This window comes from Anoplopoma fimbria, chromosome 23 (genome assembly GCF_027596085.1).
Source record: "Anoplopoma fimbria isolate UVic2021 breed Golden Eagle Sablefish chromosome 23, Afim_UVic_2022, whole genome shotgun sequence".
In the NCBI taxonomy this organism is placed as follows: Eukaryota; Metazoa; Chordata; class Actinopteri; order Perciformes; family Anoplopomatidae; genus Anoplopoma; species Anoplopoma fimbria.
The window spans coordinates 19,923,162-19,984,109 of record NC_072471.1 but is presented as its reverse complement, the minus strand read 5'-3'; the positions used below and the strand labels follow the sequence as shown (position 1 = coordinate 19,984,109).

General features: G+C 42.1%; 3 protein-coding genes across 3 annotated transcripts; 1 reads left to right on the top strand and 2 right to left on the bottom strand.

Moving 5' to 3' along the window:
- The first annotated feature begins 12,587 nt into the window (after nucleotides 1-12,587).
- On the top strand, nucleotides 12,588-24,115 carry il17ra1a (interleukin 17 receptor A1a). The gene is made up of 11 exons (XM_054624908.1): nucleotides 12,588-12,797; nucleotides 13,727-13,751; nucleotides 14,049-14,195; nucleotides 14,798-14,919; nucleotides 17,131-17,257; nucleotides 17,705-17,761; nucleotides 17,848-18,005; nucleotides 19,606-19,680; nucleotides 19,793-19,862; nucleotides 21,116-21,226; nucleotides 21,680-24,115. The coding sequence occupies exons 1-11, from the start codon at nucleotides 12,669-12,671 to the stop codon at nucleotides 23,143-23,145; spliced, it is 2,487 nt and encodes an 828-aa protein (XP_054480883.1). The 5' UTR covers nucleotides 12,588-12,668; the 3' UTR covers nucleotides 23,146-24,115.
- A 6,546-nt stretch (nucleotides 24,116-30,661) lies between these two features.
- On the bottom strand, nucleotides 30,662-32,087 carry tmem121b (transmembrane protein 121B). The gene has a single exon (XM_054625103.1). It carries the CDS (start codon nucleotides 32,085-32,087, stop codon nucleotides 30,804-30,806), a length of 1,284 nt encoding a protein of 427 aa, XP_054481078.1. The 3' UTR covers nucleotides 30,662-30,803.
- Nucleotides 32,088-37,127: 5,040 nt separating this feature from the next.
- Nucleotides 37,128-57,454, bottom strand: mkrn1 (makorin, ring finger protein, 1). The gene is made up of 8 exons (XM_054624728.1): nucleotides 57,242-57,454; nucleotides 56,375-56,506; nucleotides 51,697-51,878; nucleotides 50,086-50,309; nucleotides 42,060-42,274; nucleotides 40,627-40,737; nucleotides 40,328-40,472; nucleotides 37,128-38,969 (listed from the first exon to the last, which is right to left on the bottom strand). Exons 1-8 carry the CDS (start codon nucleotides 57,313-57,315, stop codon nucleotides 38,757-38,759), a joined length of 1,296 nt encoding a protein of 431 aa, XP_054480703.1. The 5' UTR covers nucleotides 57,316-57,454; the 3' UTR covers nucleotides 37,128-38,756.
- Between the last annotated feature and the right edge of the window lie 3,494 nt (nucleotides 57,455-60,948).

Genomic DNA, 60,948 nt, shown 5'->3' with positions numbered 1-60,948 from the left:
TCCGTAACTTTATGAGGTCATAATGTTACGGAAGTGACGTAAAACTTCTTCTGGCTAGTTTGGCCCTCAAACAACAAAAGAGAGACGGAGCTGAAACTCCGGAGGGAGAGTTTTTTGAAATATGACACATTGACCAATCTCAACAGAGCGGGCTAGCTGACCAATCAGAGCATACTTTGTTTTCTGGAGGGAGGAGCTACAACAGAGCTTTTCAGAGAGAGGGTGTAAACATGTTGTAACTGTAACTTGAGATAAAAAATATGAACCAGAAAAATAGCATAATAGGGCCTGTTTAAAAAGGAGACATTCCATTAAAGGGAGATATTAGACCTCTATTTTCAACCACGTACTCTAAAGCACCGCTTTAAGAAGGCTCTTTCCCCTGTAGGAGGAGGTTATGTTGAACACAATTATCTTCCAAGTCCAAAATAGGTGTAGAGGAACAGAGATAGCCAGAGACAGATGAGTGCCAAATGGATGGAAGCAGAGGACATATTTATCTCAGAGTGCTCATTTCCCTGTGATTTCTCCTCTACAAGTGTCTTGTATGCTCTTCTAGAACTATGACTGCATGAGCCTACCGTGAGCAAAGGCATGCTTTAAGAATAAAAACGTTGTCTTGTCTTTGCTTTGTACAAAATATTTAAATTATGTAAATCACAGACTGGTAAATAATCAAAACTGTACATAGAACAAGATTGTCAGTGTTCATTTGTTCAACACTTGGATTGACTTTCTGTTGAGGTAAAGATTAATTTCAGTTCATATCAGCTCACATGACTTTGCCTTAAAAACTACAAGTCCCACAATGCACCACCAGCAGGCCAGTGCAGGCTGCTCATTACCCTTTTAAGTTGGAACACCTGTGAAGGGAAGGTCTCTCAGCAAACATATCAGCAGAGAGAGCAACAAACAAAGGATTCAACTCGTGGTACAACCAAAGGAGCCACTGGTACGGTAACAAGACTTTTTATTGTGATGATTGCTTAGTAATCATTTATACAGACAGCATGCATATCAGTTTGCTGCATGCATATGAGTTTGGCTTTTTGGTTGAGTGTATTTTGTTGATTGTTCAACTTAGGTTAATGTTTGATGAGCTTTCCTTAAAAACACCAATGCTGCATACTGTTTGCATTTCAACAGTCTCTTAGTCATTAGTTGGGATTGTTTCAGAAAGTCCACCTGTTGCAAGCCTTGGTACTTGGTACTGAGAATTGTTTAAAATTTATTTGCATGTTTGGATAACTTATGCTTTTTGTGTTTTGAAGGTTTTCAACCTGATAGACCAACCACTCATCAAGAAGAAACAAATAAGGAAAAAATAAAATAAAAATTGAGCTGTGTTGGAAAGAGTTGTCCCGTGCGTCCTTTGGGGTTCATGTACCAGGCCATTTCAAGTTGGGCAAGAGTTGAAAAACACCTAGGAACTTGACACTTTCCTTTGCCAGTAGCAAATGTGGATGTAGCTTGACCATTACTTGAATCTGGAGAGTATGGCATGTTAGTCTCAGTAACTTTTGAATCAGTGAATTAAAAGCCTGAAGTAATGAATGCATGATTTAATGCATAATGGCTGTGGGATCAAACATAAATTTGGACATTTTTGTCCTTAAGCGTCTAAGTGTATGTATTTTACACAGTTTATTGTAGACTTATTTTAGGAGCTTCAAACTTCATGGTTAATGGTTGAATGCGGGAGACTGTCAGGGCTTTAAATGGTGTAAATACGAATGGGACAGCACATTTTCTGCAACATATCACGTTACCATGACAACGTCAAAAAATCAATTGTGGGTATTTATTTAAACTTTTATTTTTATGTACCAGTGTGTTGACACCACTGGTAACATGTAAGAGACATACTAGTAAAATGTGTTCAGTGATTTAGTAACGAAAATGTTGAAATGCTCCTTTAGTTACACTACTGACTGTCATAGCCCTCAGTTGAGCTTAATCAGTCTGTGGAGCAAGACAGTTTTTTGACCGTAGTACCAAGTTGAGCACATAATGAATTTTTGTTTTTTGTTGAGTAAACTTTTAAAATGGAGTTACTGCCTCTGAAGAATTATTTCGCGTCAAGCTCATTGCAAATAAGCAGACTGTACAGTAGTGGTAATGTGGATTACCAGACAGAGAGAAGATTGCCGCTACAAACATTCTAATGAAAGTTTTAGAATAGGGATAACCTTAACTTTAAATATCACGTTTTTAAAATGAACAAGAGAAGGTCCAAATATAATGTCACAGTCCTCTCCTGCATGACATTTTACCCTGAGTAAAATGGTTTTTTTTGTTCTGTAATGAGAAGTAACTAATAATTTTAACAAAGGCAATTCAGTGATAACCCAGCAGTTGGGGTCTTTACCGGTAATTTACCTTTAATAAAATCCCCAGTCCTCTTGGTCCGAGACCGAGAGGGCCCAGGAAAAATGCAGTTGATTCCGAGATAGACTGAGACCTTCTAAAAGATTTATTGAGGCCGGTCCAAGACTGATCTCAAGTACTACAACACTGGTTGTTTCCCCTTAATATAAATTGTAACCCCCATCTTCGTCTACCAAGGACTAAGCGGCCCTGATAATTCTTTATTTTAAGGAAAATACAGAGGGAAAATATTTTTCCAAAATTTTTATTTTTTTTACTTGATTTAGTTTAATATCAATGAGTCAGTTATATAAGTTTATAAGTTTTAACTCAGTGTTGCGTAGTAACAAAAGAACGTATGTTATCATATGATAAATTAGTACTAAGATGATGTTGGGTAATCAACAGTAAAATCACAAGTTAATGTATGAACGTTTTCAAGTGATACCAGACATTATATGCTAGAATGTGGTATCTTAGGTAATGCATATGATAAGTATGATAAGTATATTTTAGTAATATCATACCGGCTTCAAATGAAATAGTGATAAACTGTGAAATAGTGTTCCTATTTTAGTCTGGTTCAGTAGGCATACTTTTAGTAAAATAATAATGTATATACTGTGTTTGTGAACAGTATTACTGATGAAATTATTCAGTGACTAAGTAAGAGAGCCCACAAACAAAGCTTCCGCCAGTAGGCCTGACCCACCCCTGACAGGAGTTGAGGCAGTAAGTGGGTCTGCAAACTGTGAAAAGACTGTTTGGGTAGTCATTTCACTTTTGCCTTCTTTTTGTCTTGCAAGGTATTTAACCTCAGTAAGTACAGGTCAGCAACACTAGCTCTAGTCTAGTGGGCATAGTCCCCAAAGACCTGTGAAGCTGGTCTTTGGGACACTCAGGGGCTCTGTTGTTATAACAACGATAATGTAAGATTTGACCTGAAGTCACAAGCTCTTGTCAGTTACATGGCGCCAGTCAAGATAATTAAGGTTGCATCTTTATTTAGGGATACTGAAGAAATGTGACTCAATCTGATTCGGATTTCAGCTCATTGACATGAAATATGACAGAAAAGTGTACAAGATACTGCTGTTAAGTGACTCCAATAAACAGCTCATAGCCAGTGCTGCGGTTGAGTCTTGTTGTGCCATCTGGCGGTGAATGTGTGGAAAGTCTCATGTCCTATCCCACCACTCTACTTTCTCTACTCTGCAATTTATAATGTACTAAAAGAGTGGTGATCACCTTGACCAGGTGTGTGGCTGTCCCTTAAATAATAAGTAGAGAAGCATTATGAACGAGTCATTCCTTTTATCAAGATGAAGAAAAAAAAGATCAAGCAGAAATCTGTCACTCTCAAGTTGTGCGAAAGTGCAGCCACTCTGAGGAGCCCACACAACAAGGAAGAGACCTGAATCACTATTCATGTTGCATTCAATCTCTATGGGAAAAAACATTATGATAAAAAAACGTCCTGGTCGAAAATACCCCTCACTTCAGCTTTCATCTGGTATTCGATGAAGCACACAAATAATCAATGGCTATATTCTTTGTGCTGGATTACTATTTTTTCCTATTATGTGCAAATATAAAGTGAAATGCTTGGAGTTGACGTGGAGTTGATTGCAATTCTCATGTATATGTTGAAAAGGGTATATATATATATATATATATATATATGTCAGGGGTGTATAACTCTTCAGTTTCCAAATGATGGCTACAGTTCTGGACAGAGAGGAAATTTGACATCCGCTCAATTTAGCAAACGCTGACTTCTGGATTTTCCTCACATGTTTTATTTTTAATTTTTTTGGGGGGTTTATTTGGTAGGGACAGTGCACATTAATAAAACATTTCTGTAAATGCGCCAGTTAGCCAAGAAGCTATTTTTCATCTGTAGTCCCTAGACAGATGAAAAATAGCTATAGTTACAAAGTCACCCTAAAAACAGAATAAGAAAATATATTAAATAGAACAAGATTATCATATATATCAGAAGCAGAATACATAAAAAAGCATGCAGAGTATGTAAATTAGTGTAATTTCAGTCTGACAGGGCTAAACAACAATAAGAGACATGCTTGCAGGTTGATCAGTGGAGACGGGCAATATCAAGACAGACGAACAGGTGACAGACTGGGGGAAATTCAGCACAGACATATTGAGGAAGTAAGGCGCAGTTAGTGATTACAGAGCTGGGTGCTAATTAACCATTTCTCTAAATTATCTTTTAATGAACTGTATGTGTCCCGTTGTCTAATGGTCACTGGGATGGAGTTCCATTCTCGTGCAGCTTTTACAGAGAATGCAGACTGACTAAAAGCACTTTTCCTGAGTGGGATAATGTAATCTCCTCTTACTGCACCTCTTGTGAGCTGATGTGCAGTTGATCTGGTGGTTACAAACTGTTTGCGTGGAGAAGAGGTCAAAAACATATATGATTTTGTACATGAGACAGACATTCACATATTTAATCATGTTTTCCCAACTGAACAAGTTATATTTTTGCAATATTGGACAGTGATGATAAATAACAGGTTTTTTGTCAAGGATTTTTAGTGTTCTTTTATACAATGACTGTAGTGGTTTTGGAGTAGTGGTGCTAGCCTGTGACCAGGTTGTTAAACAGTAAGTGATATGAGAAACAACCATAGAAAGCATGTACATCTTAGCTGCCTCTGTTGACATGTAATCTCGTGTGAACCTGAAATTTGACAGATTCAATTTGACCCTGTTACACACCTGTGTTTTGAATGATAATTTGGAATCAAAAAGTACTCCAAGATACTTGTATTCCGGTACTACCTCTAGCCTCTCCCCAGATACAAAAACATCCTGCTCTACACTATCAGTGTTTATTTTGGTAAAAAAACATACATACAGTTTTGGACACATTTAATTGTAGACAGCATCGCATTAACCATGCTGTTACATGAACCATGGCGTTAGTGAGCTCATTTGCAACTTGTCATTTTGCTTCCATGTAAGTAAATGACAGTGTCTGCTAAATGACTGTAATGTAATGTAATGTGTCATCTGCATACATTTGGATATTGGTGTTAGGACATGCTGATGGAAGATCATTAATATATAAAGAAAATAGCAGTGGGCCCAGGATGGAACCTTGTGGGATACCTGTGGACAAATGGAGGGCAGGTGAATGATGTTTCTGTACTTGGTCATACTGGGATCTATTACGCAGATATGATTCAATCCATTGAAGTGTACCTGAAGAGAAATTGTAGCTGGGCAGCTTAGACAAAAGAAAGCTATGGTTAACAGTGTCAAATGCTTTCTTGAGATCAAGGAATACAGCTCCCTTCGTCCAATAGGAATTAGATTTTTTCCGTGAAAAAACTGGTGGCTGTCTCAGTAAAATAATTGGCTCTGAAGCCAAATTGCATTGGATGAAGGACAAAATAACTGGTATTCAAATGGGAGATAATTTGCTCAGCTACCAACTTCTCTGCAACCTTTGACACTGTTGGCAGGATACTGATGGGTCTGTAATTACAGGTAGAGAGGTGATCCCCATCTTTGAATACTGAAACAACAGCAGCTGATTTCCAAACACTTGGAAACATGCTCTGAGAGATTGAGAGGTTAATGATTTTAGTGATGGGATCTGTTAGTGTTGTGCTAAGTTATTTGAGCATAACTACATCCATACCAAATAAATCCTTTGTTTTGGATGGTTTAAGAGATCTGATAATTCTCCTAAACTCTGATTGATTGACATTTCTTATGCTGAAGGTTGGTTCCGATGAATTTACTGGGCACACGTGTAGTCTCAGACGAGAAACATTCTGCAATGGTAGCTACAGAATCAATGAAGTAGTGATTGAAAGCTTTTGATACTTCAGCTGGGTTATTTGACAGCTTTCCATTTATGTTAAGTTCATGCAACTTCCTTTCTTTTTTGTAATGTCTTGTTAGCTTGTGTAACTGTTCCCAGATAATTTTGGAATTACCCCTTGCCTTTTCTATGATGGTCAAGAAAAAATCAGCCTTAGCTTTTCTTAGTTTCTTTACCACTTTGTTCCTCAGTGTAGCAAAATGGTGTCTGTCATGGCTCAATTTAGTTTTCGTTGCAGTTTTTAAGACAGTATCCCGTTCTTTCATTAATTTCAAGATATCATCATTTATCCAAGGAACAGTGTGTTTTATATGTTTGTGCCTAAATTTGCAATTCAAATCTTTGATAATGTCTATATTTTTTGAGAATTTCTGACTGTCTTCCTCAATGTCTATTCCCGACAATAGATCATCCCAGTTAATTTGTTCAACAGCATGTTTAAACTTATCTTTTTGGGGATTCTAAAAGATTCATGATTCCTGACAGAAGGCCTAAATCTTTTGCTGGTTAGTTTTATGGCTACCAGAGTCAGATTGTGGTCAGAAAGGCCAGTTAACATCCATCCATTCATTTTCCGTAACCTGCTTATCCAGTTAAGGGTCGCAGGGGTGCTGGAGCCGATCTCAGCTGTCAATGGGCGATCGCCAGGGCTGACATATAGAGACAAACAACCACTCACGCTCACATTCGCACAATTTAGAGCAGGGGTGTCCAAACTATTTTTAATTGGCCCGCTACAAATTCTAAAAACATAATGGAATATGGCCCACACATGAAACTTGCACTTAATGCTGCGTTCACACCAAAAGCGAAGCAAATATTTTGCGCGTCTAGTTTACATGTAAAGTCAATGCACAGACGCGGATATTCGCGAGGAGATGCGAACTCGAGCCTGGCGGCGCGAATCAGGTGAAATATTCGCGGGACGCTGTGTTGCGACAGCCAATCAGCGTTGAGCTTCTCCTCCTGTCACTCTGTCATCGATCCGAGCTCCGTTCACAAAACAGGCATTTTAAAAGTGATTTCCTTCTCCTCCTGCAGAGAGAACTAACAAAACATGAATTCTGACTTTTTACAAACCACCATCATTATGTTGTTATTTCAGCGTCCCTTTTTGTACATTTATTGCAATTAAATCACAGTAAAATTGTTTACATTACATTTACATTACATTAGTCATTTAGCAGACGCTTTTGTCCAAAGCGACTTACAGGAAGTGTATTCAACATAGGTATTCAAGAGAACTACTAGTCACCAGAAGTCATAAGTGCATCTCCTTTCTTAAACAAGCATCTAAGAGCAGAAACCAGAGCAAAAGTATAGTGCAGAGGCAAATTACTACGAAAACAATAATTGCAACAGACTAATACGAATACAATAAGTGCTACAAACTACTACAAATAGGATAAGTGCAGTAAACAAATACGAATTCAGTAAGTGCAGCGAACTGATACGAATACAGTGAGTGCAACAACTAATACGAATACAATAAGTGCTACGAGGAAGGCTCAGGGTAGTACTTCTTGAAGAGGTGAGTTTTCAGCCTGCGCCGAAAGATGGGCAGTGACTCTGCTGTCCTGACGTCAGTGGGGAGTTCATTCCACCACTGAGGGGCCAGGACAGAAAAAAGCTGTGACCGGGTGGATCGGCCGCAGGGACCTCTGAGCGACGGGGCAACCAATCGCCCCGAGGCAGCAGAGCGAAGTGGTCGGGCGGGGGTGTAGGGCTTGACCAAGGCCTGGAGATAGGAAGGAGCTGTTCCTTTCACTGCCCTGTAGGCTAGCACCAGAGTCTTAAACTGGATGCGAGCTCTTACAGGGAGCCAGTGTAGAGAACGGAGAAGGGAAGTTGTGTGGGAGAACTTGGGGCGATTGAACACCAGACGTGCTGCAGCTTTCTGGTCAAGCTCCAGAGGTCTGATGGCCGACGCCGGGGCTCCGGCAAGTAGTGAGTTGCAGTAGTCCAGGCGGGAGATGACCAGAGCCTGGATGAGCACCTGCGCCGTCTCCTCAGTGAGTAAGTAAGTAAGTAAGTAAGTAAAATTTATTTATAAGGCACACAGGAAGGGGTGAATCCTCCTGATGTTGTAGAGGAGGAATCTGCAGGAGCGTGTGACCGATGCAATGTTTGCTGAGAACGACAGTTGGTCATCCAGGGTCACACCCAGATTCCTCACAGTCCGAGTTGGCGTCACCACGGCATCATCAATGGTGATGGACAGGTCTCGGTGCGGGCAACCCTTCCCCGGGAGGAACAGTAGCTCGGTTTTGTCCAGGTTGAGCTTCAGGTGGTGTGTCGCCATCCACTTCGAGATGTCAGCCAAGCACGCAGCAATGCGTGCCTCCACTTGGGTGTCACCGGGAGGAAATGACAAGACCAGCTGGGTGTCATCGGCATAACAATGGTAGGAGAAGTCATGCGAGCGAATAACAGAACCCAGAGATGATGTGTAGAGCGAGAAGAGAAGGGGGCCCAGAACTGAACCTTGTGGAACCCCCGTAGTCAGCATGCGTGGTTCCGACACGGCCCCCCTCCATGTCACCTGGTAGGATCGGCCTGTCAGGTAGGATGCAAACAGGGAGAGTGCAGAGCCTGAGACGCCCATCCCCTCGAGGGTGGAGAGGAGGATCTGGTGGTTCACCGTGTCAAACGCCGCTGACAGGTCCAGGAGAATCAGGACAGAGGAGAGAGAGTTCGCTCTCGCGGCGTGAAGCGACTCTGTCACCGCAAGGAGGGCCGTCTCTGACGAGTGACCCACCTTGAACCCGGACTGGTGGGGGTCCAAGAGGTTGTTCTGGTGGAGGTAGGAAGACAGTTGTTTAGAGACAGCGCGTTCAAGTGTTTTGGATAGAAAGGGTAGAAGAGAAACCGGTCTGAAGTTCTTGACATCAGAGGGGTCAAGTGATGGTTTTTTCAGAAGGGGGGTGACTCTGGCAGTCTTGAAAGCCGAGGGAAAGCATCCCGAGATGAGAGATGTGTTGATGAGGTGGGTGAGGAAAGGAAGGAGTTCAGTGGCAATAGACTGAAGAAGAGGGGAGGGGATCGGGTCAAGGGAGCACGTGGTGGGGCGGTTAGATGTAACAAGGTCAAGGACCTCGTTAGGGGGGAGGGGAGCAAAATAGGGTAAGATGGGGTGTGGAGAGGGAGGGGGAGCTGAGGGGGAAGAGCTGGAGAGGGTAGAGAGGGAGAGGGTGGACAGGGAGAGGGGGGCTGAGAGAAGGAGGATCTGATATCGTTTACCTTCTTGTCAAAGAAGTTGGCGAAATCATCAGGGAGAAGGGAGGAAGTAGGAGGAGGGGGTGGGGGTTGGAGGAGTGAAGAGAAAGTTTCAAAGAGTTTTTAGGATTGGAAGCAGAGGTTAGGATTTTAGAGCGGAAAAAAGCCGCTTTAGCAGTAGCTAGAGAGGAGGAAAAAGTGGAAAGGAGAGATTGGAAGTTAAGAAGGTCCTCCGGGAGTTTGCCTGTTCTCCATTTACGCTCAGCCGCTCTTAGGCTCCGTCTATCAGTACGCACTGAGTCCGACAGCCATGGGGCAGGAGGAGTTGGCCGTGCAGGCCTGGAGGTGAAGGGACAGAGGTTGTCCAAAGAGGAGGAAAGGGTGGAGAGGAGAAGATCAGTAGCAGTATCGGGGGATAGGAGAGTGAAGGATTCAGGGTCAGGGAGGGCAGAGGTAACGGAAGAGGAAAGATCAGCGGGGGAGAGGGAGCGGAGGTGACTACGGGTAGAAACCATGTGGGTAGGTGGAGGAAGTAAGGGGGAGAGGAGAGGGAGAGGGAGTAGGACATGAAGTAGTGGTCCGAGAGCTGGAGGGGAGTGACAGAGAGGTTAGCAGTAGAACAGTGTCTAGTGAAGATAAGATCCAGCTGGTTGCCGGCCTTGTGGGTAGGAGGAGAAGAAGAGCGATAGAGGTCAAAGGAGGAGAGGAAGGAAAGCAGTGGTTCTAACTTATCAGTCTGGATGTTGAAGTCGCCGAGCACGATGAGTGCGGAGCCATCGCCATGGAAGTGCGAGACTAGTGTGTCAAGCTCCTCCAGGAACTCACCAAGAGTGCCTGGTGGGCGATACACAACAGCAATGGTGAGCTTGACTGGATAAGTGACAGTAACAGCATGAAATTCAAAAGAGGAAGGGGAGAACTGTGGAACAGAGACAAGAGAGTATTTCCATTTTGGGGAAATTAGCAGGCCAGTGCCACCACCTCGCCTCGCAGCTCTGGGAGTGTGAGAGAAGGAGTACACATCTGACAGAGCTGCGGGTGTGGTGGTGTTTTCTGGTGTGATCCAGGTCTCAGTTAGAGCAAGAAAGTTGAGGGAGAGCAAGGATGCGTAGCCTGAGATGAACTCAGCTTTCGGCACTGCCGACTGGCAGTTCCAAAGCCCCCCCGACACCACTTGTTCACCATGGGCTGAGAGAGTGGGATAGATGAGATTAGTGGGGTCACGGCACCTGGGAGTGACCCACTGTCTACGTGACCACCGGACAGAGGAACAGACAGAAATAGGATGCAGACACATGGTAGTCAATATAAACAAATTACTGACCCGTACAAGTACACGCTCGAGAAGTCATTGCTTGACGAAGTCTGGCTTGAAAAGTCGCCCTGTTGCCTTTGTTCGCCCTAGCCTTTCAAGTCTGGCTTGAAAAAGTCGCCCTGTTGCCTTTGTTCGCCCTAGCCTTCGTTTGCCAGACGCTTCCAGCCACCAGCAGTGGTTAAGGACCTACCTACTGATTGCTCATTGTGTGCCAGGAGTGTAAGCCACTCCCCCTAGCAGTTAAGAGGACAATTGACCTATTGAAACTAAAGCACACCTCTCAAAGCAGTTCCTGATTACAGGAATGGCAGAACAACAGAATCAGCATCAAACACTTCCTGATTACAGGAATGGCAGAACAACAGAATCAGCATCAAACACTTCCTGATTACAGGAATGGCAGAACAACAGAATCAGCATCAAACACTTCCTGATTACAGGAATGGCAGAACAACAGAATCAGCATCAAACACTTCCTGATTACAGGAATGGCAGAACAACAGAATCAGCATCAAACACTTCCTGATTACAGGAATGGCAGAACAACAGAATCAGCATCAAACACTTCCTGATTACAGGAATGGCAGAACAACAGAATCAGCATCAAACACTAACCTTTTAAGCAGGCTTGGTACAGTTAAGAGCAACTTAAGAAAGCAAAGACAATATACTTAGTCTATCCTAGCAGAATCAAGTAGTTCAGTATCCCTCCAGAAGTCAAATACACTGTTTATTTTCGGTTCATACGGCTCGAATAAATCCACAGATGATGTTATGAACTCAGACGGCGTTTTGTTTCCCAGGATATCTGGGACTGCCACAACAAGTATAAAGCAGAAATAGTATTTATTTATTGCATGGTTGATGGTGAAATAAATGGATTTATTATTATTATATATTATATAATATTATTATTATGCTATATTATTATTATTATATTATTATTATTATTTACGTTAGTTAATTTGTTAACAACCCTAATAACTTATTTGTATAACTAGCTTAAATATACCCATCCCTTCGTCCCCCTCTCTGTATACAGGGCTGTGAAGGATCACCATCCTGAGTAAGAAGCAATCTCAGGCTGCTGTTTTGAAAATGAGCTGCCAACCATTTTTATAACAAAATAAATGAAAACCCATTAATGGAAAGTTGTGATGTTTTTTTCTTTAAGCATATTCAAATATCAAGCATAATTGACCTACATTTGATTGATTTTGTTAACTTTGATACACTCTAGTGAGTGGCCCAGCCTTTCGTATATTTTTCTATATGTGGCCCTCAGTGAAAAAAGTGTGGACACCCCTGATTTAGAGTCTTCAATGAACCTTAGTTACATGTCTTTGGACTGTGGGAGGAAGCCGGAGAACCTGGAGAGAACCCACGCTAACACAGGGAGAACATGCAAACTCCACATGTTGAACCCGGGCCCCTCTTGCTCTGTCAGGGAGTCCGTGAAAAGTTTTTAGATTAATTTATTTGAAATGCTTCATATTTCAACAAATAATATATAAATAAATAAAAAGCTGGTTCATAGATTATATCCCAATCTAAGAAATATACTCTTACAATCAGCAAAATACAAGTCTAATATCTTTCCAATACGTTTCTCTTGTGTTATTCTTTACCATGAGACTGTATAAGTTTAACACAGGTTAAGGGTCATAGTGTACATGACGGTATACTTTCTATCCAATCATCATCTTCAGAGGCAGCCACACAGAACAGTCTCTGTATTCCCAAGTGACGTGAAGGTAGCACAGGATGGTTTCCCGTAAACAGAGTCGGTGCTTTACGCAGAAACCAGGAAGTGTTCAGTCATCACACAGCCTCAGTCACACAGCCTCAGTCACAGACTCCCTCTCGTTTCCGCCCCAGTGCAGGTTTAACGTTACCTGAGATGTGTTATTGATGGCGGGGCTTTGGACTGACGGAACCGTCGCTATGGTTGTTCTTCGACCGGTTCTGCTGGTGATGTGTGTGTCGCTGTCGTCCGCGGTGACGGTGTTATCACGGCCTCCGCTCAGCTGCTCCCGACAGGTAAGGGTAGGCCAGCCACGGCTCCACGGCTCCACGGCTCCCCTGGAGCAGGAAGCACGTTGGCCAATATTTACTGAGTTATGTCTGATATCTGAATCTACTTTGTCTTATTATAACGGCACTATATCTCACTATGTTGTTAAACAGAAAGGAAAAACTGCTGGTTGGGTATAATTGTGGTTTTGTGCTAATAAACATTTTCTTGACATGACAACATCAATTTGTACCAAAATATGAAAAAAACTGCCATCCTATTGTGTCATTTCATATATAGTAAAACTTGTAAAAACACATCAGTTTAAAAATATGACCAACTTATTCAGATAACAGACTATATCAGCTCAGTCTCTCATGAAAGGAAGATACTTTCATGTTGTGATGACACACAGTATACTGGTTTTGCTGACTGAGGTGTGATTTCCTGTTAAGTATTCCCACACATTCTTGCATAGTGTTACAGATTACAATTTAGCAATTGAGTTAATTTGAAATTCATACAATCTACCATTTGTCACATTTTTCCAAAAAGTTGTGTATCCACCAGAGCGTGTTGACTGGCCCAGCTTTACAGCGTGGTGTCCAAATAAGATTATTTTTTAAAAATGAAGTCTGGAGGAAATAGAACTCAACTAACACAAAGCCTACACTATGAAGGTACTGAAGCCTGCCACAGTAAATGTGCTTTTGTGAAAAGCACATTTACTGTACAGAGAGTATTGATGATTGGACCCGGCCTGTTTACAACCCCACCCAGTTGTTGATGTTTGGTTTTGTTTTATGTTTAATTTTGTTTCAAAGTTATGTTTTTGCTGTTCTGTAAAGCACTTAGTGTAATTGGTGAAAACTTGGCAAGTTAATAAAGTTTATATTTGTAAGATTGACAATACTACAATTTATAATCCCTGTTATCTTGTTTTCTCTTGCCAAAGGGTTTGAGGTGTACAGTCACCACAAGTAAGTGCATTTTACTCTTCCTTATTCCTACTACTGTCATTTCCTCGTTACTCTCAATTGTTGAGCGCACGAAGAGAAAGCAGAGAGCTGTTCAGTATTCTGTCCCCTAACATTACCATATTTCAGGTTTGGATTCTGAGCGGTGTAAATAATATTCGTAGACACATTTAGTCAGCAATATTATTGTACTCTATCTTTAAGTTAAACTAAGAAATGTAGTTGTGAACGATAGAAAATGAGATTTGATGTCAGGTTTCCCAGCTCTCTGACATGCAGCTTGTGTCTGTCTGTGTACAGCTAACTGTATGGATATGACATTTCTGAATGTGAATAAGTACACTCCCAGCAGTCCAGAGGGGCTGCAGGTGAGGGTGGACACCAGGCAGGATGACACCGGAGACCTCTACCCTGTGCTGGTCGCTAACTGGAGCATAAAGGATGATGGTGAGTTTGTTTGCTGTCTCAGGTCTTACATTAAAAGATGCAAGAGGAGTGGTAGACAAGAAAGAAGTACATTTAATCATTGTTAAAGTGGCCCTATAATGCTTTTCCCCTCTCCTTTAGTGTGCTTATATATTTTTTTTTTCCCACGCCTAAAAGGAGTTACCCTCCCCCTCAGAATCACTGCTCCTGAAGTGCCTGAAACGGCTCGATTGAATTCTCTCCGCTCTGGAAGACGGGGCTGAATTCTGTTTGTAAGGGGCGGGACATTTCCGACGCATGCAAATAGTTAACTAATCACAACAGAGCGGGCTAGCTGACTAATCAGAGCAGACTTTGCTTTCTGGAGGGAGGAGCAAGCACTACAACGGAGCGTTTCAGAGAGAGGGTGAGAAGAGGTGCTGCAGGACAGCCAGGATGAGAAAAACAAGGAGGATTATGAGCATTAACGCATGTAAACATGTTGTAACTGTAACTGGAGATAGAAATATTCATCCGGAAAATAGCATAATAGGGCCTGTTTAAATTGCAGATGACTTAAATGTAGCTTCATTTGATGTGATGTAGTGAAGACAGGCAGTGACCTCTGCTGTGTCTCTCCTCAGGCAGTGTACGTGACCTGACAGCCACTGAGCTTCATGTTCTGGAAAAGTCCACCAACCAGAACCTGTGTGTCCGATATTCCTTCAAAGACGAACTCTCAATGAGAAGTCCGACAGGGCAAAAGGTGGGTGGCTCACAACAACTTAGATATTTAGCGCAATTATAGTGCCATTATCAAATATGTGACCATTATAATATAATATTTTATACTTGTATACATAAAGGGAGAAAATATTTATTTTTATTGTATGATTTTTAAGATCAGAGGACTCTGAACCTTTGCCTTTTTCCCCTGAATATGTCCTGCTGGTATTATCACAGTTCATAACATCAGAACTGGACCTGATCAAAGTCACTGCTTTTTCATTGAACAGTATAAGCAGCTTATGTTCTTTCTATGGCAACAGTTAAAATAAGGATGAGGTGGAGCGCATTAAAAAAATGTAACAGTTTATATGTTACTCTATAAGAAAATAGCTGGAAAGCTGAGATGTTTCATAACAATTCAATTAAATTCAGTTTATTTTGTATAGCCCAAAAACACAAATTACAAATTTGCCTCAGAGGGCTTTACAATCTGTACCCATGCGACATCCTCTGTCCCGGAACCCTCACATCCTCTGTCCTTCCCTCACATCGGCACAGGAAAAACTCCCCTAAAAAACCCCTTTAACAGGGAGAAAAAAGGAAGAAACCTCTGGGAGAACGACAGAGGAGGGATCCTTCTCCCAGGATGGACAGAATGCAATAGATGTCATGTGTACAGAATGAACAAAATAACAGAGATACAACACATTCAATGTATATGACATAAATTCTTTATATCATCACAGTAGTAAGCAGAGTAACGAAGGAGAAAATTAAGTCTACTTATAATAACAGCAGCAATGACTAAAGTAGAATTAAAATAATGATATAGGGAAAAGAAATAGTAATGTGAGTAATAATAATAATAATCGGAGTAGCAGTGGGTGTCAGCCGGGTCACGGCAGGAGGCACGACCACGGTCCAGGTACCACAACGATTCATGGAAACCTGCGAGGCGAGAAAGCAAAAGGGCTTCAGGGTAGAAGCAAAGTCAATAAGCGTAATCGTACAGGGAATAGTAATAGTAATGTGACTAATAATAATAATAATGGTAGTAGTAGTGGGTGTCAGCAGGGCCAAAGCAGGAGGCACAACCATGGTCCAGATATAACTACGATTCATGGAAACCTGCGAGGCGAGAAAGCACAAGGACTCCGGCGAAGAAGCAAAGTCAGTAATGTGCATAAATAGGAGTTGAATATATAAAGATGGAGGGAGAGAAGAGGAGAGAGGAGCTCAGTGTGTCCTAGGTAGTCCCCCCCGGCAGTCTAGGCATATAGCAGCATATCTAGGGGCTGGACCAAGGCGAACCTGAGCCAGCCCTAACTATAAGCCTGAGCCAGCCCTAACTATAAGCACTATCAAAAAGGAAGGTCTTAAGCCTGCTCTTAAAAGTGGTGAATGTGTCTGCCCCCCGGACTGAAACTGGAAGTTGGTTCCACAGAAGAGGAGCCTGATAACTGAAGTGCAGAGAAGCACTGGCTACCAACACAGACCTATTCAAGCGTACTTACCTTTTAACTTGGCAATTTGGCCATTGCCTTCTTGGCTTTTTGCATCCATTGAACGGAAGTAACGATATTAGGACTGCTGAGGAGTGACGTAGTGACGCAATATACGGCTCTGGAAGTGACCTATGAATCACTGTGTAGCCCCGCCCTAAAGCATACCCTGCTTTATGGTCCATCTGACTCTAAATAGACCATAGTTTACTTGAAGACTTAAAAACTTCAAATTAGAGGTTGAGACCATAAACTCATGTTTACAATGTTTACTGAGGGAATAAATCAAGAGAGAAGTATGATTATTTTCTCATAGAGCATCATACAATCGGACTTCTTTTTGCAACCAGAGGAGTCGCCCCCTGATGGTCAGTAAAGAGAATGCAAGTTTAAGACATTTCGCTTCGGCTCACTAGTCAGAACTGGAAGTTGCCACCTGGTGCCCCCATTCGGCCAGGTTAAGAGTAGTTAGTAAGGAGTAAGCAGGCAGTGGCAGTATAAAACGGGTAATAAAAGGTGTATGGAGAAAGTGTGAGTCATCGCCTTGAGCATGCAGCCATAACCGGGCACCCAACATATTTTGCCGTTTGCTGCAGCTCAATATAAAATAGTAGCAGTAGATCAAGGCCAGAGAAAAAAAAACTGTTGCATAGCTTCATTTAGAGCTTAGCGACACAGTTTTTACCTTATCAAATCGGTCAGCAAAGAGAACATTTTCTGACAGACAATATTGTTTGCTCTTCAAGTGGTCGTTCTCAGCTGACATGCTTGTGGTGGACCCTGGTCAGTCGTACAGCGTCTCCGTCTTCAACATCCCCAAACCAGAGCAGGGCCACAGCAACTACGACGTCCGCAGAGATGTCAATGTTCCTGGTGAGTTGAAGTCAAAACCAGTTGAAGTAGTTTTTTTAACAAGAGTTTATATATTTCTGTTCATGCTTATGTTTCATTTTATTAAATGTATTTACACATTTGTGTTTTGAAAAATCTCCTGTTTTCTTATTTGTATCTTCTTAACATGTCTGTTAGTGTGGAGCCTAAGTAAAAGTTTTAACTGGATTATACAGGATTATGTAAAGTGTATTTATTCTGAAATATCAAGTAGCTAAAAAGGTCAACATAGCAGCTTTAGAAGTCTGCAAACAAAAGATTACAGTGTGAAATGACTCATGGAGCTGTTACGCAATAACCTAAACTCGACAACAACTATGTTTTAGGTAAAATAAAGCAAACTAGGTGCATCCGGTGTCGTCTTCCCTTTGCAGAACTCTTAGTCCTCTTGAGATTCTTGAGACTAATGAAATTCTCTGGTTTACTCAGATTGTACAGATCCCACAGATCCCACAATGCAGATGACCAAGTTTTGCATAGAGAGAGGTGAGTCCCTGAAATTCTAAAGCCCAGTAAGAGTGAGTAAATCACATATACCATTTCTAACAAGCTGCCTTGTTGCTGTACTGTAGGAAGTCTGTGGAAGCCTAACATCAGTCTGACTCAGATCTCTGCAGTCAGTGGAAGAGCTGCTGTGGCTGTTAGCTTCACTCCTGACACGCTCTGTGAGAAATACACTGTTATTGTTCGCTGCTCCACTACCCAACATGCAACAGACATTACATACAAGGTGAGGTCAAAGCCTACTGGATACGTATCTTGTTTGAGTAGCAATAGGCTGTCTCACATAGAAGATGAATGCATTTTCCTTTTTCCGTGATTTGACTGAGAACATTACTGCATGTGCTCATGACAACATCCTGTGTTTTGTACCTCAGCCTAGTTTTAAGCCTAGTTCTTGTCTTTATGTCAGTACAGGAAACTGTGTCCTGCCTCTTTATGCAGTATATGTCCACTGATGGTGCACATCATTTTTTTGCGAACCACTTGATTGTACTGTATGTCCCCACAGAGCCATGAGCTGCAGTTCATTTGTGAGATGTCAGCATCTCCCTCTGTTCTTTCGTAGGCCTACTGTCTACCTAGTGTATTGAGTAGAATCATGTGCCATATAAAACTGTCTTTACCAATAACTAGGTTATGATATTAAACAGAATAAGGTTTATGAACCACTGGATTAACTTGATAAACGTCTCTTCAAAGCACACACCAAACTGTAGTTTGTGTTGCTCTTGAATTGTATATTGTGTTTATATTTCAGACTAATTTAATTCTCAAGTGTTTTTCCCAAAACGAGAATACTTATTTATTGTTATAACAATGATGAACTTCATTAGTATAGCACCTTTCATATAAGAAATGCATGAATGAAATGCATGAGTGTTATGAATAACGCAAAATAGACACATAGAATTAACATTTAAATCAGGACTAAAATGGAAAAAAAACTCTTTATAGTAATAGTAAAAATAATATAAACATAAGCTGAAATAGAATACGTGAAATGCATTACATAATGAAGAAAATAAACCCACTGAAGAAAAATACTTAAAATAAAGTACCTATATTTGCATCATTCACACATATATATAAATAAACACTGCATATGCATCAAAGTGGTAACCTTTCGATAAAAATCTCAAATTAACAAGCAAAAAATAAAAAAATTAGAACACATTTGCATATTCTTTGAGATTATAAAATCATAAATTTGGGTTAAAAACACATTTTCTGAGATTAAAGTCACAAATTTACTAAATGTATTTTTCTTTTTTTAACTGGGGTTTTGTTTTCTTCAAGGAACCACATCTCTTCACTATGCAAGGTTTTAGGACCTCTGAGGACCGTGTGAGGCGTGCATCAGAGATCTTTAGGATTTATCTGATAACCCATTGGCAAACTAAAACATACACATGACTTTAATCTCAGTTTTCACTCACATGTTTATGACTCTATAATCTCAGACAATATATTTTTTCTCGTAAATCTGACTTTGATCTCGGAAGTCCTGAATATGTTTTTGGAATGCTACCCCCTTCCCCCTGCTCTGTAATTACTTTTCACCTACAATGGCCTTAAAACGATGTTTTCCATCAGTCTTCGCTAAGTGTACCTAATAAGGCGCACATCTGTTGCCGGCATGTGGTGTGTAGCAACATGCCACTACAAGATTGCCCCACGAAACACCTGACATCATTTTTTCTTAAACAGCAAGGTGTTCACATTCAGATGCTCCAGAATTATAGTCAAACATTTTAATTGATTATTGTGTTCTTATAGTGTTTTCTTCCTTAAATTCTGTGCCTCAATGACAAAACTCTCTCCTCCAGGCTAATCAGACGACCCTGAATGTAACATTCAGCCTGGATAAATGGCCAAGATTTTGCTGCCAGTTTGACGCTGAGGTAAAATATTTTACTGAGTGACGTTAGTGTATTTTTGTTTTTTTTCGAGATTGCAATAACGCTGCACTCACTATGATCGTGCTTGTTGACATGACTGTATTCTTTGCTGCAGATCAAACCTTTTTTCCCTCAATGTGGCCAGGACTGTGTCCGTCAAAAGAGAACTCTGGATATCTGTTCTGGTATGTTGGCCCCTAGCCATGACATTTATATTTATTAATACTTTTAAGCACTGGCTTTTTTCTGGCAGTCTTCCATAAAGCCCAGCTCTGTTAAAGATACTGTGGAGCTTTCCAACTCTATCAGGGTTATCTTTGGTCTCTTTGTTGCCTCTCTGATTAACTTCCTCCTTGCTTGCCGTGAGTATTTGTCCTCTCTTGGCAGGTGTATTGTGGTGCCATATTCTTTCCATTTGTAGTAATGGATTTAATGGTGCTCTGCTAGATCATGTGACAGATCATGTGACACTTAGCTTGCACACAGATGGAATTTATTTAACAAGTTGTGTGACTTCTGAAGGTAATTGGTGGCACCAGATCGTTTTTCTTTTCGTTTCACCACATCAATTGTGACTTATTTTGTGCAGGTCCATGTATTTAATCCAAATATAAAATCCATTTTAATATTTGGATTATATGCAATGCCATATGGGGTGAACATACTGCAACGCACTGTAAGTCTTTCTTGATCCCAGGGGGAAATTTAGTTTTTTCAGCAACAAGGAAAGAAAAAGTACCGATAAATGAAAAGCTCCTGACGGATGAGGTACTGGCAGCCACACCTGCTTCCCACAGCATAGACAGACAGACAGACTCTCCCTACATTAAGACACCATGTTTTAAAATCAGCTCAAGCCAGGAAATGCATTTACCTGTTAATGGCAAAAACAATTACTACTTCTGCTTTCACAGTATTTTGTCACAGTATTGCAGGGCAAGCAAATTAATTATGGTCCAATTATATTTTTTGTGTCACAGCCGTTCTGAAATGAATATTAATTAATTACACCTGCAAAGTCATGTCAAAATGGCTTCTGTGAAAAGGCCCTTTTTTTTCTGGTTAAAGTCATTTTGGGGAGAGTTTTTTCATATCTGAGGCGAGTTTGTGATTTGTGCTTTATAAATAAAAGTGACCTGACTATTGGACAAATTCAAATATTTTACCTGATGATGGCAACAGATGAAAACTAGGCAATCACCCACATCAGTACCTCATCATGTGGGAAACAACTGAGTTAGCTGTAAGAGAATTGTGTGAATTAATTTGTGGTGCTAGAGAAAAAGTCAGGGGATCAACAAAGTCAGTCAAGCAATCAATCCAGGAGCCATTCTGAATGACCAACTCACCAACCTTGCCTGGAGCTTCGCCATTAGCATGACTAACACAACACCTTATGGGAAATGCTAATCAGTGAACCATGTTCTGATTTCCACAGTAAAGCCGACGGATGCCCCCGATGTCCCCATGTACACGTTTGTCGTCCTGGGAGTGGTGTTTATGTGTGCTGTGATGGCAGTTATGATGTACGTCCTCTGCAGGAAGCCAGGTTAGTCCCACTATATTTTCAGTTTGAACTATTAAGTTCTAACTTCAAAATGAATCTGATTTCAATGAGAAACATTGATTTAGTTGATTTGTCCCAATGTTATGGTTGAAAAGATTCTACATTTTGAGACTCAGGGCAGAAAAGATTCTACATTTTGAGCAGCTAATGATGCGGACAGAGATATCTGTGTTTACCTGGGGGGGTAGTTATGTCGCCTAAACATAACTAAGTCGTTTCATGTGAAGGAATTTATTTTTAAAAGACTGTATGCATGTGATTAGCATGAATTGACATGTGTTTTAGCTTCATGCTCTGCTCAGAACAACATTACTACACTAAATGTTTACATAGCAAATAGTTGTTTGCTGCTATATCAATGATCTGAATTTTTGTATAAATAACCTTTAAAATGTCTCTTAATTTGCATTTATCTGTGCTCTTATGCACTTTCAGGCAAAACTGGTGTAACTGCGGCACCTGTGGTAGATGAAATACCGTGGGAGCAGCCTAAACAGCCTCCCAAGGTGCTGGTCATCTACTCCCAGGACCACCGCCTCTACAGGGACGTAGTGCTAAAGCTATGCGCCTTCCTTCAGGCCAAGTGTGGCACCAAGGTGCTGGTGGACATGTTAGACTCCACTTCGGTCGGCATGGTTGGGCGCCTTCGCTGGCTTGAGTGGCAACGACAACAGCTCAAAAATCCCTCCGACAAAATCCTGGTGCTGTGCTCGCAAGGCGTCCAGGCAAAGTGGAGAGCCATGTGCGGTCAAGGCCGGGTGACTCTGAGGGAAGACGTCCTCTCCCCTACCGACGACATGCTCACTCCCTTTCTCAACCTCTTCCTCCCAGACATGCACCAGGCCGGCATGCTGGGCAGGTACATGGTGGCTTACTTTGACGACATCAGCAGAGAACAAGATGTACCATCAGTTTTTGACATTGCAGTCAAATACAAGCTGATGAAGCATTTCGAAGAGCTGTACTTCCGCATCCTAGACATTGAGAAGTATCAGCCAGGTCAGGTCAACCACATCAAGGGCATAGGTGGGGACGAATATTTTGACTGTCCATCAGGTAGAGCCCTGAAGAATGCCATCGAAGCCTTCCACGCCTACCAGGTGGAAAATCCTGACTGGTTCGAAAGGGAGTGTGTGAACGATGAGGAGGAGGTCATGACTGAGGCTAACCGACTAATAGACCAGCTGCAGATCCCTCCAGTCCTGGAGTGTGTTCCTCTAATCAGAGATGGACTTCCTGTCTACATCCATGAAGTACAAATCAATGAAAATGGTGAAAGTCTCCTCGTGCTTACACCTGAGCTCAACCCAGAGCACAAACTGTTGTCAGTGGCAGAACTTATACCAGTAGTCAACCCTGAGCGCAAACATCACTATCTGTCAAACCTGGATGAAGTGTTGACGGATCATGTACATCCTCACAGCCCCAGGCCAGAATCTGTCTACATAGTTGAGCCTGTTTTGAACAACCTGCGACCACCAAGACAGAACTGGCTTTCCCTCCAGGCAGAACCCTCGGGTCAAATTCCCATAGAGAATGAAGAAGAGGATTCCCTGCTACCAATGGGCCATCTCTCTGCTCGTTTAGAGAAGAGAAGCTCGGCCCCAAAGGACACCCTGAACTCAAAACCTCAAGAATTCACATGTGACAGCATGCAGAGGGAATACTTCCATCAATCCGAAATCGGCCATTTTCAGCCTGCGGAGATGGAAGAGGACGAGGTTCTGGAGCCCAGTGGAAAGGGTTCAAGCAGTGGATCTGATCAAGGCTACATCTCCAAAATATCCTCCCAGCACGAACACCCTGTCAAAGAGGATCCACTGGTGGCTCTGAGAAGACTGCAAGAGGAGCTGTTTCACAAGAATCTGGGATACTCTGACATCGGTCCTGAAGGGAACTGATGCTCACAGTCGGGAAATAAGCACTAAACCTTAACTGCCTTTAACCTGTGTCAAATGCATGATCGTACTGAGCGCCTGAATGTAGGAGGGTGGAAGAGCTCAAAGCAAATTAGTTTCTCACTTTTTTTCTGTTGCCAGTAAAGTGTAATGCTCCACTGTTTGTTGATTTTCTGGATATAATAACTCCTATATTATTTTTGTATTATTATTGTTATTTGAACATTAAACATGATCATGCCTTCGTAGATACACAGTGACTTTACATGAAGTTTTTTCAGTTTTTTAATGGCTTGTGAATTTGTTGCATTCAGTCAAAAACAGTTGTTTGATCAGATGTTGCACGTGGAAGATATGTAAAGGCAAATTATATTGGACTTCTTGGACGAAGGAATAAATGATGGAGTCATTTGCACCACCACGTATTGAGCCCGAAAGCTCTAGGTTCACAATTTGGCAAAATAACATGAAAGGCATACTGAAGAGACTTAAGGCAGCGTACATTCTCACATGCTCTTGAGGCCATATCTTGTAGGGGGGCCCTAATAAAATCTAGTGGAAGTCTAGTTTTGAAGGTGCAGGTGGCAGCTCCGGAGACGGACTTTCAGTTAACCGTAGCATCTGGATTTCAGCCAGCACTTACCCCAAAGCCGGGGCTCTGATCCTGGTGGACTGCCCCAACTTTCTATTCCTGCTGTCATACAGGTTAGAGCCAGCGCTCCACCCCACCGGTGCTGGGGTTTGTGCTGGCTGAATTTGACTTGCTACAAGTGCTGTACCTCCAGGCCAAGTAGTCTCCTGCTGGCAGGGAGGACGAAACTAAAATACGAGTCGTTTTCTCGTTTCTGCCATTTTGGATTTAATTTAATAAACAAACTCTCAAAGCGTACACAGACCCTGTACCTTCACCAGGAGTTACAAGCCCTCGGGGAAGCTCAACGTTTCTGTCCTCTCAGTTGACTGAGCGCTATAGTGACTCTAAAGGAACAAGTGGCATTGCAGGACAGGGCCACCTGGGCTAGCTGGTTAGCATACTCATTTCAGTAGATATCTCTGCAAAACAGAACAGGGATGTTGTTGCGCTCAGGATTCGTCAGACACCAGAGAGAAGGATTGTTTTGAGTTAAATTCAAAAGTGCTTTATTTTAAGCTTTGCATGAATATTGCATTTCCGAGCAGTTATACGTGCACGGACCAGGGAGATGTGGATGTCTAACAGAGATTAGAATACCAAAAAAAGGCGCTGGACAAGGTGTAATCATGTCATCTTCGGGTCTGTAGCTGCCTTGATTTCAGGATAGGTTCTCAGGTTAGGGAGCCTCAGACAGTTTGGTCAAATCACAACCATTTTTGCTGGTTTAACGGTGTTATCGGATAGTACAGTGTCTATTTCTCAGAACCTTTGAAAAATCTAAGGAGAAAACAACGTTAAATGTACCTACCATACCTTCACATTAAAAAAAAAAACCTAAAATAAATAATGGAAAATCAACGGAGCAAAGGCTTACTCTGATATCGATGTAATGTTAGCGAATGAGGGGTGAGAAGCCCCCTACCTCCCCTTGCTAATATTTAGGAAAAAGGCACTGGAAGTACTGGTAGCCTACAGGCAAAAAAGGCAAAAAAGATTTGAGATTTGTGTACCTGACATGTTTATTTTATTTAGTTTTGTATGTAGTTCAATATTGTATACAAAGGTTTTGTGTTTCTGTCAAGGGATGCTGGGTTGGGGTGGGGGAGCCAAATGGGAAGGGAGTTAAGTAGGAAGTATTTCAAATGTTTATTCTGTGAGTTACCCATGTCAAACTCGGAAAAGAATCAAGGACGAGTTAAAGGGGTTGTGAAAGTTGATAACCATCCAAGCTAAATAGCCGCAACTTATTTGTGTTTTACTGGAATAACATTGAAGCATATGCAATATATATATATATGTGTATGTGTATGTGTATATATATATATTCCGAGGGGGTTTGGGTCCTTGTCACCTTTTTCACTGATGAGTTTGCACCCTGATTAAAGTAGCAGGCGGAGCTGTTTTAGCTATAAGCGGCCTGGTTGAGCTCTGGGCATATCACACTGGCTCACGTCCCATTGGTTGCTGTCATCTTTCAGTGTGTGTATGTTGTCGAGTGTACATGTCGAATCTGGTCTGGACTGGTTTTATTCGGGCAATCTGTTCTATTTCCTTATCTTACTGTCAGTTTTCTACAGTGAAGGACCTTGCCTACTCCTTAAGCCAGGTGGTTGATTCATCATGTGTGTGTGTGTGTGTCTCAGGCCCTCCCTGTTCTTGTGTGACTGTTCTGCACTTGGCGTGTAGACGCGGGGATGCTCTCACGCAGTTTCTGACCTTCTACAGTACTTTTCCACTCTTTCTGAGTGCCTGAGTTTATGTGTAATAAAGTAAAGCGTGTTTGTTAATACTGCTGTCATGATTATTTTATATTACTAATAAAGTAAAGCGTGTTTGTTAATACTGCTGTCACGATTATTTTATATTACAATGTCTTTGATAAAACGTCAACACTGTTAACTTCCTGACATTCTGTTGACAATTTTAGTTCATTTGTTGAATGTTTCAAACTGAAATATCTGAATTTTTACTGTTTTGATATTTTGTTTCGCAGTTGAACTGCATTGCAGGAAATATAATGATGTGTTGCCTTCAACAGTTGTCCTTTTATCATTGGGAGAAAGGTCAAATCAATCCAGGAATTAAGTATGTTGTAAATAACATTTGTATCTGTTAGTTTGTGTAAGGATCACACCTTCTTTGATTATCAAGGTCTTTCATACCTTTTACAGCGGGTATCTTTGTCATTTTCCTTTTTTTATAGTGAAATCCCCAAAACAGTGCAGCACTTTCCTCAGATTTATTTCAGGTTTCAACCACATAGTACTCTGTCTTACATCTACAGTACATAGATTGAATGAAATCAGTACAGATATACACCACACAACTTTACAGGACAGGTAGACTCCCATCTGTAACAACAGCAATGTTCTTTCCATGTAAACAAGTTTGAAGAAAAAGAAAGCCTGTATAATATAAGACAGGAGAGTATTCAGATTGCACACATTGTGTTTTTCATTGCACGTAGGCTAACATTTGAATCTGTGTAGCACGATTGGCTCCTTTTGAATATCCATGTCCATGAAAGCCTTTGATAGTTTCAATGTACTTAGTTACTGTGGTTGTTCATGCAGGTTAAAGGCCCACTATACTTCAGTTTAAAGTTCAATGTCAAGAAATGCCCCTGCTCGTGAGTTAATCGTATGGTAAGCTTCATGTGCAGATCCCAAAAACATTTTAAGAAAGCCTTTCCAACAGCGTACGTAAGATACATATAACCATTTAGCAGATTACTGGCATTAGGAAATTATACAAAATAGTATAAAATATAACATTTTAAATACTTTGGCAATATATGATAAGCAATTAACAAGCTGCTCTTAGTTCATCATGAGAAACAAAGCCGGGAGAAGCACTGAAGCAGTCAACATGTATTTCGTGTATAGCGGCAGCTCTAAGATCTGTAATCCTCCACAGAGAACACACAGCAGGGTCAATCTCAACATCACTTTCACCAGATCTCATAGTGTTGATCAGCAGATAGTCTTTGTCATGAAGATCCCTCTGTTGTCATTAACATATGACATGAGTATGGAGCTTCCACATTCAAGTAGTAGTTTGCATATGGGTGGAAAACTACCTCTATGTTTGACATCATCATGATATCACATGTCAAGGCTTTGGGGAATATAACATCAGTGAAACAGCACAACCACCTGTTATCAAGTATTTCTATGTTGAGTTAGGCTTTTAAGATCTGGTTGATGTGAAGGAATTTTCCTTATTGCATGTTAAACTTCCCTCATGTAGGTTAAAGGTAACTGTCTGTAGGTCAGGTCAACTGTCTGTCTCTCTTCGCCTGTCTCACTCTATGTGCCTGATAAGGCCGAGCTGGCTATGGCAGCTGGTAGGCCAAGGTCAGCTAGAAACCTTCGGTATTTGGTTTAGACTCAACAAAGGTAGATGTATTTCCTTGTTTAGATCTTATATCCATTATAATCGAAACACATGCCAGGCTGATGTAGAACTAACCCTATTTTGATATAGCGGAACTTAGCTGGTCTGGGGAAGGTTAAATACTGTGCTCAAGGACACCATCTTCAGAATTGGGTAGCAGTACGCTGTGATTCACATTCTCCTCAATCGAGCAACAATAAATGTTACTGCATAAGACATCTGGGTCTGCCGAAACTTCTCCTGTCTCCAGGGAACTAGCTCTAAGATTTCCATCCCGGTTGAAAGCTCTAGAAAAAGCAAAGTTCTCTGAATAGTTTGAATCCTAATGCTAGCTATATTTGAAATTGATTTAAAATGAGCTTTCCTTGTTGGTTCTACCTGACATTGTGTTTGCCAGCAGCCAGAACCATTAGAGCAGAGTTGGTCTGAACTACATTACTTCAGTGACGGCACTGCCGGGGTTGAGTCAAATAACGATATTAATATTAATAAGTGGTTTGCCCCCAAGTCTCTCTTTGCATGTTTGACACTTGTTACATGCAAGTCACGTCTCTGATGATTCTTGCCATTTACTAAGCAAACTGCATGTTTTGTGGTTGCTTTTCTCCAGGGAGTCACTGGTATCAGTTCATTTCAATGCAGCATAAAAATCCACTGCAGAGACCTGAAACTTACTTCATAGGTCATCTTCTACCTTGAACGTCATATGAACATTCGACTTGGGTACCTAGACAAAACCAGGAAAACAAGACCAAAAGTATGAGGGGAGTACACATACTATTGGCCACAAAGTGTACAGTGCAGATTTGTCAAATCAATCTGCACTTAAAGGTGCATTAAGCATAAGTCAAATGTGACTCATGGTTAATGCAAAATACATGATGTTCACTGTGCTGATTTAGTGGGGGACAAGTTCAATTTCAACATTGTATTGACATGATGATAAACTAGAAGCTTTGTAAAAAGGTAGGCAAACATGTAAAACGCTACACAAAATATCAGCAATAATGTAAACAGGTATTTGTGATTTGCAGTAAATGGGTAAAACTCAGGTTTTTTTTGGGGGGTGGAATCTCCTTCTCACCAGTCTTGATCCCTCAGCAGTCCTACACTGCTCACAAGGCACGACCTTTGACCTGCATACACCGATCACTCATAGTAGCAACTCGCCCAGATGCCCTCACTGTAATTAAATTCACCTCCATACATTGAGTTCATTCAGCTCCAAAATAATACGCTCTAAAATCCATTGAGACCCCTTTGAGCCTTATTGCACAATTTCTTTACAATACAACGTCTTTATATACTTTGATCTGCCACTTTTTTTGAATGCAACATTACCATAAGCTTATGGAAGAGCTCATCATGGACAGTGAGCATGCCATGAGATGTTATTCAAACAAAGCTGTAGTATCAGTCTAGTTAATGCACTGCTGTAGATGATGCACTAAGGAGTTTAGAATCCCACCAGTGTTTGTTCCCATTTGAACTCATCAGGATATAAACTTCCACAAACACTCAAAAACATACACAAAAACTGCAAATTTTAAACACAACCTGTCGGATTCAGCAGGTGGGTAACTTTTCAATTGTTTAAATTCTATTCAATCATTTGGATTTTTTATGTCTGATAATTTGGTCACAACCAGAGTCAGACAAAAAGATGGATCTGATTGAGACAAGTCTTCCACCTGTTAAGTGAGTGGTTTGTTAGCCAAGCTTATGTTGTGTTCCAATACCAGAGACATGAGCAACAAAATGGCTGAGCGTTGCCAGCAACACTGTTGGCGAGTTGCCGTGAAGTGATGCCCAAGCGCTCATTGATGTAGTTATGTCATCAAACAAAAGCATATGATTGGTTGACGCTTTGTTGCATCATTGGAGAGATGAAAAAGTTGAGTCCAGCTCTGTTTTTTTGTCTGGACTTTTCGTACAGTGTCACGTATCGGCAAGCGTTACTGTTGTTGCTTCATGTCATCGGCTTCCATTCAGAATAACTTATGGCCCGTATCTCTGTCGTCCTTATGGTGAACAGAGAGAAAACCCAGCAGCTCTGTGATGGAGACAGAACTTCTGAGCTGCTGAATGCAGTCAACAAGTCATTGCATTCCAAATGACCAACATTAGCATGATGATCTGATTGGCAATTTGTCAGTGATTTCAACAATGCAGAGACTGGTTACAAAAATGACATCATATCTTCTTACCTGCCACATCTGTGATAAGGATTTGTAATTGTGTTGCCTCAACAAAACCAATTCATGTGGTTGCTTTTTTGTTTTGTTTCACTTTACATTAATCAGAACATTGTGAGGTACTCTGGGTAAAAATAGGTTTCCCTCTAATTGTAGTCAGAAAATGCAGTTTAGTTGTATGGGAACAGAATTGCAGAAACACATGTGGGACAAATGTTGGGGAAGATGTTCACACAGCTGTTGGTCAACCTTCCATTCCTAAACCAATAATATCTCTGCTACAGTTTCTGAATGTGTTGAGCAAACAAGATGCACCATGGAAGTGATTTCAAACCTTTTGATTTGTTGGGCCAGCCGGGGGGGATTCTCAGAGGATTCTTTAAATTGCACTTTAAGTCTCAATACGACACAAGGTCCAGTTGCTGTCCTGCTGTACCTTACAGTGCATTGGTGGAATGCGCAGACTGAACACACACAACTCAGCACAAGGTCCAATGGGCTACGGTTTGTTCTCCATTTGTAGTAGGCTATTGCAGGTGTTGGGTTTGACTGTAGCACCTGTAGACTGGTCTGAGAAGGAAGCACTGTAAGGCTGGTACAGATAATGGGTTCCAGAAATGTCCAAAAATTGTAAAATCCATTCTCCTGTTATGTAAAATGTCTTACTTCCAAGTAGAAACCTCAGAAAGAGAAGACAGCGCAGAGGTTTCAGAGATGCACTTATCTCATGTCTTTACTGTTAAGCAACATACCCTGTAAAAAAAATTCAAACTGCTTTGAAAAATACTTTTTTTTGCCTATTATATTGAATCCATAATATTTTTTTTGCATCTGATAATGTTTTATCCATAATACTCCCAATATGGTTGTTGTTTAATCACAGCTGGTCATGGCTAGATCACCAGGGGCCCTGAACACCTCAGGCTTCACAGCTGCAGTAACCTGTAGCAGCTCTAAAGGTTAATGCAACGTTTGGTAATATACACCACTTCAGCCTCCAGTCTTCTGTGTGTTCACAACAGTCACAGGGACCCTGTCTGTGGGAAGACAGACATCAATACAAGTAGTATAAGCGATTTCTATTCACCATCATTGTACAAGGTTGGATAACCATCCAGGGTCTGGGCCCCGGGGCCCTTCTACACCTCTATGCTCACCACTAGAGCCAACTGAGAGAATATGTGTTTTTGCCAATTAGCTTTAGTTTTTCTTTCCAATTTTATTTAATTTGAAATAGAATCGCAAATATCACATTATTATTATTTCCTAAATACCCTTTTGTAGATTTCTTGTCCTAATTTATCCAGAGCCACTATCTGTAGACGGGAGTTGGATTCGTAATTCGTATTTTCCCATTTCCTGAGCGTGTCTGCAACGCAGCACGACCTCTCCACCGCCCCGTCCGGCCCCGGTGTGGCCCCGGTGTGGCCCCGGCTCTAGGACTGGGTGACGGCCAGGGTGTTGACGTACCCGTGCGGACACATGTCGTTCTCGGACACGCAGTGGGAGAACTGAGCCGCGTTGTTGCCGCCGGACAGCCGCCGCACCCCCCGCATGGCCACGCACTGCTCCACCAGCTCCAGGAACTTAAACACCAGGAAGAAGATGTTTTTGAACATGAACACCGACACCGGCATCGTGTAGACGTAGACCTGGAAGCACCGGACCACCAGCAGGGGCGCGTTGACCACGAAGCCCGAGGAGAAGCGGGCCCACAGCCAGCGGCAGCGGAGCTCCGACGCCGTCAGCTCGTAGAGCCAGACCACCGGCACGGACAGGGCCACGAAGTACACCGACACCACGGTGTACTGCAGGTACACGCTGGGGATCTCGCTCCTCAGCAGCATCTCCACCAGCGTGAAGCTGTCCAGCAGGTCGAGGCAGGTGGCCGTGAAGCAGCTGTGGGAGTGGTGCCGCGTCGCGCCGTTCAGGTCCTCGGTGATGGCGTTGAGCAGGCAGCAGAGCAGCGGCGCGGACAGCAGCACGACCACCTTAAAGCCGGTCAGTCCGCACGGGACCTTCAGCTCGACCAGGTCCAGGATGGACGTCTCCAGGATCAGCACCACCTTCGGGGTGCAGGCGATGACGTAGATGAGCCAGGCCAGGTAGGCGTAGGTGAAGTCCCCGAGGCCGCAGCCGAGCACGGAGGTCTTCTGCTGGAAGCCGCAGGCCCGCTGCCTCTTGCTGCGCGCGTTCTTCATGAAGAAGATGCCCCAGCCCGAGACCACCACCACGTCCGTGGCGATCCACGAGCACCAGTACAGGTCGGTGAAGACGATGAGGTAGAAGTCCAGCACGGCCCCCTGGAGGACGAGCAGCAGGAAGCAGAGGCCCTTGTACAGCAGGCTCCTCCTGGACGTGTGCGCCAGCAGCGGGGCGGTCTGCATGAACTCCCCCGACGTCATGGTGCAGGCAGCGGACCCGGGGCCGAGGGGACCCGGGGCTGGAGGAGGGGACCCGGGGCTGGAGGAGGGGACCCGGGGCTGGAGGAGGGGACCCGGGGCTGGAGGAGGGGACCCGGGGCTGGAGGAGGGACCCGGGGCTGGAGGCTGGAGGCTGGAGGCTGGAGGCTGGAGGCTGCGGACCTCCTGCGGGACGATGCTGCCGCTCGTGGTCTGGGTGTCCCGCCTCCTGCTCAGCTGCCCGGGCTCCGGAGAGAGGAGTCTGGGCAGTAGCTGCTTGTGCCGGAGATAGTCTGCCTCCGGAGTGTCTGAGATCATCGTATGCGTTCAGCCGCCTCCCCTTCCTCCCTTTCTCTCTCCTTTCTCTCCTCCCTGATGCGTTTAAAGGTGGAGGGAGAGAGACATCCGCAAAGACAGGCATGGAGTCTGGTGGACTGGACTAGAGCTGAATTATTGACATTTATTTATTATTTCGTTTTGAATACATGATTTAGTCTATAAAATAAATAGATCAATAATTTAATAATAATAATAATAATAATAGGTGTTCAATTTATGATGGCAAACCATACATTTTACATAAGCTGTATTTAACAGTCGGAACGTAAATATTGCAGCAAACAATATCATTTATGTAAATATACAGAGGATTAATGTCATCATGAGCAGAGAATAGAGTCTTTCTCTCTGTGGTGTGTTGTTGCTTGCTTTCTTGACATCAGGCCAATGAGCCTGTTATTTCCTGATAGCACGTTAGCGTGCAGGATGAATGTGTTAGTGTTGTTTAAGTGGGGACAGGGGCCACGTGACAGGGCAGTAATGAGATGTGGCCCCCATAAGAGAGCAGTCTGTTTATGATAGGACACTCACTGGTAGTCAGGGGTCTGCAGCATGAAGCACAACCCTGAATAGTCATGTTGTGTACACCGACCACATACCCACAGCCTCCAACACACGGAGCGGAGCCGCGGTGGAGAGGAGGAGAGGAGGCGGTGGAGAGGAGGAGAGGAGAGGAGGAGAGGAGAGGAGAGGCGGTGGAGAGGAGAGGAGAGGCGGAGGAGAGGAGAGGAGGAGGAGAGGGAGCGGAGAGGAGAGGACCGGAGAGGAGAGGAGAGGAGAGGCGGTGGAGAGGAGAGGAGAGGCGGTGGAGAGGAGAGGAGAGGCGGTGGAGAGGAGAGGGGAGGCGGAGGAGAGGAGAGGGAGGAGAGCGGTGGAGGAGAGGAGAGGAGAGGCGGTGGAGGGAGGAGGAGGCGGAGGAGGAGAGGCGGTGGAGAGTGGGAGAGGCGGTGGAGAGGCGGTGGAGAGGGAGGAGGAGAGGCGGTGGGCGGGGAGAGGAGGCGGGGAGAGGGAGGAGGGGGAGGAGAGGAGAGGCGGTGGGAGAGGCGGTGGAGAGGAGAGGAGAGAGGAGAGGAGAGGCGGTGGAGTCCCGGGCGATGGAGACTGGTGGAGGGGGCGGTGGAGAGGAGCTGTAGACCAGAATGATGCTGAATGAGGAGACGGTGCGTTTTATGTGGAATGAGGAGAGGAGACGGTGTATATATAAAAAAGGAGGAGGCGGTGGAGATTTTAAATTACGGTGGAGGGAGAGGTGATTGATTTATTTGGCATATATATATATATTTTTTGGAGTGTTAACGATGGTTACTGGTGACTAACGGGCCCGGTGAACGACCGTGTTTCTGTTTGAGCTGTAGACCAGAATGATGCTGAATGACGTCATCACGGTGCGTTTTATGTGGAATGAGCACTTTGTCAGACTCTGTATATAACAGGAGAAAAAAAAAAGCATTTTAAATTACTTGAGGCCTTTTGTGATTGATTTATTTGGCATATATATATATATATATATATATATATATTTTTTTTTTAATGTTAACTCAACTCCTGGCGTTGGCTCCAGGTGTTCTTCGCCACTGTTTGGGAGGAGGAGATAACAGGAGATAACAGGAGATAACAGGAGATAACAGGAGATAACAGGGGATAACAGGAGATAACAGGAGATAACAGGAGATAACAGGAGATAACAGGAGATAACAGGAGATAACAGGAGATAACAGGAGATAACAGGACATAACAGGAGATAACAGGAGATAACAGGAGATAACAGGAGATAACAGGAGATAACAGGAGATAACAGGAGAGAACAGGAGATAACAGGACATAACAGGAGATAACAGGAGATAACAGGAGATAACAGGAGATAACAGGAGATAACAGGAGATAACAGGAGATAACAGGAGATAACAGGAGATAACAGGAGGTAACAGGAGATAACAGGAGATAACAGGAGATAACAGGAGATAACAGGAGATAACAGGAGATAACAGGACATAACAGGAGATAACAGGAGATAACAGGAGATAACAGGAGGTAACAGGAGATAACAGGAGGTAACAGGAGGTAACAGGAGATAACAGGAGATAACAGGAGATAACAGGACATAACAGGGGATAACAGGAGAGAACAGGAGATAACAGGAGATAACAGGAGATAACAGGAGATAACAGGAGAGAACAGGAGATAACAGGGGATAACAGGAGATAACAGGAGGTAACAGGAGATAACAGGAGAACCATCAGGTTTGCCTGGTCAAACTAGCCGCCGCTGTATTCGGAGTGTGCGATTGCTCCAATACTTACGGTAATGCAACGGCATATACATCAGCCTTTTTCTCAAACTTTGATGTGGGATAAAAACTATTTCTTCTATAAGTAGTTTATGAGTCTACCAATCTGGGGATGGAATGTAACTATTACCTTCAGTCCTGTACCGTAGTACATTAACTTAATACTTTCCCTTTCTAAAGCTTAATGATAGCCAACTACACCTTCTAGAAACATATTGAATGTTTGGCTATATTTTACTCTCGTAGTAAAGTACCGGAGAAAACACCAGCAATCTATCAAAACATGTGGCGAACACGCAGAACATGAATGTTTCCGACTGTTTGAGGAGCAGTCCGTCCTCGTCCACCGCAGCTGACGTAACGACGTCACACGGAGCATGACCACAGGGACCGGCTAATGAAGGACATTAGCCAGTCCTCAGCTAATTATTTAGCTGCGCCTGTATTTGAAGGAGTTTGTAAATGTTTGTATATTGTCGAGCTGAGGCCATTTCAGTTTTTCTTTTTTAATAAATTTGCAAAAAGTTCTACATTTCTGTTTTTTTTTCTGTCAAGATGGGTTGCTGAGTGTACATTAATGCGAAAAAAAATGAACTTTTTCGATTTTAGCAAATGGCTGCAATGAAACAAAGAGTGAAAAATTTAAAGGGGTCTGAATACTTTCCGTACCCACTGTATATATAGATAGATAGATAGATAGATAGATAGATAGATAGATATACACACACACACACGGGTAAAATAAGTATTGAACACACAGTAAATATATTTCTAAAGGAGCTATTGACATGAAATGTTCACCAGATGTCGGAAACAACCCAAGTAATCCATACATACAAAGAAAACCAAACAAATAAGTTCAGAAATTAAGTTATGTGTATAAAATGGAATGACACAGGGAAAAAGTATTGAACACGCTTACTGAAATTAATTTAATACTTGGTACAGAAGCCTTTGTTGGTAATGACAGCTTCAAGACGCCTCCTGTATGGAGAAACTAGTGGCATGCATTGCTCAGGTGTGATTTTGGCCCATTCTTCCACACAAACAGTCTTCAGATCTTGAAGGTTCCGTGGGCCTCTTCTATGAACTCTGATCTTTAGTTCTTTCCATAGAGTTTCTATTGGATTCAGGTCAGGTGATTGGCTGGGCCATTCTAGCAGCTTTATTTTATCTCTCTGAAACCAATGGAGAGTTTCCTTGGCTGTGTGTTTGGGATCATTGTCTTGCTGAAATGTCCACCCTCGTTTCATCTTCATCATCCTGCTAGATGGCAGCAGATTTTTATCAAGAATGTCTCGGTACATTTTTCCATTCATCCTTCCTTCAATTATATGAAGTTTGCCAGTAACGTATGCTGAAAAACAGCCCCACACCATGATGTTCCACCTCCAAACTTCACTGTTGGTATGGTGTTTTTGGGGTGATGTGCAGTGCCATTTGACCTCCAAACATCCAAAGAGTTCACAGACTATATTCTCCCAGTATTTCACAGGCTTGTCTAAATGTTGTGCAGCAAACTTTAAACGAGCTTCAACATGCTTTTTCTTCAGCAGTGGAGTCTTGCGTGGTGAGCGTGCATACAGGCCACGGCGGTTGATGCATTACTCTTTGTTTTCTTTGAAACAATTGTACCTGCTGATTCCAGGTCATTCTGAAGCTCTCCACTAGTGGTCCTTGGCTCTATGACAACTCTTCTGATAATTATTTTCACTCCTCTGTCAGAAATCTTGCGAGGAGCACCTGGTCGTGGCCGGTTTATGGTGAAATGATGTTCTTTCCACTTCCGGATTATGGCCCCAACAGTGCTCACTGGAACATTCAGAAGTTTAGAAATCCTTCTGGAACCAATGCCATCAGTATGTTCTGCAACAATAAGGTTGTGAAGGTCTTGAGAGAGCTCTTTGCTTTTACCCATCATGAGATGTTTCTTGTGTGACACCTTGGTAATGAGACACCTTTTTATAGGCCATCAGTTGGGACTGAACCAGCTGATATTCATTTGCACTGACAAGGGGCAGGACTGCTTTCTAATTACTGATAGATTTCAGCTGCTGTCTTGGCTTTCCATGCCTTTTTGCACCTCCCTTTCTTCCTGTGTTCAATACTTTTTCCCTGTGTCATTCCATTTTATTACACATAACTTAATTTCTGAACTTATTTGTTTGGTTTTCTTTGTATGTATGGATTACTTGGGTTGTTACCGACATCTGGTGAACATTTCATGTCAATAGCACCTTTAGAAATATATTTACTGAGAAAAATGGTGACGTGTTCAATACTTATTTTACCCACTGTATATATATATATATATAATATATATATATATAAATATATATATAAATATATATACACACACACACACACACAATATATATAGATACATACATACATATATAAACATACATATATATACATATATAGATACATACATACATAGATACATACATATACACATACATACATATACACACATATACAATATATATACGGAAATGTATATCTCATTTCATTCATGTCATTCAACATATACAAACAACCGTGTATATTTTCTACGATCACAACTCTCGCCATCTACCTGACTATCATACAGGAGACATGTAGTGTATCTAGGGGATCAAACCGCAGATCCTCTGATATACATACATGCACACACACACACACACCGAAATGTAACACATCACTATATGTTGTTCACACACTGATCGCTATCTATCTAGTCTATCTAGAGGAGCCGGGATGGAACCGCCGTGATTTAATCAGACAAGACAACAGACAAACGTATTTAGACTCCCCACAGTACAGAGATTGATAATAAACTTTAATTTCAAGTTAAGATGGATGGCTGTGGAACATAGAAAACACACATTTCAGTATAAACATATGCATTCAAAGGGAGTTTAACAGGTTGAGACCAGCTATCAGGAGTCTGTGGCTGAGCGTCTCGGCAGCCTTCACACTGGTGTTGTGGGGAATGAAAAGTCCCTCAGCTCTGTGACTCTGCACTGCTTAAGAGTTATTAGAGTCCACTCTCTATAGCCTGGTTCTGAAGAAGGGCTTGGTTCCACAGGTGTTTCTGGATGCTTAGTAAGTTTTAAATAAAGTTATTTATTATGTCTAATTGACCGCTGTATGAAGAACACAGGCAGTTGGTTCTTTAGTTTGATCACAGAAAAACAAAAAGTATCTTTAAAATCTGATTTATAACTTTAGTTAAATTGCACAGTAAATTCATTATTCATTCTAAAGGCTGAACGTTTCGTAGACTAGTCCGTGTGTGAGGAGAAAGAGAGGGAGGAGGGAGTAGATGAAGGTGAGGGCCACTTAGCAATCTACCCCAAGTTATGGATTGTTATATAATGTATCAGGATCCTCAATTGCCATCTTTGTAACCCAGACACATCAGTAACTGAGCGGCTCATAGAATGTGTTACTGAAGACTGGGACTGCTTCAGCGCCACAACTGTTTGCTAGAAGATATATAGAGGCGAGTACCATTTTGCTCTGTAGTATATCTGCAGTATAGCTCCAGCAACAAGTGGCAGCATTGAGGAGCACTATTTGGGCTCAAATCGGTGTGCTGGAGTAATTTTGATCTTTTCCATAACTTATGTTACGGGCTGCTCAGTCACTGAAATGTCTGAGTTACAAAAAGGACTTTTCACGGTCAGGGCTTGGGTCACCCTGTTCTGAACAGCCACAAACCTTACAAAAGTTCCATTGTCTGGGCTTTGATGGACAGTTTGTGTTTCAATATGATCTAAATGCCTCATGACAGACTTTCTAACCTTAACACAGTTAATACTTTTCAGTACAACATGAACATGATTATGGTGAATGTATTTAACATCAGCACAATATATTGGCTATCAGCCGCTTTAATAAAGAAAAAAAAAAAAGCATATGTAAAGTCTTACAACATGCCCATCACGATTACAGTAAATGGTGCTGAGTAAGTAAGAGGGTCTCAGAAGTAAGTATTAACACCTGGGTAGCTGATTTACAAGTCAAACCCACACCCACAAATAAACTTAACAATGTTTATTAGCAATATTTGAAGAAAGTTATTATTTGTTAAATCTTATATTGAGTTCTTTTTGTCATTTTATTATTTTTTTCCTTTTAATAGAATTGCACAAGATAGACAAGGATAGTTGTCTAGAAAATGTTTAGCACGAGCGCACTGACTTGTTGGACTTTTTTTTATTTTTTTAAATCTTTTAAAAGTTCATTTATTAATGGCCTGCTTCAAAGCACTGCCACAATACAGGGGTTGGGGAAAAGCTACTGTCCATCACTCGCACAAGACAGTCCATTCTAGTGTCTAGAATACATGGGGTGGGGGGGGGGGGGGGTTGCTGCTATAGGTAAATCTCATAGAAATCATCCAGCTCCTCGTGAAACAAGTCCCATTCGTCCTCTGAATCAGTCACCTCGTCATCGGTTCCTGCTGCGAGGAGCATGAGGAGCATCTCGCTCAGCTCAAACGTCACCATCTCCTCGTCCTCGTTGTCAAAGGAGTCGGTGCTTTCCCGTTCGTCGAAGATGTCCCACAGCGGTGTTCGTCTTGAGTTCTGGGAGCAGAACAGGGGAAAAGAGTGTCATTCTCAAAGAAGACTGTTTTCTGAGGACAATAAAAGTCTTAGAGGAAAAATATAGGAAATGTCAGAAATGACAAAGATTATGTTACTCACAGTCAAAATTATGATACCAATTTCAGACTTAAAGGTTCAGTGTGTAGGATTTAGTGGCATCTAGAGGTGAAGTTGCAGATTGCAAACCAAATGAATCCCCCTACACTCTCTCCTCCCTTTCAAAGACTGTGGTAACGTGCGCCACAAAAATCCAAAACATGGAAACAGCGTTAGCCTTGATCAGAGGTCGTCCACAAAAACACGACTTTAGGAACAACGTAAACCAGACAGCATTTGGTTTTGCAATTTTTTTTCCAAATTTGTCAGAGATTCTTAGTTTCAAGTGCTTATACACTAATGAAAACATAGCTATGAGTATTATATTCCACTTCAGCTAGTTGATCCCCCTCAAACCTAAACTAGTTTAAGATCTTTTGGTGCCAGTAGAAGGATTCTTCTTTTGAGCCTTTTAATTCAATTCAATTCAATTCAGTTTATTTTGTATAGCCCAGAATACGAGGACCACAAATTACAAATTTGCCTAAGGCCAGAGGGCTTTACCCAATCTGTGCACATAAAATAATAAATCAAACTGCGATATTAATCACATTTTTCAAATAACGCACTCACAATATCAAAATTGTTGGCTCCCAGTCGGGGCCATCAGAGCAGTTAAGCTCTGCTCATCTCCTGGTCAGAGGAGGAGCAGCTGCAGAGCTCTACACCTTGCACTGGCGCTCTGACTGCAGGTCTGAGGCAGCAACAAGCCGGATCTGGGTCTGTCTGAGGCGGGCTGCTCGCTGCCGGAGGCCCGGCTCTAATTGGAGCTGAAGGAATTTCTGGTGAACCTGAATGATTTTGTCTGATTTTCAAGAATGGGACCCTGTGGTACAGATGACAAGCATCAAGTATAACTATATAAAATTAGCCAATCTACTTCCTGAAGGTCTTGTTTACGTATGTAGGACATGGAGAGGTAAATAAATAAATAGAAAGAAAAGCGGTCTGATTTGAGAAACTAACATTGTGTTTTGTTCCACAGCTGATCACCATTTCTCAGTTCATTTATCATTTGCTTTGTTGTGATGTTGAACTGGATTGCACTATAATATCAGGTGTTCCCGAGTTTGAGTCAACACTTAAACTACTCATTTTATTAGCAAAGCAGCATCTATCCCGGTGTTGTTGCTGTTGTTTTTAGCAGAGTGACAAATGGTGACAATCTTGGTAGCATTTGATTTTTTTTGTATACTTGCTGATGAAATGAAAGGATTTAAGGAGAGTGTGTGAACTCTTACCCGATTCCTGCTGTTGGATCCAGCCTGTCTTCGCTGAGGTTGCGCTTCCTCCAGCCGTCCATCAGGAAAGGCGTGTTTATAGAAGCAATTTGAGCCAAAAGGACACGTTCCACGACCCTCGTCAAAGTATCGACACGGTTTAGTCCTGCAGAAGACAATAATAGATGTTTTCTCAGTGGAGCTTTTCAAATGAACACAGAGGTTTTTTTGGGTGTAGAAATAAGGCTTCAGTCCAGCAGAGATACATATTTTAGGTATTTAAGCAAGTTTTTCCTCAGCATAGGAAATGATCTGTGTACCCCATGCCGTCCTTGTATTTCTGGATGAGTTTCTGCTTGTCCTCCTTATCCTCCACCCAGTACTCGCTTGGGATGACAAAGTTGGATGTGATCCGACACTCTGGGCAAGACCTGCAAAGAAAAACAACCTGGGTGGAAACAGTCCTAGAACATTGTAGTCGTTCACAAGTACTGTTGAAGATTAGTTGTGTGGTCCCTGGGATTGGGCCTGTGTGGCATCCTGACCTCAACATTTTATTAAGAACACAACCTGTTATCAGTGTTCTATGTTATTATCATTAATAAGATTGTAAAGGATTATTTTGGGCTCAATTAAGAAGGGTGTAGCTGCAGAGCTCCTAGTTCGGGCCCACCTCCTCCGTCAGACACCTTCCTTTCTGAGCTAACGACATTTGCATAGCTTGCAAATTAGCAAACTCATAAGGTTATTCGCTGCTTCACAAAGTCTAACTTTATAAGAGAGAGAAAAAAAAACTTACCTAGAAGTTTTCTGCTTTTTTCTGTGCGTATCAATACAATGTGTGCATACATTTATTTAGACAGTCTTCCTTTTCTCCCCACAGCTACAAACATTCCAGAAGTGAGGTTTTCCATAGGTTCACAAATGCTGATGTACAACAACTGGTTTGGAAATTATTTCTGGATATGCATTCACAAAATCTTACTGATCCTTATTTGAGCCTAAAATGTACCTCAGTGAGAAAATGTTCACATAAAAATAGATTGAAAAAAGAACATGGTATGTTTCCTTGAATACACAGATGCCATTAGTCATTCAAACTGTTAATCGCATCTCGCATTCCAGATTGGCTTATCTTGCATGCAGCGCTATCTGTAACATTGTTTCTGTCGAGATGGGATGCCTGGAAGTATTGCATGTGTCTTCATTTCACATCGGTAATCCAGCACACATGGAAGAAATGAGCTTTAACTAATGTCACCATAGTAAGTTCCTGCACATACAGTTCAGGTAATTGGCTTTATAAATAGGAATACAATATAAAATAAATGAAAAGTCCTTACTGGTTTTCATAATAAGGCCCGTCCATTTCCAAATTTTAAAACTGAAATATCATCAGCTCAATACAGCTGATGTAACAAGGTTAGATAACAGTAATGACATTCTTAACAGATTAATCAATGGAAATATTGTATAGTTGAGTTTTGTTTTTTTGTTCTATATTTATCGTGGAGACAGACATTTGCAGTCTTAAACTAGCTGTAGATTAAATAACCTTGTGTTTTGTACCCATCACATATATATCACAACTTTTTTAGTCATTGGCTTTGATGTTCTATAGATTACAACATTTGACAATCTTCTAAAAAAACCTACCAGAGATACAGATTTAAAATAATTTAACATTGAGCCGTATTAGATGGAACCAACGGCCACTTCCAAAACCCTACTTTGCCATGTATTAGTGACTCACTTGATGATTTTGCTCTCAAACTGCTTGGCACTCCTCCACTTGCGAATGCACTTTAGACAGTAGCAATGGCTGCAGTTGGAGAGGATGCCAAAACGGCGCTCGCTCGGGTTGGCCTTCTCAAACACCACTTCCATACACACACCACACATCATGTCTTTGCTGCGTTGGATAGCAAATGAAATCTCCATGTCCTTCTCATGGGCCTCGATGCATGCCTAAGAGAGGGAAGAGTTAAACCAACACACCACAACCTTTTCTCCTGGGCTCTATTAAACTAAGGCCCTTAGATAATGTAGCAGAAGAACTGCAGGATCTACCAGCTGAGAGAATACCAAGGTGTTCACTATAAATTCCTGAGCTGTGGTCAAACATGAGTAACAGCCACTTATTGATTTTAAATGAGACCACTTCACTGGCGCAGCTGTGGTCCTGGCTCAAGTTTTGCTCCAATGCAACTCAATGTCCCCCATTAACAGACTGCAATGGCTAATCAAATACGTGTAAGATCTTATTCCCAGTACATGACTTCGTAATGGGAACTTTCCAGACGTTATAAATGTATGTGCCATGTTTTGGTATCTGATAAACCCTTCAAACTGACGGATGTATAACTTAAACTGGACTTTTCTTGATCATATTTCATTGTCTCACTAGTACCCGATGGTGCTGACACTTTTTAAAATATGAATATTCAATCATCTGGGTTTGTAGATTAATGCAGGTGATATGCAGCGTGAGTTCAACCTGGACAATTCTATCAGCTGTACACTGATAGCAACATGTGCAAATTAAATGACAGAGCTTGAAGACCTACGCCACAACATCAACAGAGATAGTTGTGTGTGACGAGGGCAGTGTGTCGGAATTAATGTCTCCACAAAAATGGGTTTTCCATACAATTTTTTTCCCCATTATATAAAAATGTAAACAAAATCCACAAGTAAAAAAAACAAGATTTACAAATATATTTCTGATGCACAATTAACTATTTCTTGTTTTAAAATAATGTAATAGAAATCCGCAAATATACGTATTTAAATGGATTTGAAATTTTATATTTATCTATTTATTTGTATAAAACATATATCAATGTTCTTACATTTATATGCAAACTGTTGAACCTGCATTTACAAACTGCTCGTCATGTGTGAACTCCAATGCATTTGTTTGTTGTTTTTTTAGACTCCCTGACACCACACTCTTCACAAATGCACTTTTTTTTTTTAACTGGGAATTATCTGTAGCCAATCAGATGTCTCCCCAATTTTTAACCAATCACACAAGTGTGCCCCTGAGGGGGTATACACTAACGTCATGAGGTGGGAACCTTGGAATGGGGTTGGCAGGAATCTCCTCGAAACAGCTCAGATAGCCAACTTGTGTTGAAACGACAAAACGAGGATAACACAAGATCTCCAAAAGAATCCAAACAAAGTGACACAGCAACTGGATTGTTGGTTTGTGCTATATTGACCACAATAATGTGATATGGTTGTAATGACTACTAATGCTTTTTGGACCTCATTGAAAGGGTCCTTTTCTAGGCTTTGTATCGTGCATGCACAGTAACTCACCGAAAGGGATCATGGCCAAATAAAGTGAACTAAAGCTACCTCTGCGTCCGCCTCTACAATACACTACAGAAACTGGCAAAGAGAATAAAACTGTACGTTTCCTCTCAGGGAAGGAGAGACATTCGGTGTCAGTACTAATGAGTACGATGGCCCTGTTTGGAAGAATTGTCAAGTTAAAGCCAGAAAATAAACAATTGTCAGCGTACAAATAGTGAATGGAACAGTTCTCCGAAGCTAAAGACATAGCCAAAGATAAGCAAGTAGCCACGCTGCTCAGCGTAATTGGTGCGGCTACTTATGGGCTATTGAGAAATCTGGTGCAGCCTCGAAAGCCAAAAGATAAGACATCTAACAAAATAGTGGCCGTTCTGAAAGAACATTATAAACCAAAGCCTTTATTGGTAGCAGAAAGGTTTCGTTTTAACGGGTTTAACCAAAAAGCTAACCAGCCCGTAGCCCAGTATGTGACTGAGTTGAAACGATGCACAGCTAACTGCGGGTTCAGCGCCAACCTAGACTTATCACTACAAGATTGGTTCATCAGTAGAAGAAGGAACGAGCCCTGCCAGAGGAGACTGCTCTCTGAAAATGATCTCACTTTTATCAAGGTTTTTGAGATTGCTCTCAACATGGAGACCGCCACCAGAGACGCACAACGCAGTAAAAGTGTCTGGGCGGCAAGTGTTCACAAGGTGAGGCCGCAGTGAACAAGGAACTGCTACAGGTGCAATGATCACAAAAAAAAATCACCAGCCAAATGAGTGCCGTTTCAAAGAGACTAAATGCCAAAACTGTGGCAAGACTTGGCATATTAATAAAAGGCATGTTGGTCCAGGGCAGAGGAAAGACAAAGATACAGTGGGGGAAATAATATATAATGAATTGCCGATTTTGTAAGTTTGCCCACTGACAAAGAAATGAACGATCTATAATTGTTATGGTAGGTTTATTTTAACAGTGAGAGACAGAATATAAAAAAAATAATCCAGAAAATCACATTATATAAAAGTTATAAATTGATTTGCATTTGATCGAGTGAAATAAGTATTTGAGCCCCTACCAACCAGCAAGAATTCTGGCTCCCACAGACCGGTTAGATTAGTCCTTTCACTTTAAGAAAGTACTCCGAATCTCAACTCGTTACCTGTATGAAAGACATCTGTCCACAGAATCAATCAATCAGATTCCAACTTCTCCACCATGGGCAAGACCAAAGAGCTGTCCAAGGACGTCGGGGCAAAGATTGTAGACCTGCACAAGGCTGGAATGGGCTACAAGACCATCGGAAAGCAGCTTGGTGAGAAGGAGACAACTGTTGGTGCGATTATTCGGAAATGGAAGAAACACAAAATGACCATCAATCGCCCTCGGTCTGGGGCTCCACGCAAGATCTCGCCTCGTGGGGTATCGATGATCATGAGAAAGGTGAGGGATCAGCCCAGAACTACACAGGAGGAACTTGTTAATGATCTCAAGACAGCTGGGACCACAGTCACCAAGAAAACCATTGGTAACACACTACGCCGTAATGGATTAAAATCCTGCAGCGCCTGCAAGGTCCCCCTGCTCAAGAAGGCACATGTACAGGCCCGTCTGAAGTTTGCCAATGAACAACTGAATGATTCAGAGAAGGCTTGGGAGAAGGTAATGTGGTCAGATGAGACCAAAATCGAGCTATTTGGCATCAACTCAACTCGCCGTGTTTGGAGGAAGAGAAATGCTGATTATAACCCCAAGAACACCATCCCCACCGTCAAGCATGGAGGTGGAAACATTATGCTTTGGGGGTGTTTCTCTGCTAAGGGGACAGGACGACTTCACCGCATCAAGGGGAGGATGGACGGGGCCATGTACCGTGAAATCTTGGGCGACAACCTCCTTACCTCAGCCAGGACACTGAAAATGGGTCGTGGATGGGTCTTCCAGCACGACAATGACCCAAAACATACGGCCAAGGCAACAAAGGAGTGGCTCAAGAAGAAGCACATTAAGGTCATGGAGTGGCCTAGCCAGTCTCCGGACCTTAATCCCATAGAAAATCTGTGGAGGGAGCTGAAGCTTAGAGTTGCCAAGCGACAGCCTCGAAACCTTCAGGATTTGGAGAAGATCTGCAAAGAGGAGTGGACCAAAATCCCTCCTGAGATGTGCGCAAACCTGGTGACCAACTACAAGAAGCGTCTGACCTCTGTGCTTGTGCTTTTGTTAGGGGATCAAATACTTATTTCACTCGATCAAATGCAATCAATTTATAACTTTTATATAATGTGATTTTCTGGATTTTTTTTTTTGATATTCTGTCTCTCAATGTTAAAATAAAGCTACCATAACAATTATAGATCGTTCATTTCTTTGTCAGTGGGCAAACTTACAAAATCGGCAAGGGATCAAATAATTATTTCCCCCACTGTACACAAAATATGTGGAAGCTGAAGAAGACACTGAATTGGGTGTGTTCACTATTTTCACTGTCACAAGTGAAGACGCTGACCTGTACAAAGAAATAGTCTCTGTAGCTGATGTGAATTTAGAGATGCAAATAGATACTGGAAGGAGCATCATTTTAAGGGGTACATACATGCAGAAATTCACACATTTGCCACTGCAGATAACTAAAGTTAAGCTTAGAGCTTATAACAGAGATCACATTCCTGTTTTGGGGCAGATTACAGCCAAGGTGGTTTATGAGGGTCAGTGAACAGTGAACTTGCCACTTTAATTTGTTAAGAGGAATGAATCAACACTGTGTGGCAGATATTGGCTTATGAAACTAAGCCATGGGCTGATTATATTGTCAGCGTATGACTACCACATTGTCTATCGCAAATCAGAAGAGCACAGTAATGCTGATGGACTTTCCTGCTGTCCTTTGCTGGAGAACAGCACACAGAAACAGCCATGCCTTCAGCTCGAGTTCACTCACTGCTGGGAGAGCATTTACAAGGAGCACCACTCAAAGCAACAGAAGCTGCAAGGTAGACCCACACCAACAGTAAGTTTTCACGAGTGTACAAAGTATGTCATGGAGGCCTGGCCCACTCAGGTTGAGGAAAACTGAGGTGTTTTTCACAAAGAGAAATTAGTTGTCCATAGAGCAAGGTTGGGTCCTATGGAAGACAAGAGTCATTGTACCGTCAAAGTTGAGAAGAGCCGTGTTAAAAGAGATTCACTCTGGGCACCAAGGCATAGTGAAAACAAAAGCCTTAGCTTGCAAGTATGTTGGTGGCCAAACCTTGACTCTGACATGGAGTAGATTTGCAAGGAATATGAGACATACCAGCTGGACCAAAAGATGCCACAGCAGGTTGCAATTCACCCATAGGAGTTTCCGGGTGAGTCCTGGAAGAGACTGCATATAGACTTTGTTAAACCTTTCCTGAACCAAATGTTCATGACTGTGGTGGATTCAAATAAAAAGTGGTTGAAAGTGTTCCGCATATCAAAGATCACCTCTCAAGCTACCATAACCAAGCTCAGGAACCTGTTTGCCTCTTACGGTCGCCTGAACAAATTGTGACAGACAACCCGACCACATTCACATCTGCAGAGTTACAGACTTTTGTGAAGCAGAATGGAATGAATTCTGCACACAACAAATGCACCAGGAACTCCAGCAACAACAGGTTTGACAGATATGTCCAGATATTCAAAGTAGTTATGAAAAATGTTGCTCACACTTCCTGAGCATTGAGGACAAGATCTCCCTGTTCCTGTTGCAATATTGAACTACACCTAACTGCACATTCCCCAGCTAAACTGTTTATACACAGACAGGTCTGGACAAGGCTGGATTTCCTAAAGCCTTGAACCAAGAAGAAGGTGCTTCAAGGACAGTTCAACAAAAAGAACACCATGAACACTGCTGACAGGTTCTTTAATGTGGACGATAACGTGTACCTGTGCAGCACTGTGGCAGGGAAATGACAGCTGGATTCCAGGGTTGGGTGTGACGTACAAAGTCGGAGAGCGAGACTCCGACACAGTGCACAGACGGCATGGAGACCAGCTGCAATTCAAGCCATTGCTGAACCTGATACAGTTGTCACTGAATCACAGGCTGAACGGTGTGATGGTAAAGACTGCAGCAGTTCTAAGGAAATTGTTGACTCTAACATGCAGACACATGAGCTCCTGGAGCCCGAACCCGTGGCTCTGAGGCGTTCAAACCAAGTGACTAAACCACCAGAGCGATATATGCCATAAGACTGTATACCCCTACAGCAGACTGTTACCTTTAACATATATAATAATAGTAATTAATAATTATCAGCTTTATTGGTCATGTACATAAATACATACATATACATGAAATTTCCCTTCTGCATTTAACCCATCCCTGAGGATCAGTGGGCTGCTAAGAAGCGCAAAGGGAGCATCTTGGGGTTAAGTGTCTTGCTCAAGGACATCTCGGCATGGGGACTGTAGATGACAGGGTTCAAATCGATGAACTTGTGGTTGCGGGACGAGCACTCTACCCCATGAGCCACAGCCGCCCAATATATATTTGAAAGGACAACCTGAACACACATAAAGGAAAGTCGAAAGACGACAAATATTGTGTTTACTAAGGCCATATGTTTTTTGTTAAAAGTAATAGACAACTTTTGTTTAGTTATAGAAAAAATGTTGATTAATATTTCCAGTATTATTTTTGGAATGCTTTGTCATTCTCAGTTAATATAGGAAATAATGTGGTATATTGACCACAATAATGTTACAATAATAATAATAATAATAATTAGTTGTAATGAGTACTAAGGCTTTTTGGACCTCAGTGAACACTGTCCTTTTCTAGGTTTTGTAGCAAGCATGCGCAGTAACTCACCGAAGGTATCGTGGCCGAATAAAGTGAACTAACGCTACCTCTGCTTCCAACTCGTCAATACACGACAAGGTTACATCCACGGTGTTGGAGAAAAGACCATCATCTGGCAAACAAACATACAGCTATGCTATTGTTAGCCAACGTCTGCTAATGCTGGAGAGACAGCCAGTGCGATGAACGATAGTAGCAGACAAGTGGCAAATATTGTGTTGACACGCTTAGCTATACGCTTGTTTGCCAAGTAATATTTGTGTTTGTCAGCTGAATTATTCTGGCATACTGTGTATAAAAATTTAGTTTTGGTTTCAGATAAAGTTGAGGGTTGCAGCACTATAGCACTTATGGATGGGTCACAAATATCCCCTGGCAAACAAACGGTAGCTAGCGTTAGCTAGCTGTGATATTATTAATATATCAAACTGATACAAGCCGGTCATGTCTTCTTTGAAAAAATAGTCAGTTGTAACATCAACACTGCAAGCCAAGGCATTTATTCCTTATGACAACTTTTAGTAAGTAGGTTAGCAACTTGCTAAGCTAATGTAAAATAGTAAAGTAAACACGCCGGGTGCCAGCTGTACTCCAACAGCGTAGATGTAACCTTCATTGCGGTTGCTGTATCCTTTTGTTTGTATCCTTTTGGGATCTTCAATAGACTGCACATCACGTTACTGACTTATCTGCCCACCTTTACTTGTTTCAACACTAAGTCGGTGTGCAAAGGACAAGTTTGGACCAAAGCTTAAGCCAACGATGCTTCCTCCTTTCAATTTCCTCCCCGTTCCCAGCGTGCGAGTATGACAGAGTCTACAATCGTGGGGGTGCGCCTAACGTTAAACTCCAAATGAAAACGTATTTATTTTTGAAAATACGTACTTATTCGTTACCAAAGTGAAATAACGTGTGGAGGCTAGAGATGTTCTGAGGCAATCCTAACTGGGAACCTCCACTGAAAGAGAGTTGTGAGAGGCATGTAATCACTTTGATATCCAATCCCAACTGACTCAATTTACAGTTTTTTTTTTTTAATGTATTTTCTTTCCCCGCCCACCGTAATGAGGGAGTAATGATCAATCAATAAAAGAGACGGTTAATAAGTTTAAAACACAAATACAGTGGGATATTTGTGTGATTGAAACAGCTGTCTATGCAGAGTATGCTTCACCACCTGGAGGCTCTCAGTCAGTCGCGCCTCTCACTTTGAGGGAAATGTAAATGGGTCTGTTCCATGATAAATCAAAAACGCTTTCAGTGGGGATGGGCCATTTGGATCAGTATCAGTAATAAAACTGGATCAAATGCTGACCCCTTTACTGTATTCTACTGTGCTTTGTCCACCTAGGCCTACTGGTGTTACAGGGAGCAAAATACACACGTTCACTATTGAGTTCTTTATCAAATCTAGCAAGGAGGCCTGTACAAAACATTTAGGTAACAGCTTCTCATGTTAAGCCAGTGTTGACTGTTGCTTTCACTGGTTAAAAAGACAAACGGCATTCAAACCAGGGAAAGCAACAAGTTGACGGCGTATCAGCTGTTACCAACTCTCTAGTAATTCCAGAATATTTCAGGAAAAGTGAAACAGTGAACGCACAACCCGGCATGGTTAAGTTGTTTCTGTAACCCTTACCTTAGTGTGCACAGAGCGCTGGGCGTTGTTGGTGGGGTGGAGCACCTGGAGGCCGCACATGTCACACACGTCGCCATGGAGATAGGCACAGTTGATTCCGTAACGGCATTCTCCAACGGCTGCATATGGACAGAGCTGCTTTCTCAGCGCTTTGTTGTCCTGCGATGCCTCACTGTCAAACTCCTCAATGAGAGGGACAGAGCTCTCAGGCTTCACCGGCTCAGCTGGACATGGAAATATGTTGACTTTATTTCGTGTCACAAAACTTTTTATGCTTTATGCTGCTTACAAATGCCTTCTTTTGTAAATGAGCCCTAAACTTAACCAACCTTTAAACTTGAACTTATAAAGGTAACTTTTCAGCCCTATTTTTCCCATGTTTTTGTGCCCAACTGACTAATGGAGACAATCATTTTTTTGAATGGTCCAGTATTGAGGGAGAACGCAATAAGTGGCAGCGGCAAAACGAGCTGGCGAGAGCAATTGCGCAGCGCAAATGTAACACTACGTCCACTAAAAGTGCTTGTTTTTGCCATTGACAGCCTCTGATTGTTATCATAAGTGTCTGACAGCATAATGTAAAGTGCCCTACAGAGAAATAAAACTTTTATCTTACATTTCACTTGATCCTGTCTGTTTGTTACTGTGTCAATGTCTCACTCAAGGAGAAGTATCGTTGTGAAATCTGAATATCGGCCCGCAAAATACTTCTGTAGTCGTAGGGTCAGCTATATCGGTTACCTCTGGCTTAAATAAATCTGGGCAGCCATCGGATTAAAAGACCTGATCAACATTGTCAAAATCAGCAAAATATTAAGCCATGATATTGAAAATCTTTTAGATGCCACTAAGCTAATGTTTTCTGTACTGATTTCAGAACAAGAAAGAAGCAGAAATCAACGTTGTCACACTATCAGCAAAACCAAAAAACAAGCACTTTTATTGGATGTAAATGACAGTGCCAAATTGTCCCAATGTGATTATACTGCATCATGTTTAGCGTCTGCATGCTGTACCAATTTCAGAAATTGTTGTCTCTGTTAGTCAGTCAGACACAAAAACATGTGTAAATAGGGTCTAGGTCTAAGTTACCTTTTAACAAAGTCATAACTTGAGCTGCTCTGCATTTTCAGACCACATGACAGTGGAAGAACCCCATAACCCACAGTGGGAGCTGTTGTTCAGTTGGCTGCTAGAGACCAAACAAACAAAGAGAAGCCAACATAAAATTATAACTTGGGAGAAAAATCAAATCCTCTTAAAAATGTTTGGCCCATATCAGAGGCTGAATGACAGAGTTCAGATAAGCTTAAATCAACTCAGCCAAATGGACAAAATTGAAACTGGGGGGCTTTCAACTATTATTATCATAGACACTTTATAAGTTCACAACTATTGTGTAACCCGATTGGCCACATGCGTCTGCCAATAAAATACATTGGAGCTTAAAAATGTGGGCTGTTGTGCCTCAATGTCACACATGCCTACGTGCCTAAGATTCAGTGTTGATTCATCACAATTATTACTATGGAGGTATGAAAGACCATCCCATTAAGTGTTCAGCTGTGAGTATCAATATCACACTTGATGTAATCAATGCTAGTGACTCACCCCGTCCACAGTACGGCTGTCCTGGAACGAACTCAGCAGCGTTGACCCAGTCTTGTGCCCCTGAACCGGGTGTTGGCCCACTGGGTTCTGGGTCTGACGAGCCGGTCAGCGAGACAGAGGGCAGCGGCAGTGTCTGTGGGGTTGGCAACTCCTCGTTCTTTACTGGTTTACAGTGTTGAAACCTGAGGAGGCACACAGGACCAGGATTGTTACAGTTTACATGATCTACTGCCCAACAGCACTAATGCAGGGAAGATAGAACCAGAGCAAGGAACTTATAGTTCCATGTTACCCAACTAGAGAGCTGCGCTCCCTCAATGCAGGGTTACTTGTGGTTCCTAGAGTATATAAAAGCAGGATGGGAGCCAGAGCCTTCAGTTATCAGGCTCCTCTTCTGTGGAACCAGGTTCCAGTTTCAGTCCGGGGGGCAGACACACTCATCACTTTTAAGAGTAGGCTTTAGACCTTCCTTTTTGATAGTGCTTATAGTTAGGGCTGGTTCAGGTTCGCCTTGGTCCAGCCCCTAGATGTGCTGCTATATGCCTAGATAGCCGGGGGACTACCTAGGATACACTGAGCTCCTCTCTCCTCTTCTCTCCCTCCATCTTTATGTATTAATCTCCTATTTGTGCACATTACTGATTTTGCTTCTTCCCCGGAGTCCCTGTGCTTTCTCGCCTTGCAGGTTCCCATGAATCGGGGTTATATCTGGACTGTCATCGTGCCTCGTGCTGTGGCCCTGCTGACACCCACTGCTACTAGCATTATTATTATTATTAGTCACATTACTATTACTATTCCCTGTACCATTACTCATATTGGCTTTGCTTCCACCCTGAAGCCCTTTTTGCTTTCTCGCCTCGCATGAATCGTTGTGGTACCTGGACCGTGGTCGTGCCTCCTGCTGTGACCCGGCTGACACCCACTGCTACTTCCATTATTATTATTAGTCACATTCCCTATATCATTATTTTAATTCTACTATAGTCATTACTGCTTTTCCTTCGTTACTCTGCTTACTGCTGCGATTATATGAATAATTTATGTCATATACATTGAATGTGTTGCAACTCTGTTATGTTGTTCATTCTGTACACATGACATCTATTGCATTCTGTCCATCCTGGGAGAAGGATCCCTCCTCTGTCACTCTCCCATAGGTTTCTTCTTTTTTTCTCCCTGTTAAAGGTTTTGTTTTTTTAGGGGAGTTTTTCCTGTGCCAATTTGAGGGTTCCGGGATAGAGGATGTCGCATGTGTACAGATTGTAAAGCCCTCTGAGGCAAATTTGTAATTTTGCGCTATACAAAATAAACTGAATTGAACAGGAAAATATACAGCTATAAAGGGACAAGTTAAAATACAAAACAGTCAAACCCAAGTGATAATGAACAATAAAAAAAATGATAAATTATAATAAATAATTGAATGGATAAATGGAGTATAATGAACTCAAGTTTTTCAGAAGCAAATTCACATTATTCAAGGACGTTGCCAATATTTAATGTTATGTCTCTGGCTGACACTGTATCTGCTTCTCTAGACAGCATCTTTACTACTTGTTACAATTAACCATGTCACTAGGGCTGTCGCCATGAAGGTATTTCCTCTGCATCGATAATGATTGGCTCAAAAGTGCGATATGCATTATTAGCGCCATTTTTATTTTTGCAAATTAGGTGCAATAAGAATGGCTTCACACCTTTTCTCCTTCATAAAAAAAAGGATTAAGCCTATAGCCAAGGCTAGATATAAATTGTCAAACAAAAGTGAATAAAGCAAAAAGGGCTGAATATTTATAGTAAAAAAGGAAAGTCTACATTACCAGATAATCTTGGCAGAACGCCGGACTAGAATTCTCCTTTGATTGTTGGGAAGTAAATCTGTTCTGGGACTTTGGTCTGTCCGATGTTCCGTCCAGATTATCCGGTAATGTAAGGGGTGGTAACTGTTCTCAGACTCGTCGGGGCAGCTTAAATTAATTTCAAACATGTTTGATATGTCGGCGTTAAACGTAGTCAACAAGACAACACTGATCAGCCACTGCACCTGTGTAATGTTTGTACAGTGAGACTGAAGTAACAGCCCCGAAGGACAGTATGGCCTAAAATGTATATCACATTTGTATAATTTTGAAGCACACACTTCTAGGTATATCAAGGTACATTTTTTCTGCTTAAATGTCAATATAAATGCTTTTGATTGGGTAGAGCACTGGTGTGGCAAATGCATGGCATAATTTCAACCGTCCTGAAGTCAATGTAAACCGTCAAAAACTTTTGAAATTTTAACTTTTTTACTTTATTATGTTCTATTGAGGTTATATCTGTGCAGAAAACATTCAGAAAACGAAGCTAAATAACAATGCTATCACCATGTGTTTATCTTGTTGAATTAAGTTTTGGCCCAAAAACTTAAATAAATACAGGGGATGCTTTCACAGCAGAATACATTTTTTTTAGATGGAATTAGCTCTAAACAGCTTAAAATATATCCTTCAAACTACTGATGCCAAAATATTTTCAAATCAAATCATTTATTTCCTAATCATTTGAGTGAATAGCCAACAATGTAGCTTGTCGTAGGGCAGGACAGCTTGTGCACACACACAGCCATACAAAAGGAACACCTGCCCAATCTTTCATCCATTATGGTAAGCTCAATCAGAACACTGTTAACCAGTCTGTTCCCAGACAGCCACTGGGAGCCCTGGATGATTGGGGAGGGGAGGAGGGCTGCTGGATTTCTGCATACATAAATGAGAAAGGAGGATGCTGCAGCAGAATGAACCTGAGGAACCCAGCAACAGCACAGGAGGGGGGTGGCTAGCTCAGGGAAAGAGAGCGGGAGGGAAACGGAGAGCATTATGCAATTGGCATGCAGGCTGCAATGCACTTTGTCTGGCCCTGAGGGCTGCAGAAGAGAGGTAGAGAGACACAGACACTCTGAGTGAGAGAGCTAGACGGAGCCCATAACAATAGACAGAGCCCAGGGAATTCAGCCATAATAAACCCCCACAGTGAGAGCTTTTCTCTAGACTCTAAATACAGGGTGCACAGCCCAATGGGACCAGAGACATTATGAGGACACCCACCACACTGCAGCTCCATCACAAGGATGGAAGAATGTGCCTTATCAACACACAACAGCAGCAGCTCAGTGCTATATACACCCAACCAAAGGCAATAAGCAGACTATTAAAAGAAAATGATCAAGTATGCAAGTAACTAAAGCCCCCCTGCTGCTACTGCTGCTGGGCTTGGCATCCCAGTGCCTCTAACTATGGGGATGCTCCTGAAGCTAGACATGGAGCAGACACTGTCTGTACAAGCTGGCTGCTGCTGTCTGGGTATATTCAAGCTAGGCAACAGACTGGGACCCTTATCCGCTTCTCAAAGTACCATATTGCTGCATGTTCCAGCCCATTTTTTACAAATAAAATACTGCTGTATAAAAATCTGCTCGCATAGATGGTACAGTTAAGATATGCTGAAAACAAATTGGACCATCTTTAACTGTCAAAAGGTTTATTAAATTCAACATACTGTCCTTTGAAAACACTAAGCTCTTCTATAAAATGGTTGCATAATGTTTACTCCATATTATGTATGGATTCAAAATGGGGTTTTTTTTAATGTGGAAATTAATGTGATAGTGGAAAATCAAGTGACTAATATCCAAACTGAATTCCAATAGTCTGCAGCCAAACTCATACTTATGACATGATTTAGATTTATTTCAATACATTATTTCAATGATATACTATGTCTAGAGTCTAAAAAAACCTAAATTTTTATATTGGTCAATTTTCAATTAGCCAATGAATAAGTACTACTTTTGATAATTGATTATCAAATCAGTTTTTGATTATTAGATGGAAAAGTCATCACTTAAAGCAAAAATTCACTGGTTTCAACCTCTCAAATGTGAATATGTGCTGGTTATCCAAGTCCTCTAGGATAGTAAACCTTTGAATTACTCACTTGTTTTTCATTTTATAAACAAAACAAGTAATGATGATTATGAAAAGAATCATGAGTTGCAGCCCATTGGTATGGTCCTTTAAGATAAAAACACTTCCACACATCATATTTAGACACAGACTGAACGATTTTCCCAAATACAGTCAGCCCAGTGCACATGCCCTATGCATGTATTTGAATCGTTGTCCTTTTCATCTCAACAAAGACCGGTGGTGAAAAAAACAGGAGTTGGAATATGCTGGCAGGCATGTTATACATACACCAGCTCCACAAATCACTCAAACGCATATTGTATAGTAACAATTGTATCCTGCAGAGCAATCCTGAAATGCCACAGACAAGTGATTCTGGTTCCTCGTTGGACTTTCAAGGAGCTGACACAGATACAGACCAACACGTTGCCATCAGGAAGCAGCAGTCTCAGGTGTCTGATCCACTTGAGAAGCAGGCTGCAACACACTGACAAGCCCTGCCAGCAAAATTGCTGTGCTGTCATTTGGCTGAGGGCAAGGCCTGTTTTAGAAAGGAAGTTATGATGCAGCTTAACTGACAACCGGGAACACTTTCTGAAGTTGTGGCAGCTGACTAAGAACACGCCAGTTCACTACAAAAATGAGCCAAACCTTATTAATTGCATCTACATTGGAATAATATGTTGTATTTCTCATTAAAACCTATATTTCCGGTGTGACTGTACCTGCAGCGGTCCCCAAACACACAGCTTCCCTTCTGAAAGAACTTGCACATCATGGCTGCCGGTTTGCTGCTGGTCAGGTCGTGGGAATATCGACAGTTGTCTCCTTCTTTGCATAGACCATGCATGAAATACCTGGAAAAACAAAAGAGTAAGTCGTCGAGTAAATAGACACTTTCCAGTCATAGGCCTACTGGCGTTTACATCTGAACGGGAAACATTTGTTCATTTTCAAATCCGTAAGTATACCAACTTAACTTTACGTTGAAAGCTACGTTTAAACGCTGGATCTAAGAGACAACCGTCGTCTTTCACTTTCACATGGGTAACGCATGAAGCTCCTCTTAGCCTGGTCCCACCGGACAACAGACTCATAACTTCAGCTCAGGTCTGGATGCGGCACCGAGCAGCTGCTGTGGAGACTAGGTCACCAACTAGGTCCAGGTGACCCGCTGGTACCAACGCTGAATAGTGTTATAAGTCAAAGATGACCCAGTACCTGAGAACAGCTCACAACTAGTCAGCATGAACGTTAAGGGTTATCACACTGTTGAATAGTCCAACATGTTAGTCTGGCTTTAATGCTAGCCGAGTTAATCGTTGAAATGTTGGCTTGCAAGCTAACCTCCCACAGCAGTCTGCTATGAGACAACAACACAGTGAACAACAACACAGTGAACACAACACAGTGAACACAGTGAACACAGTGAGCACAACACGGCGCTGTAGTAAAGCTAGCTAAACAGCTGAGCCGAGCTTCACATGACGCTGGTGTCAGTCGCCAGCCAGCCACCGCGAAACGGCAGTTTTTGTCTCAAACATCGGACGGTCTTATCGTGGACACTTGAACAGTCCCGTCTGTTGTCTTACCTGCAGGTAACGTGCTTGGTCCAGCCTACTGTTCGTGGTGCTGCCGCCGTAGACGCTGCTGCTGCCTCCGCCATTGCTGTTTATGTTGAGAAGCTACAGCCGGATGTTCCGGACGGCTCCGCTCCGGCTCGGCTTCTTTCGCATATGTACGGTTAGGGTCGGAATATCCCGAGCACTGTACCGGTACTGTCCACTGCGGGGCACCAGTGCACACACAGTATAAAAAAATAGAAAATAAAAAACACTGAAGTATCTCCAGGCTTTAAAAAACCCGCAAGAGTGGCTTCCGTTTGTTTACAATCACAGATCTTCTATATTGCTCAGCATTGTGAGATGCTCCACTGCGATGGTCTGCTGTTGTCTGGGGATATTAAGCCTACCCTGATTTGAAAAATTAAACAAAATATTAAAAAAAATCTCAACATTGTTTGGTTAAACTATCAATTTCATCCAACATAACTGTGGACAGTTTTGCCATTTGATTCTCGATGGAAATATGTATATTGGTCTTGGGAGATAATTTTTGGCCCCAGTTGAGACACAATTTCTACAATTGTAAAACTTTACAATGAGAGTAATTCAGAAAATGAGAACTGAAATATGTCATATTCAGTGAGCCAGAAATGAACAGCTTAATCGTTAGTCATTGCTCTGTGCCTTTGTTCCAGAGTAGGAGAGAGAACTACAGAAAGTCGTGATTGGAAAAGCTTGCTTGGTGTGTGCCTGCTTTGTGCCAATGTACCACTAGACACCACTATGTCTATTTCACAGTGAAAAAGTATTATCAGTCCCTTCCCCTTTCCGTACTTCCTCCTTATTGTACATTCAGTTTAGGGGTCAGCGGTATTGTACTGCTGTTTACCACCAAAGGATTACTGCTTAATTTTGCTAAAGCGCAATCTAAAGACAAGCAGATCCACAAGGCGAGGTTAGAGGGCCACTAGTATTCTTAGAAGGGGAACATTTATTGTTTGTCCCTACTCCTGATCTGCCCTGCTGAGGCAGCGTTTCAGGAGCTCAAGCAATTGCTTCACCTCTGCCCCATTCTCTCTCTCTCCTTGATTCCTCCAGGCAGTTTGTGGTGGAGGTGGACACCTCACACACCAGAGTGGGGGCTGTCCTCTCCCAATGCTCAGCAGAGGGTCAGAAGGTCCACCCTTGCGCCTTCTTCTCCCGGAAACTGTCATCTGCAGAAATAATTATGACATAGGCAACCGGGAGCTACTGGCGGTCAAGTTCAATTCAATTCAATTCAATTCAGTTTATTTTGTATAGCCCAGAATCACAAATTACAAATTTGCCTCAGAGGGCTTTACAATCTGTGCACATGCGACATCCTCTGTCCTTCCCTCACATCAGCACAGGAAAAACTCCCCTAAAAAACCCCTTTAACAGGGAGAAAAAAGGAAGAAACCTCTGGGAGAACGACAGAGGAGGGATCCTTCTCCCAGGATGGACAGAATGCAATAGATGTCATGTGTACAGAATGAGCAGCATAACAGTTCTTAGATACAACACATTCAATGTATATGACATAAATGATTCATATAATAAGACTACTTATAATAACAGCAGCAATTATTACAGTAGAATTATAGCCATGAAAATAGGGATAGTAATGTGACTAATAATAATAATGGAAGTAGCAGTGGGTGTCAGTCGGCTCACAGCAGGAGGCACGACTACGGTCCAGGTACCACAACGATTCATGGAAACCTGCAGAACGAGAAAGCAAAAGGGCTTCAGGGTGGAAGTAAAGCTAAAATGCTTAATGGTACAGGTAATAGTAATAGTAATGTGACTAGTAATAATAATAATGGTGGTAGCAGTCGGTGTCAGCAGGGCCGTAGCAGGATGCACATCCACGGTCCAGGTACAGCCACGATTTATAGAAGCCTGCGAAGCGAGAAAGCACAAAGACTCCAGGGTACAAGCAAGTCAATAAGCGTAATAGTACAGGCAATAATAATAGTAATGTGACTAATAATGATAGTGGTAGTAGTAGTGGGTGTCAGCAGGGCCTCAGTAGGTGGCACGATGACAGTCCAAATATAACCCCGATTCCTGGGAACCTGCGAGGCGAGAAAGCACAAGAACTCGGGGGAAGAAGCAAAATCAGAGTCAATATACTGTAAACATCCATCAGCCCATACAGCACAGGACTAATAAGTTAAGCAGAGCTAACAGGGCAGAAGCAGGTGTTCTATCCTCCATCGATCTCTTTGTCTTGGCCTCCCACATGATTACAGTGGTGCTGTTTGAAATTGTAAAGATCATTCATTTGATCTCAGCGTATTTTGCTGCATGGCACCCCAACACTTTGGTGTCGTGCAGACTCTCATAACCTTAGCAGACATCCTGTAGTCGGGGTTGGTCTCCGTGGCAAAAGAAAACAGCTCATGGTAAACTTTTTGTGTCTCTCTTGTCATGCGTCCTCAGTGGAGAAAATGTCCTCACAAACTGAAGCTACAACATGATTCTCTATCAACAAACTATAATCTGTTGAGTGCTGCCTCTGTGAAAATATGAGTAAGCTCAGGAGTGGTTTATTTACAGACAATAAACAAAGAGGAAGACAGAATTTTTTTTTCCAGGGTTGCTAAGTGCAATTTATTTCAAAGAGAGGCTAGAACTTTATTAATATATAAATCTGGGTTAATAACAATAGATACTGACTATTCAGACTTATCTATTGTCAGACTCCTTCTCTATTGTAACAAGCAACTGCTGTGGTTTTTAAATTCCTTTTGGCAATATAGCAACTTCATAGCATTATAAGAATTACAGTTGCGCAACCAGCAGGTGAGCCATAATCCGACAGACCCGGGGTGCAGAACCGATTAACTTTAGGGTGGTTGGGAGGGATACAGGCGGCAAAATCTGGTTCTGACAAGTCAAGCTGATGCAGAAGTGTCTTAAACTTCCATTCTTTCTGGTTGCCAAGAGCCAATATGGCGACGATCAAAACGCAAAACTTGAGGCTTCAAAATGGCAGTTCACTAACCAATAGGTAACGTCACGACCACCACGTCCTCTCCTTCTATACAGTCTACTACAAATCTCCTCCCATGATAAGCGGGTTCAAATTTAGATCTGGAAGTTATTTTAATAATATTAACAAAAAACTAGGCATAGTTAAAATTAGGACCACATATATTAGCCACTATGGCCATTTTGTTGTAAAGTTGGCCTGCAACTATAAGGTCCATTTGGTTCTGCTGTCAGAGGGGGTAAAATATACATTCTTATTAATCAATACGGCAACGTCTCTCGCCTAGGCCTGTAAAGGGGAATGAAAAATCTCTCCCACCCACGCACATCCTTAATTGGAATAGTCTGAACTTCGAAGGTGAGTTGAGGAAAGGCAATATGTGCCCTCAAGTGTTTTAGATGTACTTGGACTTTTTCCTCTTAACCAGGTGGTTTGGGCCATTTTTTTTTTAATAAAATTTATTTTATATAGCCCAAAATCACAAATGACAAATTTGCCTCAGAGGGCTTTACAATCTGCACACATGCGACATCCTCTGTCCCGGAACCCTCACATCGGCACAGGAAAAACTCCCCTAAAAAAACCTTTAACAGGGAGAAAAAAGGAAGAAACCTATGGGAGAGCGACAGAGGAGGGATCCTTCTCCCAGGATGGACAGAATGCAATAGATGTCGTGTGTACAGAATGAACAGCATAACAGAGATACAACACATTC

Coding starts and splice junctions, on each gene's coding strand:
- il17ra1a (XM_054624908.1), top strand. CDS start 12,669: ATGGCGGGGCTTTGGACTGACGGAACCGTCGCTATGGTTGTTCTTCGA. Junction 14,196..14,797: donor CTGGAGCATAAAGGATGATG/GTGAGTTTGTTT, acceptor GTCTCTCCTCAG/GCAGTGTACGTGACCTGACA. Junction 17,762..17,847: donor CAAGTTTTGCATAGAGAGAG/GTGAGTCCCTGA, acceptor GCTGTACTGTAG/GAAGTCTGTGGAAGCCTAAC.
- tmem121b (XM_054625103.1), bottom strand. CDS start 32,087: ATGATCTCAGACACTCCGGAGGCAGACTATCTCCGGCACAAGCAGCTA.
- mkrn1 (XM_054624728.1), bottom strand. CDS start 57,315: ATGGCGGAGGCAGCAGCAGCGTCTACGGCGGCAGCACCACGAACAGTA. Junction 56,507..57,241: donor ACCAAGCACGTTACCTGCAG/GTAAGACAACAG, acceptor TTGTTTTTCCAG/GTATTTCATGCATGGTCTAT. Junction 42,275..50,085: donor AGCGCTCTGTGCACACTAAG/GTAAGGGTTACA, acceptor TCCCTCTCTTAG/GCATGCATCGAGGCCCATGA.